General features: G+C 34.6%; 4 protein-coding genes and 1 long non-coding RNA gene across 5 annotated transcripts in view; 3 read left to right on the forward strand and 2 right to left on the reverse strand.

Moving 5' to 3' along the window:
- The first annotated feature begins 7,758 nt into the window (after window positions 1-7,758).
- LOC114580996 lies at window positions 7,759-20,422 on the forward strand. The gene is made up of 3 exons (XR_003702796.1): window positions 7,759-7,889; window positions 7,998-8,217; window positions 20,042-20,422. It is a non-coding gene; the product is annotated as an uncharacterized LOC114580996 (long non-coding RNA).
- A 3,470-nt stretch (window positions 20,423-23,892) lies between these two features.
- On the reverse strand, window positions 23,893-24,509 carry LOC110093207. The gene has a single exon (XM_020818023.2). It carries the CDS (start codon window positions 24,438-24,440, stop codon window positions 24,129-24,131), a length of 312 nt encoding a protein of 103 aa, XP_020673682.1. The 5' UTR covers window positions 24,441-24,509; the 3' UTR covers window positions 23,893-24,128.
- A 9,728-nt stretch (window positions 24,510-34,237) lies between these two features.
- LOC110093208 (WUSCHEL-related homeobox 9-like) lies at window positions 34,238-35,075 on the reverse strand. Its single transcript, XM_020818024.2, has 2 exons — window positions 34,589-35,075; window positions 34,238-34,449 (listed from the first exon to the last, which is right to left on the reverse strand). The coding sequence occupies exons 1-2, from the start codon at window positions 34,929-34,931 to the stop codon at window positions 34,238-34,240; spliced, it is 555 nt and encodes a 184-aa protein (XP_020673683.1). The 5' UTR covers window positions 34,932-35,075.
- An 11,025-nt stretch (window positions 35,076-46,100) lies between these two features.
- LOC110093204 (BTB/POZ domain-containing protein At3g09030) lies at window positions 46,101-63,934 on the forward strand. The gene is made up of 2 exons (XM_020818020.2): window positions 46,101-47,784; window positions 63,640-63,934. The coding sequence occupies exon 1, from the start codon at window positions 46,196-46,198 to the stop codon at window positions 47,669-47,671; it is 1,476 nt and encodes a 491-aa protein (XP_020673679.1). The 5' UTR covers window positions 46,101-46,195; the 3' UTR covers window positions 47,672-47,784; window positions 63,640-63,934.
- Window positions 63,935-70,675: 6,741 nt separating this feature from the next.
- The window catches only part of LOC110093206 (glycosyltransferase family 64 protein C4), an 8,952-nt gene continuing 7,538 nt past the window's right edge, over window positions 70,676-72,089 (forward strand). The window contains exons 1-2 of the mRNA XM_028700154.1: window positions 70,676-70,796; window positions 70,899-71,207. Coding sequence (XP_028555987.1) covers window positions 70,945-71,207 — 263 coding nt within the window. The 5' untranslated portion in view covers window positions 70,676-70,796; window positions 70,899-70,944. The remainder of the gene's footprint in view (window positions 70,797-70,898; window positions 71,208-72,089) is intronic.

Raw genomic sequence — 72,089 nt, forward strand, 5'->3', positions numbered from 1 at the left:
GAGAGGGGGGTACGTGCCCCCAGTGCAAATCCGCCGCTGTCCACAACATGCAGTAAAACCATAAAAAATTTGGCACACAGCGAAAAAGTAAACACCGGCCTAGCCTAGATCTAGAATTGGTTGCCCCAGTAAACCATCTAAAGTGTGTGTAGATGGTCGTGTGGATGGGGTAGATCCTAAGCTGGGTAGTTAATTAAAGTTATAAAAAATTTTGGATTTGTTAAGGCTTAAAGGGAGGTTTAGGTTGGAATTTAAATATTAATATATTAAGAATTTTATTTAAATATATTTTAGAGGTTAAATAATTACTACTTTTATTTCACACTGAGGTCGTGAAGTTTATTTCACCTTTCTTGGGGCTAAGCTAATAGCCTCATAGGCTTGGGTTACCCAATAGTAATCGTTGTTGATTAAATTAATTTAGTTAGTTGAAATTAAATGATAGATTAATATTAAAAAGAGAATTAGTTACTGATTTTAAGAGGTTGGTTGAGAATTTTATTATTCAACTTTGAAAATTCTAGAATTTTAAAGAATAATTGCATTTTAGGAATTATCTAAGTGTGTTAACTAAGAGGTTAAAACTTAACTTTTAGAATTAGAGGGAAATTTAAATGTTTCAGATTTTTAATAAATAGTAGACCTTAATATGAGTTGTTAGACTATTAGCACGCTCAATTTGGAGTTTTCTACGAAAAGTTATGATTTTTAGAAGTTTTAACCCCATTTTGACCTAAGATTGACCAAATTGATGACTTTTTGACTTTAACCAGATTTTGAGGTTTGACATTTTAGAAAATACTAGATTTTAATTAGAGTCATTAGCCTTTCAGTTTGATTGATTTGGAATTGTCTATAATTAGTAATGAATTTTAGAAATCTGGATATTTTAAGGATTTATTTAATTATTTTAATTAAGGGTTCTTTTTGTAATTTGAACCCAAACAAGTCCCAAACTCCTTGAAATCACGTCCAAAGATCAGGAATTATCTAAAGAGAGATCAGCAAGTGTTTAATGAATTTTTGGGATTTTTAATAATTTTTAATTAATTAAAATTGATTAAATATTAATTTTGATTAAAATTAAATTAAAGTTGATTTTAATATCAAATTAAAGAGGTTCAAATTTTTACTGATTAAGAACTTAGTTATAGTCAATTAGAGATATTTTATATAATTTTTGGAATTAATCTTGATTTATTAGAATTTTAATAAAGCTAAAGAGTCAATTAAAGGGTTAATGCTAAATAAATTAATTAGGAGGCTTAATAATCTCTAAAAATCAGTGAAATAATCTCTATAGATAGGTGATGTTGCTAAGTTTATTTGTTCAAAATTCTCAAGTCAAAGGAACATGCACTCTAATTATCACAAATTTCTAAATTTTCTATACAAGTGCTTAGTTTTTGTCCTTAATGATGTCACTAAATCGCATGGAATTGAATCAAAGTCACTAACCCTTACACATTACATATGCAAGTACACAAATGCAGCATTCAAGTCCTTAAATCTAGGAGTTCCTAAGTTAAGTGGTGGGTGGAATCCTATATACATGCAAGAGCTAAAAAAAAAACAATATATAATTACATTGAATGCTAGGTTAGTGAACAAAATACATTTGTTCACTAACTAACCCCCATTGTTTTCATCCAAGTACCCTAAATCATATTTAAGATTTCATAAGACCTCTCAATGTTGAAATATATATATATATAATTTAAAAAAAAAGGATTTTAAAATATTTAGTTGGGTTTATAAAAACCATGTATATGGGTATATGTTTTAATTAATTTAGTTAATATTTTAATTTAAAATATTTTGAATTTACTATCTAATAATAATTTTAAATATATATCTAATATTTCAAACTAACTATAATTTTAAATCATAACATTAATATTTCTGAAAATATTAATGTATATTTTATAAATTTTAGTCTAATATTTTAATTATTATAAATTTTATATCAAAAATAACCTTTAAAACAAATTTAAAGTTAGTTTAAATGAAAGAAAAAGGAGTTAACGGCATCGGTACTCTAACGGCAGACACGCGACAGCCTCGGGAGTGTCGGATTAGTTCCACGATGGAATGACATGGCGTGATCTCGACTACGGATTCAAACCGTGTTAACGGCTGAGCATTAATGGCCAATGATTGTGCTGCGACAATCATTGGCAATCATTGACGGACAGGCGCCACGACGGCGCGGTTCATTAATCCGAGTCAGCAGGGTCTCGTAGCTGCTAGATCTTCTGCGGTTTGATCCGATGGCAGGGATTAAATCCCGCAGTTCAATCTCGATCGAACAGCGAAAATCCATCTCCGCTGTTTAGAATGGAGGGCCCTGATCAAACTGAATGGAGATCTTGTCGTACCGCAGGTTACACGGCTAGAGCGAAACGCGGTGTGATGAAATCTCAGTCGTTGATCATAAGATCAACAATCAAAATTTTGTACACCTGAACTAGGTTACGAAGACGCCCTAGGAAATATTTTTTTTTTTGTTCTCTCGATCGAATCAATGATTTTGGTTGAAATTTTGAACACTAACTAAGGACATGAACAGAAACAGTGGGGGCACATTCGTTTAACCTAAAACGCACTAGATACAAACCTAAATAAATCTAATTACTGTGAGCTAGATCTAGGGTTTTTAAGAGATTATACCGTTAGATCTTCAAAGTCTTTATACAGTTGAGCTTATAGGTTGTCCACATATAGATCTCTAGCAGGAACCCATGCCCAAAAACGCCTGGATCGACTGCTACAAGGCTGGGACGAACTAGGTGGTTGGTTCGTCGGAGAACTCGCTGCTGGTGACGTGCAACCACTTGGGTTTGGTAGCGAGGAGATATAGGAGAGCCTGGAGAGTTGAAACGAACAGAGAGCTCGATCTGGGATGCTATAGGAAGTGAGAGAAGGTAAGATTATGAATGATCCCCAAAAATGAGATTTTTCCATATTCAAACGATCTGGGTTAGTTTGGATGGTTGTGGTGCATCAGAGACCTCTCTCTGGTGGAGGAAAAGTGTCCCAAGCCGTTGGGTGGCAATGAGAAAGGCTGTCAAAGACCATCTAACCATTGGTTAGTTTTAGGAGGTGGGGGGGGGGGGGGGGGGCATTGGTTAGTTTTAGGAGGTGTGTGTGTGTGTGTGGGGGGGGGGGAGGGGAATACTGCCATTTAAGGCTAAACTAGGCATATATTGGGCTTGGTTAAGGAGCCTATTAGAGAGCTTTAGCTTTCATTTAGGACTAACCTAGCCGCCTAGATTAGTCGGAAAGGGGACCACATGTGAGTTTGACCATGGAGCTCCTCTTTGAACCCTTTGTTGACCAGATTGATCAGTCAAAAGGTCAAGGGAGCTGAGGTGGCATGAGGGGAGTGAGAGCAGTAGATGGGAGGGACCCCAAGCCTAAGGCCAATGCATTTGAGGTTAAAGGAGGGAGTTGACCCTCTTAAAGAAAGGTTTAAAGGCCTTGTTGAATGGGTTTGACCAATCAACAAGGTCAAAGTTGATGATGTGGCACTTGGGGATGTGGGGAATCATTTGGCATGGTTTAGTCAAGGGTCAAAGCTAGGAGGAATGGAAGCAAATGCCACAAAGATTGACCAAGAATTGAGAGTTAACTTGGTCAACTCAAGTTGGGTTGAGTTGACCAAGTGTCAAGTTGTGCTTAAGTCATGTTTAGGAGTCAATTTGAATAGGTGATCATAGGGGTTGGAGAGCTCAAATGGGTTAGTTGACCCATTTAGACCTCTTAAGGGCTAATAGGTGAACCTAGGTTGACTTGGTCAACCAGGTTGACCCAAGGGTAATGATTAGGGTCAACATGTTTAGAATGATATCTTGAGTGTGTTGGAAGAGATTCCAAGGCATGGGGAGGTCATTTCAGTCAAAATGACTGTTTTGACCTTTAAGGGACCTTTAGGTCAAATTAGGTTGGCCTGGTCAACCAGGTTAACCCTAGGCTTGGAATTGGGTTCAATAAGTCCCAACTATTGTTTAAAAATGATTTAAGATAATTTCAAAGGTTGATGAGTCAAATTAAGTTGAATTTAAGCCAAAAGTCCAAAAATCCCCTTTAAGGGCATTTTGGCCATTTTGGCCTTGGGTCAGTGTCAAATTGAACCCAGAAAAATGTAGATCATTATTTAACAAGTCAATATCAAGGTCTTGGAAGTGATCAAAGGATTTGGAGGGAGCTCCAAGGTCAAATGCTCCTAGGTGATAGGTCCAGTGGCATGGGTCGTAAATATTTGAAGGTTTTGCAATATTTGGAACTGGATTTAGTTAACGGGGTTAGAGTCCTCCAAATGAGCTCAAACTTGGAGGGTTGGCACTAGATACATGTCACATAAATATGGAATTGACAGACCCTGAATCAGATACCAATTGATTGGGTTTCAAGGTGATGGAAGAATCATTTAGAAAGGGCTTCAGGACATGAGTCCTTAACCAAAAGATTTTGAGTTTGGAATGAATCAAGATCTAGATTGAGCCTAAGGTTTGGGGACTAGGAAGATCCTATGATTTTCAGTCCAAAGAAACCTAAGGTCCAAAACTCAGAAAGGGGTCAAAAGTGACCTCATACAAAAATGAGATCAACAATACTATAGGAAAACCTTGGTTTACCGGTGAAATTTCAGGTGAAAATACATTTTTTGATAGAATCAATGGTGTAACCAGTTGATATTTTGTGTAATATAGCGACAGATTTTTTGGTGGATATTCTGCCAGCAAGTCTGTCGATTTAAGTAAAACCTACAATAACTTCCAGTGAAAAATACACCAGAAAATAAATTGTTATTAAATTGATTGGTGAAGGTAAAAATGTTTGTTTATGTTTAATGTCCGAATGAATATGATATATGCATATTTTTATGCATGTTTATTGTGTTGTAGAAAATATTAACATAAGAGGGAGTACTTTTTTTTAATCTATATGTTTATGGTAGTTTTCTAGTGGAATATCGGCTAGAAATGGAGATACGACAAAAATGCATCAAATTTTCGGTGAAAATATCCTGTTAGAAGCTCCGACGGATAACCCGTCAAAAATTTACACTGGTTTATGTCCGACATAATTTTTTGTCGGGATATCCTCCATTAAGAATGCCTCGTAAATGATGAATATTTCCACACAATTCCGCTAGAATTTTGAACATCCACTGGAATAAGGTTTCTGATGCGTGTTTTACCATTTACTGAATTTCCACCGAAAATTCATATTTTCTGACTGAATTTTATATATGATTTTTGGCGGATTGTGGCCGTCGGTAATTATAGATTTTCATGTAGTATAAATTTATGGTTGAGTTATTTGGGCAAAAAGTGTCTCTTAATAATCCTTTTATATCATCTGTACTTGTATTCTTAGTATGAACTAGTGCTTCATCTAAATGAGATGTGGCACCAAATATTTTATTCATTGCACTTTCGCCTACAACACAATGTTCTTCTCCATGTTGATTCAATAAAATATATTTAGGAAAAAATCCTTTGGATATTAAGTGATACATGCCATCATTCATATAATGAAAGCATCTATTAATGTAAGACTTGCACAGAAAAAAAAAATTATCTTCATGAATTTTGATTTGGGCTTACAAACTCTAGAAAATTATTGACACTATTGACATAATCAAAAGCCAAATTGAATTTTGTAATCATACTCTTGTCCATATTAGGTGAAAAATGAACTTGTAAGTAAATGTTAAGAATAAACTTTTATTTAGGCAACTCATTGCTTAATTTGCATAACATAGAATGTGTCCAAAACATGGAAGAATAGAGGGTTCGATAAATGATTATAACAACCCAATTTAGGATAGCTACAAACCATAGTTCTAAAAAAATAACTTCATAGCTAATTTCAACACAATTTGGAATGAATATCTCCCACACTATGAAGCATAATGTTTTGACTCACACTTAACTTTGAATTCAAAGCTCCGATGTATTTTTTTTGAAGGAAATCTATACCAAAGCGCTCCACAACTAATGGGTCAAGGTTCATGAGTTTAAATGTTATGCACTTATGTTTCTCACTTTGTTTTGAACCATCCAAAACTTTTCAAAAGAGTTGGAAAATTGTTTTAACTAGCCAATTTCTTCTAAGTAAAACCCCCCATTTTCTTTGAAATCCACTATAGCTCCTATTATGACTCTAGGGTTTGAGATTTAGTAATCACAACATAAAAGACTTACTATTTTCTATGTATATTTAAATCAATAAATTGTTTAATATTGTCCACCGTATCTAAGATACAATGTATTAGATATTAGGAATGGAGGCTACTACGATAGGAAGGATTATGAAGGAGAAGATTAACTTGTAAAGGAACTTTGATGGTAGCAATCCCCAATTGTTAATCCTCGTTAAATTTAACCGCAAGTGAATTCACATATTATATAGGCATCCACATTGCGCAAAATTTAATTGTTTATAAGCATTAACAATATATGTAATAATGCAACATTAAGACCATACAATATGATTCTATGCTAATATCAAACTTAATATATGATTTCCTAAATTACCCTAAATCCTAAGTAATCTAACAACAAATGCTTGTCTTTCAATGATTTCTAGTTGAAGTAATCAGATTCAAAATTTCTGCTCCACATTATTTGAAGCAATCAAAATCGTGATATGGGAACAACATTGTAAATCCCAGTATTGCTGCTTATATTTCCATATACATAAAGCTAATATAAATATTATGCTCTACTTAACTTTTTCAACTAGTCTCTCCATCAACAATATATATCATGTTTCATAAAAATGATTTTTTTGACAATGTTCTATATGTGAATGGCCTAATAGCATATTTTAAGGGGGTAGGGGCATTGATGGAAATAAAGATGTATGAAGAAGAATATATATTTTTTATGAAGAAGAATATGAGTTCTCACGAGAGTTCGAAGAGGGTGTTAATAGTGACTTGAATAAGGTTTGGTACCTCTGTTCTAACTAGGTTCAACCAATTTTTGATTAGCTTACGTGCTCAATGAGAAGCATGTGCTTATATAATATAGGTTCTCTCTTAATTAAGGCAAATAAGACCAAAATAATGTTTAAGATATATTTCTTTAAATAATGTATAACAACATTGTTCAATCAATTATATATATTAATATGCGCATATAAAGTCAATTTTTTTTTCTATAAATACTTTGAGGTATTTTCTTAAGTAATTATATTTTTCTAATTTTTTTGTCCGACATGATTTGAAAAAAAATGTTATTTGAATGAAACTCTTCACAATTAATTTTTTAAAAAGATAATAATTTATAATTCAATAAAGGAGAATAAATATTAATTAACTTATTCTTCAAATACTGATAACGGATATACTTTATTGCTAGGCTTTTCTGAAAGTTGAAATACTGATAGTATTATTAGAGTTTTTATGAAACACTTATATTATTATTAATATTTATCATATTTCATGGTAAATTCCAGCACTGATGCGTTTTAAGACAAATGCTAGTAGCATTACGTAAAGGTTTCAAGAATGTCTAATGATCAGTTGTTTATATATAAATATATTTTTTTGGTTAAATATGCTAAAACTTAAAAATTATTATTATATTTTATTAAAAGATGAAATTAAGTTTAAAATAAACATCACCCCAATCCTCGAGTCCGAGTAATAGGATTAATAAACCATTTGGGATAAATACCCTTATTAATATATTTTATTATATAAATGAATTTAGAGCAACCGTCGCGCTGTTTATTTCCCGCCAGAGAAAACGGGTTAGGGCATCATAGCATAGAAGCGACCATTGATGAGAAAGACTGGTACTCGAAACTAAGAACCATTTTCTTGCAACGAAGAGACAGCAGAGGAGACGGGCATAGATATCCTCCAAGTCTACGTTTGAATCCTACTCGAACTAATCGATCAAACATCTCGATCAGATCGATTCTCCATTCAACGATCTGTCTAACCTCCACATTTTCGCTTATTATGTTTGTTTTCTCAGTTTCACATGAGATTGACCACCAGGATGCGACCCTAGCGGTGAAATCTTCAGCATAGAAGAAGATTCGTTTATATTTGTCGTGGAAATTGTAGTGGAGTTGCATTCAGTTAGTCCACCATCCAGCAACGGTTTGTCATAAATCCGGTGAAAGCCAAATATCGGAAGATTGTGGCGGATAGGAGGCCTGAAATGGATTAGAATGGAAAGGAACCTAAAGTTTGTGAGTACACATTATCTTCATTCCTCGTTATTATTCTTATTGATACAACTGTCACAATTCATATTCTCCGGTTCTCTTTTAGGTGCCGAAAATTGAAAAAAAATTATTCGTTATGTCCATATTTAATTTCATTTTGCTTCCGCTAAATAATAACATTGATTGATTTTCTGATGTTTATCTTCTGTATAGACTGCTTCAACCTCTCTCAGATTAGGGCACATATAAGCAAGTGAGTTTTCATTTATCTGATATAGATATCTTATACGCTTCCAAGTAGATGATCAGACTGAGAGAATATCACTTGTTGACTTGTATATGTGATCCACAAGTTGTCCGATTGAATTCGATGACAATTGAGGCCAAAAAACATAGTGCACTTGAAATCGACTCAGAACACCCGAACTTGACCAACTATTTCGCTAAAGAGTGGGGAGCTCGAGCACACATAAAAGATAATAAGAAAAAGATTATATTGATTATTGAATCAAACAAATATATATCATATATGATAATAATAATATATTAATATTCATACTAATAATAATGATATATGTACATTAGAAATTATGTTTATATATATTAATGTCAGATTGTTACCAAAATATTTTTAGAAGTCATATTATTATTGAGTTTGTAAATTAATATCAATATTGTTTAAAGCTACCTCAGTCTTTTTTTTTTTAAACTACCTCAGTCTTAACCTTGGAGTTTGTCTGGTGAGTTAAGGTTAAGTACCTTCATCATAAGGATTTACTATCTTCCGGTACTATGATGTGTTATAAAATTTGTGAGTCAGAAGCTATAAATTTTTAACTACAATTTATACTAAGGATGAAAAAAAAAACATCAATTCAGATGATGATTCAATAACCTTGTACCAGAAACAACATTTGGAATTTTAGAACCAAAAAATCACCCAACAAGTTGAAATACACGCGCTCATTGAAATGCATATTATATTAAACTTGTGTAATTTTATTCACACAGTCAATTTAATAATGAAATTTAGAACAATAAATAAAAATAGAAGGAAATAAGTCACCAAAGTAGTTGGACTAAGCCATATGCTTATGCAAGGGCATAATCTCTTAGTTCCCTTCCCCTTGATCACTTATCCCACTTTATTGAGGATTTGATTTCTGAAAGCAAAAGAAGGGTAGCATCTTATTGGAACTTTATGCAGAATAGAATTTATTACATTTTGTGCTAGCATAAGACTTCTATTTATAATTTTGAAAGACCCTTGCAATCATCTACATTGACAAACAACCTATAAAATCGTTGCACCCAATCACAACAAAAAGTGTAAGGGGTTGCAAGTCCCATGATTGAATTGCAATAGTAGAAAATTGTCTTTGCTTTTGCAGTAGAAGACGACGCATAGAAACAAAGGATATCAAATAGTTAATAGAGAAGCAATTTTTTGGAGGATCACAAAGCCAAACAGATAAGATTGTAGAAGTGGACCAACAAAAGGAGGTTATTGCAGAGGAAATCACCACAAAGGATAACGCTATCAAAGGAATCAAATTTGAGAAATTTGGTAGGGGTTTTATCGATGAATTCAATTTTGAGGCGAGGCCACTAAAAAATTAAGTGATATACACCTGCCACACAATTCTTATATTTTTACATATCAAAAACCTAAATTTTGACATTTTACTTATATAACAATTTAGTGTCTTGATTAGATTAAAATTTATGCATGAAAAATATATTTCATTTTAAAAAAGTTATTATTAGTAGTATTTTTGATACAACAACAATAACAAACCTTTATCATATTGCGTGAGTTCGGTTTTGAACATTAGATTGAGTTATTTATAGCGTGCACTTTTTTTAATGACTTGATCACTCAATACCACAATCCCACCACTAGATCTATTACTATTAAAATTAAATTCCACGTATTTGGTTTTAGATCAACTTAAGCAAAAACCTTTTATAAGGTTGATCTCATAATTCAAGTTTTTTAACAAATCCACTCCCTCTCTAGTCTTATGAACAAGAAGAATATCATAAAAAAGCATACATCAAGATACATCTTCTTGCAAATGTCTAGTAAGAACATCCATGACTAAAGCAAAAATACATAGACTTAAAGCTTGTCGTTGATGTAATCTAACTAAAATAAGAAAATACTTAGTCAAACCACCTTGTTTTTGAATACAAGTAACAACTCTTGCATACATTTCCTTAATGACTGAAATTTTTACGATTTTAAAATTTTTTTGTTATATATGTAAATATGAAAGTTTAGGTATTAGGTATATAAATTCAAAATATTTATTTGGTGCTATTATCAAGGGTTTAAAAATAGCTTGATATTTGCAGATAGCTCATGCTTAGCTTAAAATTATTTGTGTTTGATTTATTTGTTAAAAAAGTAATGTTTGAACCAGAATTTTTTTCCTCTCATTTATTAATAAAATGAAAAGGGTTTGCTCAATTATATTTGACTTTTTAAGATCTTGATATGAATAAACAAATAAAGACTTATACACACACATACATAGTAATACATTTTACTTCAACTCATTTGTTTTACCAAAAAAGGATCATAAAGAATGATATGAAATTATGGACAACAGATATTTTGAACTTTTTAATGTTTAAAAGCCCTTTTAGTATGACAAATTGTAAATATATTTTAATGCAATTGGATCAATCAATTACTTTTTTTGATACAATAGGTGGTCATAAACTTCACTTAGTTTGGTGTATGGTTTGTGTTTGACTCAATAATAAGCGAGTCAAACAGAGCATGAGTTTTTTGCTTGTTGGAGAATCTTGAGCTTGCTTGTGTTAAGTTTGATAGATAACGAGTTGGGCAAAGAAGACACCCTCTTTATATTTCACTCCTTTATTCTCTTAATTTCTATTGATGTTAAAGCATTTTTAAAGATTAATTTACAAGACTATTAGTTAATATCTAACTAAAGATAATATCATTGTAAGAGAGTCAATAGTCTGAATCGAGCCATTAATCATAGTATTATAAGCTGTCCAATCCTCCTACAATAACAAATTCAATGATTACCCAAATCATAACTAAATATCCCCAAAGTCGAAACCCAACCCAATTTCTCATATAATCACGTTTTGGTATTTTGACTATATCTTTCTCATTATACACACACACATACATATACATATAACAAATTTTCATTAGCTCAATAAGATCTACAACTTTCCAGAAGGAAATTTTTTGAAACGAGCACGACAAGTCATGAAATTGTTATATTTTAGAAATTGTTACCGTGAATTCTATAATTTATACTATTCTCACCTAAAGACATCACAAGATGAGGTACAATTAATCCCTTTCAAGTGTAAATTACCACATATACTTCTTCAAATAAATTTATAATAATAGAAGAAAAATAAACATTAGTAATAATGATAAAAAAATAATCTTTATGGCACAAGCATTCATTAATCTGTTTTAATTGTCACATGTTTTTTCTTAAAAATTGTCAAAAATATCTCAAAAAGTTAATATCAATGCTCTCTTCTTTATAATTGGAGTTAGTACAATATGGTCATTATTAATAATAATATTTGTGTGATGCCCGAAGATCTAAAATAATTACCTATTTTATATCTTAATTAATAAACCACGAAAGCAACTATAAATCATTCTTCATCAACTTGCAATTTTATATTCATTTCTCAAAATTTATGTACAATAACTAAGAATTTATTTCTAACATCATTCTATCATTGATATTTCTAGTTACAAAAGAATAAAACTAAAATATAGAAAATAAAATAAGACATGGAAACCCTGTTCAGCCTCACTCCACTAGTTTCTAAACCCTTATTGAAAAAATAGAAAAGTTACGGGGTGAGCTAATAGCTCATTAGGTTACCAAAATCTACAGCTGCAATGAATTGAAGACAATAGAAGTAGTATGCATGTAATCATCCCATCATCATCAATCTAAACATATAGCAATAATAACTAGTAGGAGTTAATATGAACAGTGTCACTTAATATCTTTATGCATGTGACTTGACCAAGAGTGGTTGTAGTACCTAATAACAGAATTCATTTAACAATTAAGATTCTGTTATTCTCTCGTATTTTCCCGAACAAGTGCTGTTTTCCTGCTGTAAACAGCAGAAATCTGCTGTTTTCCTGCTGTGGACAGCCATTTGGCTGCTGTTGGTTCGCCGATTTTGAATAGGTTGCTTGTGAATACAAGCACTTCCTATCAGATTCTTAGTTATTCAATTGTGCTGGCTAAGATTAATGTAAAATTTAAAAGTTATCATGAGTTGAGAGAGTGAGCTTGATAGTGAAGTGTAGCGTTATTTTATTTATTCCATCTTTATACAAGAATGTCATACACTACCTTATAAAAGGTCCTCATTTTCTCTTTTTGATCATGTTGATATAAAATGCCTTTCCCCTTCTTAATCATCATATCCTATATGTCATAGAGGAGGGGAGAAGGCTTATCAATATTAGTCACTCTTAACATATCATATATTGTCTATGTAAAAGCAATAATGTAGTCTACTTTGTTCCACTTCCATTCATCTAATATTTTCTCCTTAACAAATTTAGTCTTATCTATATCACCTTCTATATACTTTTTTTTTTCTCACCTTCTATATGCATACATACTCCACTCGTCATTAATCACTTGGTCTATGATCATTATTTTATTATTTTGAATCATCCAAGTATAAATGAGCTTATGTTATAGCCAACATTTTTAGCTTTACAAATTAGTTGAAAAAATGATTATCTCATTGAGTGATTCATGATGAATGTCTTAATTAAGCTCACATTGCTTACCATGTTTGTGATGCAATTAAAGTTTGCATAGGTTATGTCCTTTCCTTTTACATTCTTTGAAGTAGATATATATTTAATACAAGATTCAATGTATGAACAAAAAAGGAGCACAACAAATTTGAGAGTGTTAGAGTTTTATTTTGAACTTTTGCAGCTCTACTGATGTGGAACATATTCTTGATTTAGGAATTGCTATGAATAATAATGAATTGACAAGCTTAGCAATTATATAATAATGGTGATCAAGGGAGATTTAAGTGTCTTCTCAATTATTGATAAAGTAATAGCAAACAATTACAAGTATTAGCAGGGAACAATAAAATAATAACCAAGATAATAGGTACTTATTCTCAAGTCACACAATTTCCACGATTAACAACTAGAACAGTCACAATGAAGTTCCCTCACTCATACTCTTCGAATAATTTCAACGGAAGAAAACTTGATATGATATTAACAGTGCCACAAGAAGAAGTAAACGTTCAATAGAAAGTTACTTGAAAGTAGTAGTGGGTGGAATGTACGTGAGTTGCCACTGGACGGGAGGTTTTCAATGGTCAATGGCGATTGCAAGAGATTGCAAGAGATGGCAATTAGTGTAGGAATTAATGGGGGAAATAAGAAAAGGTAGCAACAATTAGAATTTAATTAGGGGAATCGAAAGAGGCAACAACCCTTGGGGAAATAAATGGAGAAGAGGAAAAGGTGGAGGGAATACTAAAAGGCAACAGAGTGGGGGTTGGCCGACAATGGGAGAAGAGTAAGGGTGGGCTTGCAGGTGAGTGGAAATGAGAGAGAGGGGAGGTGGCTCGGTTGTATGGGGTTGCAGGGAATTTCGACCAACTATTTGGAAGAAGGTTGGAGGGCTCGACAACTAATGGAGAAGGTGGGGTGAGTAGGGAGAGAAGATAGAGCCAAGAACCGTGCCACGACGTCGTGTTGCCCTACTCTTAGGGACTTCACTCTTCACTTAAGAAGGCTTAAGCACACAGCTCAAAAAAATTGAAATCTAATACATAATAATCATTATCTTACTACAATAGCCAAGGCCTCAATATGTAGGCCTCAAAACATGAAGGACTCAAAAGCCTAAAATGCCTCTTGAGCTATAACACTCATATGACTCAATATAAGGGTAAACTGGGAAAGACTCACAAAATAAAATACAATAATAAGTAAAATGCAGAAAATAAACTATAAATAAAGACTCCTAAGCATGACCGTCGATTTACGACTCCTTCTGTGGTAGACACGCCAGGTTTTTCTGTCGATGTCTTCATTATTCTCCTTAGGTGGGAGAAAGCTCGACTATGTTGAGTAAGCATCACGGGTGCTCTCGTACATCTCTAGTATGTTCGGATCCAATCTCTGTAGCTCATCACTATCAATCAACGTGTTCTCAGTCTCCGACATTCCTTTCCATTGAACTAAATACCTTTGGCGTCCACCCTCCTTAGTGGAAATGACTTTATCATTAAGTATCACATCAATGTTCTCCGCATTAGGAAATGAGGGAATATTTGGGAGTGGAGGTAGGCTAGTGTTCTCACCAGGTGGGGTCACATAAGGCTCAATATGTAGTGGGTTGGTGGAGTTAAACTTTGGACCTTCAAGCGGTACTAGATTTTCGATGTTAAAAGTGGGATAAATGTTAAAACTCTCTGGAAGATCCAGGACATAAGCATTGTTATTTATCTTCATTATTATTTAGGTCCCATACTTTTAGCATGCAATTTTTTAACGGTCCCATGCAGAAACTATTTCAGACGAATCCGAACCATTACAAATCTCCAACCTCGAATTTCTTAAATCATCTCTTAAGATCAACATTAAGTTTATAATTAGCATTGCTTTGTTCATTATTTTTATTGATTTTCTTGTGCAATTCCTAGAGATGCAACACAAATGCAGATGCAGACTCAGTTATTCTATTCCTAGGACACATGGGGATTAAGTCTATAGGTTGTCAGCACTTTGTAAATTTGAGAAAACTTGGATGTATAAAATCAGAGAACTTTTTGTTTGATAATAATAGAAGAAAAGCAATAAAATACAATGGATCCTCAATTGGAGAGGAAGATCCCGCTCTCTCAATCTCTAGACGCCGCTAGAGCCCAAAACAAACTTAAGAATAATCTAATTTTAGCCAAAACTCATCATGCCCTAACCTTAGGGAAACAATCTACTTAAAGAAAACAATCCAAAAGGAAATCTCTAAACAACCCCTCCTTTCAAATTTCCCTCAAAAACCCTTATTTCACTTGGTTGCTGGACTCCACGGGGAGGAGCCGAACTCGTGCAGCATCTGGTAACAATACTCCCATATGGACTGGTCTAACAATACTCCTCTCCCAAAGATCCACCTTGTCCGCAAGGTGGAAAGACGGCTCCCTCCTTAGTTTCCTCATCATCGTAAACGATAAGAGCCTGAATAGTTTGATCCTTGCATCAGTGCCTCGGTATATGACTCTCCTCACATCTGAAATAGAATCCCTTCACTCTCTTCTCCTATAACTCCATTTCTATATATGAGCTTCTTGAAGTTGTCCTCATGACGTCCTCCTTCAGTATTCTTCTTCAGAATCTCCCGACGAGTACTTGGTGTGGGCTCCTTGGGTACCAAAAAGGTGGTGGTCATTCGATACGAGCCTCCTGAGCTGCTGTCTTTCATTCCTCTTTCCAGGTGTATCAGATCCTCCACAAGTTGAGCTAGCTCCATAGCCTCTCCTAAGTCACGAGGCCTCATTTACTAGAACTGCTGCCTGGATCTCTTGTGTCAGTCTTTTATGAAGTTCCCTTCTAGCACTGTCTCAGAAAAGTGGTCCAATCAGCTAGCAAGGTACTTAAACCTCTCTCGGTACTCTATCCTTGAACCATCCTGTGTCAAGGCGAAGAACTGTTTGTAGAATTCTCCTCCCTTAGTTCAGAAACGTTCTACCAAGCAATCCTTAAACTTCTTACAACTTCATATGGGTCGTTGCATGTCCCTCCACTGGTATTAAGCCAAAGCCTTCCCTTCCAAACATAAGCCCGTTGTTGTCAATCTCTCCTCCTTTGTCAACTCATTGACGACGAATTATCTTTTTATCTTATAAATCCACCCTTGTGCATCCCCCCCCCTCAAAGATTGATATCTTCAGTTTCCTCACCCTCATATCTCCTCCTTCACCCTTGCTTCTTCCAAAATTTCCCATTCCCCAAGGAGGTGGTTCCCCCCAATTGTGACAATTCCCATTTCTCCGCTCACACCCAAACCTTTCATCACCAGCCCACCTTATTCCTTTAATTTTAGCATCACTTCTTTCAAATTCAGCCCCTCTCTTTTCGAATTCGACACCTCTTCGATCATAATCAAGCCATTGCCTTTCACATTTAACGTGTCTCCTTCCAAATTCAACACCCCTCCACTCATGACCAACCCTATCTACCCGACACCTCCCTTGGAATATGCTCTAGGGGAGGTATTCCCCTTTCTCCCCCCCAGATCTTCACCTTCTGATCTTCTCTTCGCCTTATTGGAGTAGGGTTTTCCCCATTTCCTTGGTTGTCCAAGGCTTCCCTTGCCTTTGACGATGCTATTTTCAGTTGACCCCCAAGAAACTTCTTCAACATCTACCCTATGATGGAAAAATTTCCATCAATCTTCTCTTGGATGGTTGAAATTTGACTTTTGGCATCTAAAGGTTGTGTGTGGAGATCTAGATTTTTAGATTTCAATTGTCCGATCTCCCCCTCCAATGCTTCCACTTTTTTTCCTGCCATAGGTACCTGGATCTCGGCTTCAAACAACAAAAATGGCCAAAAAACAACGGTTCTAGTCCTCAAATAGCGAAAAACAACAAGATTGGAGAGGAAATGCAGCAGAAATCAGTGAAAAAGGCTTCTATTTCCATCCAGGAAATTTCTCTGATACCAATTTGATAGGAAATGTGTTAACCTCTATGTAATAACCAGAAATTACATACCTCGTACATCTGCCTTCCAAAATTTACCCCGGAACTTAGTTCGTTAAAACTCCCTCGCCGAATAAGAAAAGCGAGCGGAGGCCGGGGCCGAATTTTCGGAGCCCACAAAATGCTTGTAAGAAACAAGAATTTCCCTGACTGAAATTTAATTTCAGCACTTTGCAAATCAAAGATCGAGAAAACTTGGATGAATAAAACCAGAGAGGAACTTTTTGATTGATAATAATAGAAGAAAAGCTACAAGATACAATGGATTCTCAATTGGAGAGGAGGATCAGACTCTCCTAATCTCTAGACACTGCTTGAGCCCAAAAAAACCTAAGAACAATCTAATTTAAGCCAAAACTCATCATGCCCTAACCCTAGGGAAATAATCTACTTAAAGCAAACAATCCAAAAAGAAATCTCTAAACATTCCCTCCTTTCAAATTTCCCTCCAAAACCCTTCACTTGGTTGTTGGACCCCACAGGTAGGAGACGGATTCGTGTGGCATCTATAGAGGAACTTTTGTTATACCTCTGATGGACATAAGCCGGTCCCATATGGACCGGCTGAACCGGTCCAGCGGGCCAGTTTAAGAGGATTTAAGTGAATTCTTAATTATTAACAAAGTAATAGCAAACAATTACAAGTATTGGTGGAGAACAGTAAAATAATAACCAAGACAATATGTACTTATCCACAAGTCACACAAATCCTATGATTAACAACTAGAACAATCACAGTGAAGTTTCCTCACTCGAACTCTTCGAATAATTTTAACTGAAGAAAACTTGATACGATATTAGCAATGCTACTTAGAAGAAGTAAACATGTAATAGAAAGTTACCCAAAAAGAAGTAGTGAGTGGAATATAGGTGAGTTGCCATTGGACGTGAGGTCTTCGATGGTCAATGACGGTTGCAAGAGATAGCAACTAATATAGGAATTAATAGGGGAAATGGGAAAAGGTAGCAACAATTAGGATTTAATGGGGGAATAGGAAAAGACAATAACTCTTGGGAATTAATGGGGAAGGGGAAAATGTGGCAATTAAAGTTGAGTTAATGGGAAAGAGGAAAAGGTGGTAATTAAAGTGGAGCTAATGGGGAATGGGAAAATGCAGTAATTCGAGTGGAGCTAATGGGGAAGGGGAAAATGCAGTAATTAAAGTGGAACTAATGGGTAAGGGGAAAATACAGTAATTAAAGAGGAGCTAGAGGGGAAGGGGAAAATGCAGTAATTAAAGTGGAGCTAATGGGGAGAGGAATAGGAAGAGGTAACAGCTCTTGGGGAAATCAATGGAGAAGAGGAAAAAGGTGGAGGGACTACCAAAAGGCAATGGAGTGGGGGTTGGCCGGCAATGGGAGGAGAGGAAGGGTGGGCTTGCAGGTGAGTGGGAATGGAAGAGAGGGGATGTGGCTCGGCTGTATGGGGCAGTAGGGAACTTAGACCAACTATTTGGAAGAGGGTTGGAGGTTTTGGCAACCAATGGAGGAAGGTGGGGTGAGGATGGAGAAAAGATAGAGCCAAGAACATTGCCACGGCGCCGGTTGTTAGGTGTTACGTTTCCCTACTTTTAAGGCTTCACTCTTCACTCAAGAAGACTCAAACACACAATTCAAGAAAACTGGAGTCTAATTCATAATAATAATCATCTTACTACAATAGCCAAGGCCTCAATATATAAGCCTCAAAACATGAAGGATTGAAAAAACTAAAATGCCCCTTGGGCTACAATACTCATATAACTCATCAAATGGGTAAACTGGGAAAGACTCATAAAATAAAATACAATAATAAGTAAAATGCAGAAAATATACTATAATAAAGACTCCTAAACATGGTCATCGATCTGCAGCTCCTCTTGTGGTAGACGCGCTAGGTTTTTTTGTCGATGTCCTCATCATCTACAAATTGGTGCATTGTCAATAATTATTTGAACTACATTCTCCGAACCCATCCCAATCACTTCTTTGATTTGATTTTGAATGTAGAACTTATCTTTATATTTGCTTTCATAATTAATGACTTTTATGAATATGGACACATATTATGTTACCGCCATGAAATTAATTAGAGGCCTTCTTTTCTGTATCTATCCAAGCATCTCAAACAATATTAATACCCTATTGCAAGTATCTTTGATTTTGCTCATAAATTCTTTTAATATTTACTCTTTCATTTTGAAGCATTATTGTCCTTGAGAGATATAACTAGGAGTATATCCAGTGAGTGAGGTAAGCATTAAAATAGTAAGGATTTCTAACTAAATGAATGGGAAGGGTTCTTGACTAGACCATGTGAGCAATTTATGCATGCAAGTGAGCTCTAACTTGCAAATTAAATGCTCTTTCAATGGAATTAGAGCCTGATATTTTCCCCTATTTTAATTTATAGCCTTTGATCCAAAATAAATATCCACTTGATTGTGAGATGTGATAGTGTGAGATGGCGAGTGTCTTCAACATACAGTAGAGAAGAGATGCCGAGTGGCTTTGATGAAGAGGAGAGGCAAGAGTGCGAGATTGAGATGGTCATGGCTAGAGCATACAAACAATTTAGAGCTACAATATATATGAATTAGAATTTGTTTTGAGTTCCAGCTGGGTCCAACCCGTATTGGATTTCAATTTTTAATATAAATACCCAGGACATTTTGTGAAATGTCAAGCATATGTTGGGGTGTGTTGGAGGAAGGTGATTTGGAGAGATTGTGCTTCGCTCAAATATGTCTTCCAAACCTCAAAATTCCAAAAAAATTATGAAATATCATTCAAATTTGAACTCTTCTCCTCACTCCAAGGATGCGTCCTTTTTTCATACATGAAACGAGCCTTCCATTTTACCCTATTGGAAAAAATCATTTTCTTCTTGAAATCATAAATAATTCTTCATGCGCTAATTGCATTTAATGCAAAAACCTTTCCCAGTGGTCGGCTGCCCCTTAGTAGTTCCCCTAATATATCATGTTTCCTCGTATGTGAGACTACTAATTATTTTGGAAAGATGGATGAATAATTTTTTTTTAAAGAATATTATTATTATTTTTTAACTTAGCCAAAGAGATAGATGTGCTTGGAGATCTAATTAATGATGATGGACTATCCATGAAAAGGAGATTTAGCTCTAAGAACAGATTCATATCGAAGTATTGCCCAGGGATTCCTCTTGTTCTATCGTCTCTGTAGAAGGCTGAGCAAGATTGTGGAGAAAACCGACATGCCAAATGACTGTTTCTGAAGTTCATCTATATATTCTTTGTTTTCTTTCTTTTTGTCTTTATTTCTATAAAAAAATGTAGGGTGAATTTTTATTTTTATCTTACATTAGTTTGGTATCCAAGCAAGTTGATCTTGCAGTCATGGAGTTTTATTTTGTTATGTCAAGTTTATTTTGATGAGATCTTGTATCTTCGAAGAGAATTAAAACTTTGATCAAATTTGATATATTAATGGGAAAGATAATTTGATCATAAATTGAGGACATTAAGGACAAATGGAAGTGCTACTTCAAAAAAACTGCTTAAGTTACCAAACGAGAGATTTAGGAAGGCTGATGGAAGGTTCTATGGCAATTTGAGTAACTTTTGTGGCAATATTTGTGTTATTACTTTTATCGATCATGAAAAAACCATATAAAGAGTATTAGAGTTGATCTAATTGACATTGATGATAATGCATGTCAAAAGGTACTTTGAGATTATTAATCAGGATACACTTTGTCTTGTATTAAAATTATTTGTTGAGTCATCGAGGAATTCATCACCATTAAGGTTATAGTAAGGATTATCACTAATTTCATTATCCTAAAAGAGCAAGTTATAATAGCACTTACTGATTGTTGGGTTGTAAAAAATATGCATTTAGTTTGGGCATGCAGAACAAAAAACAAAGAATGAACCTCTAAGGAGGGAAATATAATTCATGCGAAAGAAATAGAAAGGAATAGGAATAGACAATAACACGGTCAAAATTTACATTTACATACAAAAATTAGAAATGCTACCACATTATCATTATTATTTGTCTTATCCTAAAAATTTGGATTTGATTTTATGAATCATTGTTCATTCATTTTTGTTTAGAACAATATGGGGTGTCAATTCTATTTTGTGTAGCTATTTTTTCGTAATTTCTAATCCTCTTTCCTTTGGTCTAGTATCACTAATAGGGTTGTTAATTTTATTTGGAACTCCCTCGGGCTTTAATCAATTTGAAATTATATTGATTTTCTTTGTCTCAAATATAGTTAGCTGTAAATCTGCTTGATTCAACTCAAAATGAACTTAATTCATATAAAAAGATGCATTTAAGTGTGGGCCTTCACTTAAATATATTATAAAAGGATAATATATAAATTTATTTATATTTAATACAATATTTTCATTCATACTTATGTTATATATAATATTTTTAGAAATTAAGTACGCATGTGTCTATATATATATAATGCATTTATTTTTTTTATTTAAATTATTTTTTTTCTCAAATCAATTTAAAATTTAATTTAGAATGCATCATTTTCAAATCAGACTCGAAATTGAACTTTTTACTTCATGTTGAGGCTAATCTTTTTCAGACTTGACTCAACACTATCCATATTTTCCAACTTAATCCTTCCATATTCACTCTCCTTATTAGTTAATTTTTTGCATTTCATTATATACGCCTAAATTAACTTTTTTTCACGATCTTTTCTTCAATAGCTATTATCCCATTCATTTTTAATTAGATATTTTTCTCTTTATCTATCATAATCTTACAATCCATCTTAATATTTTTATTACTGAAACATAAAAAAGTTTTGGTTAGCCAAGAATAAACACCCACATAGTATAGTAGATCTAATTACGTGATAAGAAAATTAGCCTTTCGCATAATACTTCTATAGTCTGTTTTCAAGTGCCTACTTTTAAGTTTTACGTCATCATCTATATTTAATAATAGATTTATTGGCACCCTTAAGCCAACGTGACTTACAAACACTGCATTAAGCACCAACCTAAGCACTGACGCAAATGAAGTGAGATATTAAAAACATTTTTCCTTTTTTCTCAATAAACTTCAATTTTGAAGAAGACTTCTGAAGAGTGTAAAATGAATTCATCTCAGTAAATAGTTTTAGGAAAAATAATAAATTGTAGAACTTAGTTGCACCCCAAGTTCCAAAACTTTATTAAATAAACCACCTTAAAGAGGTAACTGACTGAAGTTTGTAAAATTCATAACCTCCGACCTTCACTTCTTTCTTATTCCATCTTTTTGGTTTTTCATGCTCTCTTCTCCCTTACTGAATTTGTAGTCGATTTTACTCTCCATCTTTGTACTGTTTGTTTTCATTCTGATGATTACTACCCTAAATCTTGAAGTTGTGGCACCTACGCATGATCTAACATTTCTCCTGTACTGCTAGTGCAAATTCTTATTCATCAAATGCTTTATTCTCACTCATGTCAATTTTCAACATCATACTTGACTGCTTTGTTGTCTTTGAAGTTTTAACCCACACCTATCCCGTGAACACAAGAGCTCAGCTCACTTTCTATTGCGTTAAAGTTAGACGTTTATCTAAGAAATATCTTAATATGACATCGCCTCACCCTGTGCCTAGGCAAGAACGCCAAGCTGGGCTTTAACAACGACTTTGATGCCCAAATATCCTAAGAAGGCTTATTTGGAGCCTCTACAAGAAATTATTAATACTACCTAATAGTCTAATCGTCTAACAGTCATAACAATCTAATATCAACTAAAACATTAAATTACATTTACTCTCTAACACTATTCCTTGTATAATAGATTCAAAATAATTAAACTCGTTATAAGTAGATAAAACTCCATTTTCAATAATATTGCTTAATTCTCATCAATTTGACATCCACTAAAAATGTGTATCATGTACTCTGTAATTTTTGCAATTGAGCCTAATGACGATGATAATGATGAATACGTTACTGGGTTAATCACAACAGGACTGTTGCTATGAGTTTATTTGAAGCTTAGGCTCTAAATTGTTTTGTTTTAGTTAAATCTTTGTTGTTGTTTATGTCACAATATGATTTCCATTGACCTAATTGTACTTTTGACCCCAATCGGGAGATGCAATTTTACCCTGCATCTTTTTGCTTCATTCATTTTTATATCAAACTGTACGCATGCCTTAATTGATTTCTCGAGGCCTGGCCCCAGTTAGAGAAACTATACTCTGCTTTTAATATCACTCCAGTAGCTCTACCGAAGTTTTGGAGTTCTATACTAGACTGTCATTGCTTGAGTGGTAAAATATAACTTCCAATTTAAAAAGATTGACAAGTTCAAAAATCAAGAGAACTATTCCAATTTATAAATACTACCTTGACTGCTAAAGATATCCATATTTTCTTTGTGAGCATCACAATTTTCCAAATTGTTGGGATGAAGCTTTGATAATTCAAGAGGATTTTAAGTTACGTATTTCAAACTTCTGAAAAGTGAAAATCAAACACGCTATAACGCACAACTTTATTTTACTTTTTGGTAGTAGTTCTCAGTTCTGCTTTTTTTGTGAATTTTTTTTTGTTAATCATCTCGCTTAGGTTAGAATAGTGCTTTGAAATATAGGGCATCTTAAAATGTATTAATTACAATGGAGGCAATTAACTATTGCTTCAAGCTTTAGCACTATAAAACCTTCCTCAGACGGTTTGGTTTTCAGTAAATTTGGGATGCTCTTTAGATTTCGCACCTTTGTGTGCGGATATTGTGTGTGACGTGCCACCTCGTATGGCCTGGATGAGAAGCCTTGTCGTTCCATTTATACCGGATAAAAGAACGACAAAGTGCTTGATCTAGGATGGAAGCACAAACTAAACAGTTTCAACCTTTCAAAGTTCCATCCCAACTACCCCTGCTGAGAACTGTAACGAGTAGGAACAACTAAAATGGAGAAAGACGACATAAATGTCGGTTTTACTTGGAAACTGAAACTTGAAATCAACAACAGCTAATGGTTTGCAATAAAAGCATACATTCAGGTTGGTACCACAGTTGGAATCCATATAAATTCAAAACCTAAAATAATAAAAGAAGACGAGAGCGGCAGCACAACTTGAGCGGAGCATCAAGTAGCTGTCATATTTCATTAATCAGGAGGAATGGTGTTGTAGGTCTTTCATGGTTCACTTCTTAGCGAAAAGGCCTCCAAAGACGCCGCCACTGCCATTAGATTTCTTGCTGCCGGGGACAGAGATGGAGTTGGGGGACTTGCGGCGAGTCGTACCAGTGTCACTGCCATAGTTTTTCTCATCAACCTTCTTGAGGATTGGATCCGTCTCAACTAGTTGATCCTCTTTACGGAGGCCGCCCAGTATCCAATCGAAGAGCCCCTTCTCCTCCGCACTGCCGCCGGTGCTTTTGGCAGTCGCTGTCGCCTGAAACACCTTTCCGCTCACTGCTGCCGATGCAGCAAAAGCCATGCTTACAGATCCCATTGAACTTGTTGCTGCGTTCTCCACGGCCAAGAGAGACGTTGAGTTTCTTGAACCTCTTCTCCTCCATTGGTTTTTATGGAATCTCAGCGATCAAGTTGCGCGCCGGATGTATGCACCTTTTGTGGGTGATCAGACGGTTCTGAGTGTGCTTACGTTGGACCTTTTGGTGGGGAAGAGTATTGGCGGCACGAGCCGTCCACAAGTGCCTTATCTCATTAAATCCTTGAATTCCTGGCTGTCAAAGTTTATGGTCGGTAGCAGTTCCGGCTATAACTTAGTTTTTTTTTTTTTTTTTAAATATAATTTAGGGTTTAGCATAATTACAAAATGGCATATGCAGATATGCTCAATATAAAACTCGTAAAGAAATGCAAAAAAAATCACAGGAGCTGTAACAAAATTAGCAATAATTAAAATAGGACAGCCTTCTAGAAGAAATGTCTTAGAGAGATTTTCAAAAAAATTAAATTCTTTTTCTCAGAATGATAGACAAAAGTGCTAGCCATTTCCAGTCCTAGTTGCCAATTGACCGTCCAAGAGAGGAAGGGTAGAACAACCATTCATCAAAGTCTAGAATGCACACAAAAGTCCTCTAGTTTTCTGATAATTTTTCCAACTCAAAATTTTAACATCAATGACCTTCTTGATATGGTGATACAAAGTTGATGTTTTGTTTTGAAACATTCTATTATTTCTTTCTATTTACAGATGATATATCACGCAACAAATTGAATTATAGCAAACATTTTTAATCGCCTGAGAAGCAGTGTGCATGCATCAGTAATAAATTCAAACAACTGATGCTTATTCAGCCTTAACAGAAATATGGAAAAGAATGGATAAATGTTGCAAAGAATGCTAAAAGTATAATTGCATTCATAAAACAAGTGCCTTATGCTTTTAGGTTGAAAAAAGCAGAAATTGCAGCAAATATTTGCTGGGATAATTCTGCTAATTAAGGCACTAGCAGTTTTCAATTCCCCAACCAGAGCTAACCATGAAAAAATAAAATATCTCGAACTTTTTATGCCTTATAAATTTACTCCAAGGCACCTAGGGAAGATTGGAATAATTTGAGTTAAGAAAAACCCTGGATTGAGGTTTATTTGAACGCAACCAAAGAATGCTCTCACCATATTTAGTATAAATAAGCATAGCAGATATAATATCACATAAAACATTAGGAAAAGAAGCGAGGAAGTGTCATCTGCTGTATTGAATAGAGGCATTATGTCGAGGCTAGGGGGATAGAAGATATGTCAAATATATCACTTAAAGATCTGTCATTACACTATGGATTACAGAATTGTGAGATTTTATTGCCATCACCAATTTTAAAAGATATGAACCTCTTAACCTCATTAGCAACAATCATTAGAATCTTCCAAGTTTGTGAAATATTAATAGTGCCCAATTTCCACAAAAAAAATCTTTTTATTCTCTGGTGGCAAGCACACTCTGAAGTATCTGAGAATCTCTGAGAAAGTGGCTTTTATAAGTAAGTGAAAATGGCAAGTACGTTTTGTAACCCTAAAAGTTGTATTTTACAGTTTCATTGTTGCCTTGGTATTTAAAAAAAAAATTTGTTACCTTGGTATTTTAATGATTCTTTATTACCTTTTTGACTTCATTGTGATTTCATCTTTTTGTCTGAATATTGACATTTGTGATGGGTCAGATTAAGAAGGCCCTACAGGCTAGTTATGCTCAACCCGTTCTTTTAATATTTTAGGAAAAGATAAAGGCCCTACAAAATAAATTAGGTATAGAGGCATGATTTTTGACCCAGGTTAATGAGGTACTATTTTTGTAATATAGTATTTAATTATTTGATGTATAGACTTTTGTGATTTGGATTATTATAATTATGTTTTGAGAAAATGAAATATGTTTATATTGCTTTTATGCTTTGAAATTTTAGTAGCTCTAGTTGTTACTATTGAATGGTTAAGCTAAATAATTATAAGTTTAAGAGACCAATTCTTCCATTAGATCCTAGGGTCACAAGGCTGACATGAAACTTTGTGCCATTTGATTGGACGATTGATTATGAAAATAGTTTTCAAAAGTTGAATTATTTGATATCAACACCTATTCTAATAATTCCGTTTGGTATTGAAGGATTCAAAGTATTGAGTTATGTATTGTTGAAAGGTTTGAGCTGTGTATTAATGTAGCATGGTAAGATGATTGCTTATGTCTCCATATAATTAAAACTAGTAAAGAACTATCTTACTCATGAATTGGATTTAGCTTTTTTTTTTTTTCCGTTGAAGATTTGGAGGCATTATCTGTATGGAGACAAATAAGAAATTTTTACTGATAATCAAAATTTGAAATCTATTTTCATTTAGAAGGAACTAAATTTAAGATAAAGAAGATGACTTGAGTTGATTAAATATTATAATCTTAGTATTCAATGTCAACCTGATAAAGTTAATGTGGTAATGAATGCATTGAGTAGGAAGTCCTCAGGAGTAGCTAATTGGATTATTATGTTTGATATGTCACTTATTTTTGATATGGAGAAGTTGGAACTGGAAGTAATTCGAATAATTGATATGGATATTGGCATGCTTATTTAGAAGATTGTATGGCCTACTTTGTAGAAGAAAATTTATGAAGCTCAAAAGACTGATGAGGAGTATATGAAGTTGATAAATCATATTCAATCAAAAAGGAGACCTGAGTTATAAGTAGATGATAATGGAGTGTTAACCTGTAAAGGCATATTATGGGTTTCTAGTGGTGTGAGTTTAAGGAAAGTGGTTTTGCATGAAGCACGTTATTTTGGGTATGCAATTCACCATAGGAATAGTAAGATGTGTCATGATTTGAAGTTCATATTTTGGTGACTAGATAAGTTGCAAAATTTGTTTCGAAATTTGAAACATATCAAATGTTAAAAGTAGAACATTAGCAATCTTGTAGTCAATTGCAACCCTTACCTATTCCTGAGTAGAAGTGAGAAGCGATTACTGTCTTTTGTTATGAGATATCCAAGGTATAGGCAAGGATATGATGCATTCTGGGGCGTAGTTGATATATTGACAAAATTTGCTCACTTTCTACCTACGAGAAAAACAAATTCCATTGAAAAGTTAGCACAGTTATTTGTACTTGAAATTATTAGATTGCATGAGATACTGAAGTTTATTATTTCTAATCGTGATAGTAGATTTACTTCTACATTCTGGAGAAGTGTCAAGGAAATTCTAGGGATTAGATTAAATTTCAGTACGACTTTTACCCGCAGATATATGGATAATCTGAAAGAACCATCCACATACTTAAGGATTTAGTAAGATTATGTAGACTTAATTTTAGAGGAAGCTGGGAAGATTACATATCTTTGATTAAATTTGCTTATAATGACAGCTTTCAGTTTAGTATTGAAAAAACATCATATTAAGTTTTATATAGTTGCAAGTGTAGGACATCTTTATTTTGGACAAATGTAAGAAAAAGAAGACTTTTGGGGCCAGTTTAGTGGATGATATTACTAAAATGATTAGACTGATTAGGGATACCCTAGAAGCATCCCAAGATAGGTAGAAAAAAAATATTTTGATTTGAAGCATTGGACTGTGAAATTTTAGATTAGTTATTTTGTGTATGTGAAATTTAGCCCATTGAAAAGTATGAGTAGGTTTAGGAGGAAGGAAAGGTGAGTTTGAGATGTATTGGACCATTTGAAGTGATAGGTAAAATTGGAAAGTCTTCTTATCAATTACTATTATCATATCATATGTTAGATATTCACTATGTATTCTATGTGACTTTATTAAGAAAATGTGTTACAAGTATTGAAAGAAAAATTCTACAAGTTGAAATAGAAGTACAACCTAATTTGACTTATAGAGAGGATCCTGATTGTATCTTGGCTTATGATGTCAAGAAATTGAGTAAAAAATAGATTCTATGGTAAAAGTAAGATGAAACCAAAGAACTGATATAGATGTAACAAGGGAGAGAAATTGAAACGAGACAAACTATATTCAAATCTATTTGGCTGATGAGAACCTATATTCAAATATATTTGATTGATGAGCACATATATTGAAATACCAGGATAAAATTTTTCTAAGGGGAGATTATAAGGGCAACTTTTGTAGTAACTATATCACCTAGAATGTTCTGACTGAAATCTGGTATGACTTAAGGATTTTTAGCATTTATTGATTTTATTTGGGTTTTAGAAATTATTTTCAATGTTTATGTAGTCATACATGATTTTTGTGATTTTAATTAGAAAAAAAATTAAGGAATTTGATAAGTAGAAACTAATCTTGGGGGCATCGTGGCGCCATGATCTTTGATTGGAGAGCAATGTTGGGTGTTAAAGAGGAGCATAGCAGCACCGTAGTACAAGTGTTGTAACCCTAATATCTCTGTTGATCAGCATGACATCATTGGGATGGAGTGCTGCGGTGCTAAGCTTTATGTTTTAATGTTTGCAAACTTCTTGTGGGAGCGCTACAGCCCTTGGAATGGTAGCGTTGTAGCATTAGGTTTATAAATATTAAAATCCATTTATGAAAAAAGCATTTCAGCTTTTAAGGCTACCGATTTTAGAGAGAGTGATGGAGAAATATTAGAGAGAAAAAGTATGTTTCTGAGGTTTTAGAATCAATTTTTCCAGTTGGGCTAGTTGGAGGATTCTTTTAGATTGAGGTAGGCTATCGTCACCCTATCTCAATTTTCAATTTGGATCATTTGCGTGAGAGTTTTGATTAATTATTTGATTTAAGGAAGTTTAGAAAAATTTATATCTTGTAAATTTTAGTATGTTGTAGAATAAAACGTTCTCGTCACCTTGACAATAAAAACTCATATTTTTATGAAGTATTTTAATTGCACGGAATTTTAAGTATTTTAGTGGGTATAGTGACACTGGCATCAATGACAATAGAACAATGAAAGCTTCAAAATAATATTATGAATATCATTCGTGAAAGGTTTTATAAATTGTGAAGGTTACATGTGTATACAGGTAATCCGCCAAAAGCACTACAATAAATGCTTTGCAATTGAAGTTTTAGTATATTTCTTTGTTATGTTAGATACTATTTATTATTGTTCACATTGTTTATTCTATTCTTATTATTCACATTGTTTATATTGTTCACAATGTTCATGCTATTCATATATGTTAAAAGGATTGTTAACTATATGTTCCTTTGATTGAAAAATGTGTAATAATTATTGGGGATATATAATGGCCTGAGTAACTAAATGAATGAATGGTACTTTGCACAGGAGTTATAAGAGCCTGATACTATATATGTATACCATCGGAATGCATAAGGGCCTAACACCATATATAAAAAATATTTGGAAGGCATAAGGGTTTGAGGGAATTGGTGTAATGTGATATTGTATATGTGTATTATCGGGAGGCATGAGGGCCTAACACTGTACATGTGGATCATTGATAAATATTCAGGAGTTGTTTCTTGTGTTTAAATGCAAGCTAGTTTCACTAAGTATTTTCTTATTTCAGTTGGATTACATTCATGATTAGCTTTAAGCCCAAATCATTTTTGCTTTAGTCATGGATGATCTTACTATACATTAGTAAGAGGATATAATTAACTTGATGTATGCTTTTTGTTGATGGTATTCTTCTTGTTGATAAGATTAGAGAGAGAGTTTATGAAAAACTTGAATTATGGAGGCCAACCTTAGAGTCTAAAGGTTATTGTTTGTGTAGTTCTAAAATCGAATATATATATATATATATATTAGTAATAATAGATATGTCGGTGGGAACATGACATTGAGTGATATAGTCTTTTAAAAAAGTGTGCGTTTTAGATATCTCGGATATATTGTTCAAATCAATGGTGAAATAGATAGGGATATTTTTAGTAGAATTCAAGTTAGATGGTTGAAGTGGAGGAATACATCGAGCCTGTTCTGTGACCTGTTCTGTGATAGAAAAGTGCCCTTCAAATTTAAGAGAATTTTTTATGTTGGTGGTCAGACCTGGAATGCTTTATGACACAAATTATTAGCCATGGTAAGAGAAGCCTAAAATAAAGTTTAAGTGTTGTAGAGATAAATGCTTATGTGGATGAGTGTCTTTACACTTAGAGACATAATGTTAAATGATATATACGTTAACAAGTTGGAGTAGCTTTGGTGGCAAATAAGATTTGAGAGTTTTCTTAGATGGTTTGGTCATATAAAACATCAGCTTTTTGGTGATTCTATTAGCGGATAAGATGCAAAAAGACCCCTAGAATTTGCTTTAGAATATATGTAGACTCTCACATGCATGCAAAAATTTCTAAGTACATAGAGTATAGTTTAAATGCATAAATTAACAAATTACCTCAAATATGATAAGGTCAGAACATGTTAAACTGAATACTGAATTTGGAGGTGTTACAACTCTTTCCTCCTAAAAAGTTATCACCATCTATATTTCAGAACTCAGATCATCATACCATATTGGGATATAATTTCCTCATCTCTTATTCTTTTTCCTAAATAGTTTCTCTTTATGTTTTATTTTTTCACTAAATTTTAACCATTGAAATATATTTGTTTCTCAACTTTTTGACATAATAAGACAAAATTGTCACACTACAGCATCTATATTGGAAGAATTACATCTGTATTTTGTTTTAATCATTTAACTAGAGCTTACCAATGAACAACGGAAAGAAACATGATTGCATTTTGTCTAGAATTGTAGGTAAAAAAATTATGCATATTGTCTGGAGCCTTATATCATATGATCCTTACAATTTCTTGAAAATATATAAAACCATATAATGTACATAACCCAGCAAGAAATTCAAATCTTACAAGAGAAATTAATGCAAGATACAAGAGAACAATATGCTATAAATCATATAAAGAAATATATGCATTAATGTCTATACTAATTATCTGTATCAATTTATCCTTTTATAGTTCATCATATCTCAATCCATTACATCATCAGTCACAATATTAGTAATAGTCAACAATATTAATGTTAATAACAATATTCGTATCATGATCAATAATGATAAATAGTGTTAATGATAATAAATAATATTAGTGTCAGTCATAATATCAATATAATATTCGTAGTAGTATCAGTATTTAGCTATTCAATGAGTGTATCTTAAGAGTATCTTAATCATAAACTTATGACTCTCAATCAGTCGTCTCTCATAACTCCTAATCAATGTACTCCTTATAACTATCCTTGAATCACGTGAATGAGTTGCCCTGACTCTTTATAACTCCCAATCAATCACCCGCTCCTTATGACTCTCAATCAGTAAATCAATAAAATATCACGTGAAGTTATCATATCATATATTTGATATCATTCAATAGTTCATTTAAAATGTAATAAAAATTATATCAAATCGTTCAGAATGATCAAATCTATAACATATACAACTTGCATGGTGAAAATTTATGAAATCAAAAGATAATATATTTTTCCAAACAGATTTAATAGAGATAAATCCTATAAATTAAAATCATCAAAAGCAAAAATAAGAAGATAATTACTTACAATGAATAGAATAAAATCTGTAACATGAATGACTAACAAATATGATCCAAAGACATTTCTCTCTATTATTCTCTTCTTTCAATTTCTTCCTGGCCAAGCAACCAAGGGAGTCGGTAGAGTGAGGCAGACACACACACAAATATATATATTATTCATGGTCTAGTCCTGCAGCGCTAATCAGATTAGCGCCAAAGCACTCTACTTCAGAATTTTCATATTTTTCAAATAAATTTATTTCACTTATTTAAGTTATTACAAAAATATTTCTTCGGCTCTTCCCTGTAATTCAATTTCAGACATACTTCAACTTATTCAGTAAATATTTTATTCCTAAAATCAGATATCTATTTTCTCAGAAGTGACATTTAAAAAATATTGTGTATGTCAGACATGATCTGACAATTGTAACTTGCAGACAGACTTTCAAATCCTTTCAATGACTATAAATGGTCCAACGTATCTTTGACTTAACTTTCTTTTCTTGTCAAATCTGCTAATGCTTTTATTGACTTGATTTTCACAAATACAAAATCTCTAACCAAAAATTTTATAGCTCAATGCATAATATCAAAATATTATTTATATCTATCTTGTACATCTTTTAATCTCTTTAATAAAAAATATTTTTTCAGTAGCATCATCAACCAAAGTTGGCCCAATCAGATTCCTTTTACCCACCTCTGTCCAGGGTAGAGGGGTTTTATATTTTCTACTATATAGGACTTCATAAGGGGTCATACTTATGCTTGACTTAAAATGGTTATTGTAAGCAAATTCGATTAAAGGAATATGATCATCCCAACTGTACCAAAATTAAAGACACATAATCTCAGAAGATCTTCCAATACTTGGATAAATCTTTCAAACTGTTTGTAGTCTGCATATGCAAAAGTGTACTGAAATATAATTTCATACTCAAACTCAATCGAGTACTTGTCCAAAGTATGGCATTAAATCTATCATCTTTGTCAGAAACAATCACCTTAGGTATCTCATGCAATCGAATAATCTTATAAACATATACATGTGCTAATCTATCCACAAGATCGGACTGTCAGATAGGAATGAAATGAGAGATTTCATAAAACGATCCATTATAACTCAAATGGCATCATGCCCCTGTCTCGACTTGAGAAAACCAATAACAAAATTTATCGTTTACTCTTCTCACTTCCACTTCGAAATAGGGAACGACTGTAGAAAATCTCCTAGTCGCTAATGTTATGTTTTTACTAATTGACATGCTTCACATTATGGAGAAAAATCTATCTCTTCTTTCTTTAATCCAGGCCAACCAAATATACTTTTCATATCAATATATATTTTGTTGCTTCAGAGATGACTAGTATATCCTGGATAACTAGTCATCATGGAATAATCATTATTGATTCAGATAATATTTTAGTTAATAAGATATATAGGGACTTATTTAAGGTAATTGATATAATTGCAGATCTATTAGATTATTTATTTATGAATAAATTAGGAGGACAATTATACTTTTTATTAAACATTAAGAAAATAAAAAAATAATAATTATGCAAATTAAGTAGGTATTGATTAATAGTTTAAATGCTAGATTAGACCAATTTATTAGGAAGTTAAGTACTGATTAATAATTCAATATAATTATGTACTTTAATAATTCTTTTATGCAACTCGACAGTATTAATTACAGATAGACGATAATTCAACATTACTCATTTTAAATATTCCATTAATGATGAGAAATAAGTCAATTATTCTGGTACTCCTTATACCAAGTTCTAAAAGAAATCTTACAGCAGAGATATTTTCATGGAGGAAAAAATTGAATTAGAATTTGTTTTGTATAATTTGCAGATAGTTGGAAATATAAATATAATAGAAAATTAAAAGATCATAGGCAAGTAAAATTTCTGCCAAAAGTTACATATATTTTTTATTTCTATTTATGCTTTTATTTTACATTTGTCGTTTTCCACCATCGCACAATTGTCATATTAATTTCTTAAAAGTTTTATATATAGCTGAATTTGTGTTCACTGCTCACATATTAAGTCTATGGCACTATGAAGACATTGCCTGGTAAAAATGTTATAAGAAAAATCTCATTGAAATTCATTCCTTTAACATCCTCACCGCTGCTCTCTCTCTCTCTCTCTCTCTCTCTCTCTCTCTCATACACACAAACTCGAACAAACACGATGGAGTAACTATCAGTCTAGCTAGCTAGCTGCCCTGGACGGATAATAGGAAGCCATTAGGTAGTAGTATACGTATTATTGAAGTGAAATTAGAAGAAGCCCAAGGAGAGGTCCAATGGCGGCTCTATTACAGCATCGAATAAGTTCAGCTCTCCTACCATGTTATTTCTCAGAGGAGAGTTCCTGACCAACTTGTACTGATCCGCTTCCACAACGTCGTAATCATCGTTAGAAGTCAAGGGAAACAACTCAAGCGTCTTCTTCTTTCCTCTCTTCATCTCCTCTGCTTCGTTCCAGATACCTGCATGCTCACGCAGCACATTCGCGTTTGTAAACAGTTAATTAATTATATATATTCCCTGCATAAAATTATAAGTAGATAGAGTATGTCTCGAAGACACTTCACATCTTTTGTATGATACATTGATATGATGATAGACCTGGCAGTTTAGTTATTTGGAACTCCCTGCGGTCCGAGTGATCTAAAACGAAAAGATCTGTATGCACTGGTGACGTCGGAGCTGGTGGAGGGCGGCGGCGCTTCTTGTTATAGTGGTGGTGTCGTTCACGGGCCTTGTGGTTTTGGAACCAATAGAAGACGTTCTTGTTCTCAATCTTGCCAAAGGAACTGAGGTGGGAGGAGATCTTCTGAATTTGCTCAGTGCTTGGGGTTCGCAGCCCCGCGCTAAAGAGATCCGTCAGCACCTTCACTTGCTCAGCCGTCGGATTCCACCTTCCGCACTTAGCTCCCACTCTGCTGTTGCACAGCCCGGCCTCCTCCATCTGATCCCTGGCACCACTCCCCTGCTTAAATATAATTATATATCTCTAGCTCAAAGTTTGCAAAACAGCCTAAACTTGTCTCTCTTCCTTGTGACGTTCTATTTCTGTTCTAGCTTCTCTTCTATTTCGTCTTCTCTTTGGAAATCCGTACTAACTCTGTTCTAGGAGGTGGCTAGCTTCTGATGAAGCTTTTTGTTCCTGACCATTTACGCACTTCTGCTCAACAGATTGCTAGGATATTTGATTGAGTACTGATGAGGTTTACATATATATATATATACTAGACTTCTAGTGCTTTTTTACTTTTTAGTGAGACTTGGTGGGGGGATATTGCAATTCATGATAATAGCTAGTAGTAGTGTAAGTGGAGACAAGCGCGAAAGCTGCCACTGTTGAAAACGTTTGGTACTCCGAGGGCAGACATCCTTGTTTTCTTTATTCTGGTCTTGCATATAAGATTGTCGTGTTTAATCGAGCCCTTGTCTTATTATGCGTCTCATTGCATATGCTATCTTTATTATAATCAATTCCAAGTGATATTACTTTTAATTACAAGTTTCAATTCCTGGCGTTTCCTGCTTAATTAATTGGCCTCATTTGAGCACCCGGGATTGGTCGTAGCGTTGACTATACATTTTGATTGTCCGGATGTCGTATGTCCCTAAATAAATCTTTTTGGACCGATTTTTTCTTATCAATGACAGATTAAGGCCTTCTTGCAAAACTTATATTGATGTGCTGTAAATTTTAGGGGAATGAGCTTTTAGATTAATGTTAAAATTAATGATGTAAATAATATATTGATTTGTATTAATTTTAATGTAAATTTAAGAATTTAGAAGTCAATCATAATGTGTTATACATCATAATCTTCTGTCATAAATTTTTATTTATTTATTAAAATTACTTTGAATTTCTGTATGTTATGAAGGCCTTCTGTCAATAGCAATTTTCATAGCTATTTCAAATTTATTAGATTAATGTATTTTAATTGCTAATAAATAGCAACAATTAAAACTACTGCTAGCATTTAATAATTAAAGTCCGTATTTTTAAATTGCAGCCATTCAAATAAATAAAACAGGAAGGAACTTTAAATAATTGGGTTAGTTTCATATATTTATTCATATTAATAAATTAAAAATTCTAACTGATCATTGATAGCAACTAAAAATTTGACATTTAAAAATTGACTTTACATGAAAAATATATCTCCGTCCAGAAACAATTAATCAGCATTCAAAATTTCCTTAAAATGAATGGGAGATGTTCTAGCTTATGAAAGTGACAAACTAAGACAAGCATGAGGAGAACATTTGGTGATGACTGAACAATGGATGGCGAAGAAAGTCAGAGATCTTATGGTTAGGACATGCAAAACATGTGTTTTTCGGGATGCGAAGGGGGCTCTTGGGAGATATCGTTTAGAATAGAGAGCTCGATATTTAAAGCAGCTTTCTTTACTAGTACAAATTATTTGGGACAGCTTTTTGTTGAATAGCTATAGTTTTATTCGCTGAGAGTTTCTTACCATGGTTTTAGCGGCTTCAAGTACATGGATGCTTTTACAATTATAGAAGGTCTAACTCAGCTCCAACAAGCATTGGTTAATCTATTTTGGACTTAATTTTGTTCATATCATGCATCCTCATAAATAGACAAATAGTTATGTTGCTTTTCTGGGCTATATATTAGTGGTTCGTAGTACATGAAAAAAATAAAGTCATGTTTCAGTTGATTTTTAGTACAAAAAAATTTAAGATGCAGTATGATTAGACGTTGACTAGAGGTAGCCATGCTCCGAAGCTTTAAAGGCATATTGTCAACAATTGTTGAATTCATTAAAATGTGTAGAGATGTTTGGTTTATCATGACGGCTAAAAAATTGATGAATTTTGTGTTGCAGAGTATGATTTTGAGTGGGGCATCTTCAGTTTCGTTATTTATATTGAAACATCGTGATTTTGGGAAAGAAATAGCTTATTAACTATAATTTGACTTTTGAAAAAATTGAAGGTGTTGGTTAAGGGAAAAAAAAAAAAGTATTGGAGAAGTTCAGGTGGATTAATCTTATATTTGTAGTCTATCCTTATATCTTGGTATCAAGTGATATAATTATAATATGAAGAGCAAAACAATAATTTCACATAAAAAAAAAGGTTGAATTCCAAATACACCAATATTAGTTGTTGCCATTATAATAAGCTTTCAGGTTGATAAATGGTCATCTACAAATATATCAAACTAAAACTTAATCCTCATTGTTCCCCTCTCCTGCCTGATGATAGTGGAACTTGTAGCTAGACTGCACTCATTAGGCTAGGCTAGGTTTGCAGCTTATTTTTAATGTTTTATGAAAGAGATCCTACTCATGAATCATGTTTAATATGAAAATGCATCCATCTATAATTCACCATTCCAAATGATACAGAATGGATTTAGGAAGTTGTATTTGTTTACAGTTAAAGTAATGCACATTTCTAAATACTTACTTATATGTATAATGGCATCGTTATGAGCATATATATTGTTGGCATACATTGCATTTTTTTTATTTTTATTTATCTTATAGTAATTAGTACTGGCCTTCTGGTATAATTATTAGCTAGGCATAACTTTTGAAATAAAAATGGTATCCTTGAAAGTTGAGTTGTGTCATCCTTTTAGGGTGGCGATTTGCTTATATTAGTGATCTCTTTTTTGAGTGCCTCTATTAAAAGGGTCCAAGCAGAAAACAAGTAGAGAAGAAACTTTCTGAAAAGGCAGAGCAATTAGGAAACAGGTCTAACCTTTTGTCATGGAAATTGGTATCCATTATTTTCCTTTTGCATTGAAACTATTGGACTAGAAAAAGTAGAGTGTGAAGTCATGCCTACAAATCCCACCCCATCGAGTGCAAAGCAAGCCCACTAACCGATTATAACACGTCCAGTACTCTTTGAGTTCAGAGATTTAGTTCTTTATTAGTACAAATTATAACCTTTCAAATATAGAATTATCATCTAGATGTATGCATTGCTCTTTCCAACTACTTTACCAATTTTAATCTTTTCCTATGGTTTCCGAGGCTTGCATGCACTGAAAATCCGTTTTTCCGTGCGCTTCAGCTTCATGCAATTCCCAATGTAGTCCCACATACCCAAGCTCTCTCTCTCTCTCTCTCCCTTTAGCCTTTTCCATCTCCACTCACGGCCATCTACCTCTAGGCTGTCTAGGATTAGCTTCATTTTGCCCCCATCTCATCAGTTTAATATATAACTCATCAAATTATGTTATCATAAAAAAATGTCCAATCTTTCAAGAAAAAACACGTATCTTCACCCAGCCTAGTAACTCGGGCCAGTTCCATCGAGATACACATGAACTTTGAAATATTTCAAACCAGGTGATTTTATAAACCAACAAATCATTAAAAATAAATTCTTTTTGTTCAATTTCTCCTCCCTATGATTTGTTTGATTTCTTTTACTGATATAATTTAAATATTTTTTAATTAATTATTATTGGGATATTAGGATATTTTAGTTCATTTGATTTGAAATGTTTAATCTTTTATGATAAGTTTGGTTCAACTTCAATTTTTTTTTTTATATTTAAGTCAATTAAGTCAAATTCATACATATCTTACATATGCACAATTCAAATTCAAAATCTCTTAGTTGATAATCAAAGTTCTCAACCAACGTGCCAAAATGATTTAGATGTTTGAATTTAAATTTGATAGGATATTTTTTGGTCCTCATTTTTATTTTTTACTTTGTATGTGAATTTTTAGTAATAAATGAGATCCTCCCGCTCTGACATGTAAGTAGGTTATTTTTAAAAATGATTCTCTACATCATTAGTGTCATTTTCGGATATTTGATCTTCATTTCTTATTTATAAAAAAAGAAAAGGGTTTTTTTTTTTTCTGGTATTCGTATATAATAGTAATGTGAAATATGATGGACCATGTACATGAAATATTAAGGTGACAAATTTGATGTTTTGAAGAATTTTTGGCTTTGAAAAATAGTTAATATGAGGTATATTAATTGAGCAGGGGTTTGTTAAATCACTTACGACATATATATTCAATATGTGAGAGACTAAAAAGAGGAATTACTTTGGCAAAAGATATTTTTGGTGGATGCATTTGAATACATTATTATTTTTGAAATCAGCTGGAATGTGCATTTGAATCTATTGCCTTGTCTTAAATTAATTAAATTGTGTATACATACATATTATCTTCTAATTACATCATTTAAATAATTAATTATGGGCTCCAATTCGCACCTATTTTCTATAGGCGCAAGCCCATATAATTAATTACCCCTCTCGATAGCAAGAGAGAATTTTCAATTAATGCTAGTTGTCAAACAAATATGTAGTATATGGCATATAGTAACAACATGTTTATGTATTTAAAATTGAAAATTTATCACCTTGCACTTAAAGCAGATGGTGGAGGGAGTGATGATGGACCCGATCAAGATCTCATGGTTTCGTTGTCCCAATTCATCATGATTCATGGTTTACTTAGTCAGAGGAGGTAGTTGACCCAACCTAACAGAGTGATCCTTGTCGGTAGCCATGTGTTTCTTCATCCAATAATACCTTATAGACTTGGGGGTGAATATTTGTCTAAGATGATAAATTTGAATTCACCTTAGCTAACAAAGGACTTTGTGCCTTATTAGTTATATCATATTGACTAATTACTCAATGATTTAACACCATTGGGGAACATATGTGCGCTGACCATAAACATTATTTAATGGTGTCATTTGACGACAAAATCATCGATTAGAGCACATATGTCACATTCTTACTAACAAATGATAGATCGAGAATGAATCTTAATGATGTTCTCGACCAGATATTTTCTTTTTGTAAGATGAAGTGATTTTCAAATTTGTCCACCTCGGCAAATTATTGTGGAGGGTGGATGAGTATTTTGATGTTTTTATTTCAATTTTAAATATCTTAGGTTATGGTGATTTTTTAGTTTTTTTTTAACTTTTCATGGGAATTTGAAAGGCATCTTTAAATATTTGTGGTCCTCTTCAGTTAAGATTTTTTATCTACACGGTCATCATTAGTGTTGCCTATGTGCAATTTTTTATTTTGTTAGTCGAACATTGTCGGCTTTGTCCACTTGACTACATAGGATCGAGTTCGTTTCCATCTTTAGGCATTTATTTGTGATTTTTTCTTATAATAGACCTTGAAGGTCTAATATGAATGTATAATGTAGGAATTCCGGTCGGCGCTACGACTGTATATTTATTTAACGATTTGAGCCGTGTCGACTTATATATATTCACATAGAAGGATTGAGCTCGAACTTATGTTCACTTCTTAACCAGCGCAGCATCCTCAGATGTCATGTGTGTGGATACAACATGCTTGTCATATCTGTTTATTTTATGTTTAGAGCTGCTGTCTCTTGCATTTGAGCACAGTAGTAGCCAGTTGGGTGTAACTATTGTTAATAGGGGACCTTGTGTTACCCATCAGTTATATGCATACAATATCCTCATTTTTTATTGGGTGTCAATTGTCAATTTAAAGACTGTTTTAAAGCTGCTGGAAAATTACTGTGCTTGGACGGGACAAAAGGTTAATAAGGCTAAGTCAGCTATAATGTATGGTAAATTGATCCCTTATTAGAAGAAAATTTGGCTAATAAGATTGGTGGGGGTTCTGACGGGTAGAAGAGACATAATGTTTGGGTATTAAGTTAGCCATGAGGAGACTTATGAAGATGAACTTCATGAGACTCATCCAAAAGACCAAAATAAAAGTGAATGCCTTGGGTAATTGGCACTTGTTATTAGCTAGGAGGGTGACACCATCAATGCATCCCATCTTTCCATGGAAATTTATGATATGACTAATTATGCCATTCCTAAGAAGCTTTTTTTGGGATAGAAGTAGTCATACTCGGGGTCCTCATTGTTTAGCCTGGAAGGTGCTTTGTAAGCCCAGGCAACTGGGTGGGCTTGGGTTTCATGCCACCAGAGATGAATGGGGTCATTACGTGCTCGGATTGCGTGGAAATTTCTTCATAAATGTGAATCCATGCTGTATTGTTTATTGGCTTCCAGGTATGGTGATAATCTATGGGAGTTGAATGCTAAATGAGGTTATTCTATGTCTTGGAAAATCATCTATGATGATGTCCAGAGCTTAAATGGTTGTATTAGATGGACTATAGGTGACAAGATCAAGATTAAAGTTTTGGATCACATTTGGATTCATGACCATTCATTGCTAAAATGGCCTAATTATGTAAATATTGAGGCTACCAAGTCTTTAATGGTTAGGGATCTTCTTAACTGTGAAGGGAATTGGGATAATCTTATGTTTTTGCATTATTTTGGGCATGATTTAGTTGAGCTAATCAGCAGTATTTTGATGAATGTTAATGATGGGACATAATATGTTGATATGGTTAAGGCTCCTTGTGGTTTAACTATTTCGGCCATTGCATATAATAAGAAATTTATCAATTTGGGTGATGCAGTTTGACATGTTTTGAAACTATGTCTGCACCCTAGAGAGAGTATGTTCTAGTAGTGGTTGCATTGTTCCTATAAATAGCTGGTTGAATTCTCATGGATTGGCTGATGATATTAGGTGTCCGTGGGGTTGTAATGATATAAAAGAATATTGATCATGTAGCAGTGCATTGTAATCAGCTTGTTAGGGTGATGGAGGTATTGGCGAAATGGGGAATTCAAACTCCATGTTTTAGTGGTTTGCAAGAAATGCTATTGTGATTATAGATTGCTAGTTATATGGATGAAAGTTGGAATAAATTTTATTGATATGCAGTGTATCAATGCTGGTGTTGGATAAATGTAGAGAAACATGGCAGGTCCTATAGTTCACCTACAGTTATGGTTGTTAGATTTTTTTAAACTCTTACTCAAAGATGGTCTTCTATTCCCTTAAAGCTGTTGGAAGATTATTGTGCTTGGTCTGGACAAAAGGTTAATATGGTCAAGTCGGCTATAATGTATGATAAATTGACCCCTTACTAGAAGAAAATTTGGCTAACAAGATTGGTGGGGTTCTGATGGGTGGAAGAGACATAATATTTGGGTATTAAGTTAGCCATGAGGAGACTTATGAAGATGGACTTCATGAGACTCATCCAAAAGGCCAAAATAAAAGTGAATGGCTGGGGTAATTGACACTTGTTGTTAGTTAGGAGGGTGACACTCATCAATACATCCCATCTTTCCATGGCAATTTATGTTATGACTCATTCTGCCATTCCTAAGAAGCTTTATTTGAGATAGAAGTAGTCATACTCAGGATCCTCATTGTTTAGCCTGGAACTTGCTTTGTAAGCCCAGACAACTGGGTGGGCTTGGGTTTCATGCGACCAAAGATGAATGGGGTCATTAAGTGCTCAGATCGCATGGGGATTTCTTCATAAACATGACTCCATGCTGCATTGTTTATTGGCTCTCATGTATGGTGATAATCCGTGAGAGTTGAATGCTAAACGAGGTTATTCTATGTCTTGGCAAATCATCTATGATGGTGCCCAGAGCTTAGATGATTGTATCAGGTGGACTATAAGTGATAGGAGCAAGATTAAAGTTTTGGAGCACATTTGGATTCATGACCATTTGTTGCTAAAATGGCCTAGTTATGTGAATATTGAGGCTACCATGTCTTTAATGGTTAGGGATCTTCTTAACTGTGAAGGAAATTTGGATAATCATATGTTTTTGCATTATTTTGGGCAGGATTTAGTTGAGCTAATCAGCAGCATTCTGATGAATGTTAATGATGGGACATATTATGTTGATCTATTTAAGGCTCCTTGTGGCCTAACTATTTCGGCCATTGCATATAATAAGAATTTTAGCAATTTGGGTGATGCAATTTGACATGTTTTGAAACTATGTATGCACCCTAGAGAGAGTATGTTCTAGTGGCGGGTGAGTAAGGGCATTGTTCCTACAAATAGCTGGTTGAATGCTCATGGATTGGCTAATGATATTAAGTGTCCATGGGGTTGTAATGATATAAAAGATATTGATTGTGATGCCCCAGAATCAAATAGTGAAAGGATTCGTCTGACATTCTGATCGAACTCCATTCCAGTTAAATAGCTGGTTGAATGCTCATGGATTGGCTAATGATATTAAGTGTCCATGGGGTTGTAATGATATAAAAGATATTGATCATGTAGTAGTGCATTGTAATCAGCTTGTTAGGGTGATGGAGGTATTGGCGAAATGGGGAATTCAAACTCCATGTTTTAGTGGTTTGCAAGAACTGCTATTGGGATATAGATTGCTAGTCATATGGGATAAAATTTGGAATAAATTTTTTTGCTATGCAGTGTATCAATGCTGGTGTGGGATAAATGTAGAGAAACATGGCAGGTTTTATAGTTCACCTACGGTTATGGCTGTTAGATTTTTTTAAACTCTTACTCAAAGATGGTCTTCTATTCATCCGGAGTATTGGAGCACTGCTCGGCTTTATGGGCTGGCTCTTCCCTCATCATGGTCCCCCCCCCCCCCCCCCCCCCCCCCCCGCCGCGCGAATTTGCTGAAGATCAACGCATATGGGGCGCTTAGGTGGAATAGGAATTATTGTTCGGGTCGAACATCGAAATCCAATCATTGTTGCTAGCTAGGGATTGTGCATTGGGATAGTTTGTATGTCGAGCTTCAAGCCATGCATTATATCAGCCGAATCTTACAAGATTGGATGTATGACATACGTTGGGTCATTATAGAAAATGATAATGCTTCCATTATTCAGCTTATTCAAAAGTGTTAGAACCTGAGAAGTTGGTGTGATCGGCCTCAATTCAGTGAGAAGTTCAATTGGCTCATGATTTTTTACAATGTTAGATTCCAGCATGTGAATAGAAGATTTAATTCTGCAGCTCATTTTTGTGCCCAAAAAGCTATTTATTGTAATTTTTCTTGGTGTTTTTCTGATTTAGATACTAAGAACATTACTCAGGAGTTTTTTGATATCCTTAGGAATGATTTGAGGCTTCATTATCATTCTTAGGGCCTTTTTGTTTGCCCGTCCTTTATATTTTTTTTTTTCTATAAAAACATAATGCAAATGTTCTCAGGTACACCTTTTTCTTTTTCTTTTTAACTAATGCAAGCTTATAACAAGATGTAATTCAAATTTGTATAAAAATTTTGAATAAATAAAATAAAGCAATTTTTTATAATTTTAGCTATTCACAAGTTCTACTTTTCTTTTTGCTCTTATGACTTTTGTGGTTATGCTCACAACTTTAGACACGTTGGAGTTAGCAGTTGCACTCTTTTCACAGTTTTAGTTTAAGTTTTGAAATTTTGGTTCATTCATAATAACTCAAATATGTGAAATAAAGTTTCTTGAAAAATATGCAAATTTTGAAGCAGAGCGCTTTGGTGCTGATTTGATGAGCGCTGGTGCGTTAGGCCATAAATAATATATATATATACCCCACCGACTCCCTCACTTGTTGTTTGGGATGAAGAAATTGATAAAATGGAAGAATAGAGAGTAGTGAAAGATGTTATGACCATATTTGTCAGTCATTCCTATTATAGATTTTGTTCTATTTATCATAAGTGACCAATTTCTTACTTATGTTTTTAATTATTTTGATTTATTCATATTTTATCTCACCTAAATATGTCAAAATACATTATATCATGATTTCATAAGCTTTCATAATGTAAGTTTGGATATGTTATAGATTTGATCATTCTAAATGATTTGATATAATTTTACTACATTTTAAATGAAGTATTGAATGATATAAAATATATGACATGATAACTCCACGTGATACCTTACTCATTAAAGGTGTGAAAATCTAAACCAACTTGAAATCCGACTCGAAAAATTCTTGATTCTGGTTTTTTGAGTCAAGTTGACCCATTTTCCATACAAGTCGGGTTTAGGTATGAGTTTTCGAACCATTTGCAACATCGAGTCGGGTTCAAGTTGATCCGGAAACCTGAAATCAACCTGATTTGCCCCAGAAAAATGGCTGCCACATTTAGTGCGTGACCTCATCTGAACGTCTGGTCGTGTCCTCCGTTGGAGCTCGCTTGTTAGACCTCGTATAGTCGAGTCATAGCCATCGCTGCCGCATCTCGCACGGCCCATGTCCTCTATCCTCAACCGCCAAGCGCTAGATGGTAAGAGCCAGAGACCCTAACTCGTACGACTGGTTGGCGTCGACTCCACAAGCCGCATCAGCACCACCTCAGCCCGCACTGGCCTCTCCTGCTGTCGCACTCGCTCGTTTTTTAATCAAATGGGATTGCAGGTCTTGTCGAGTCAACTCGGTAACTCGCACTGGTCGGGTCCGGGTTGAAATACCTGACCCGTTTGTAAAAAAATGGGTCAGGTTCAAGTTGACCTGTTTAGACCTGGGTCAACTCGAGTTCGACTCGAACCCGACCTGTCGGCTCGTTTTGACACCCATACTACTCATTAACATTATTCACTGATGGGGAGTCATAAGGAGATGAAGATTGATTTGGAGTTATATATATAAACTAGGGGTGCAATCGAGTCAAGCAGGCTCGTGAGCCGACTCGGGCTCGACTCGTTAATGGGCTTGATGAGTCGATCTTATCGAGCTCATGAGTCGAGCTTGAACACAATTTTGAGATTGCTTTGCTTATCGAGCTCAAGTTCAATCCAACGAAAGATTGGCTCGATTACTCGTGAGCTGGCTCTGAGGTGGGATCACAGCACGGAATCAAATTGCAGGATCGTGAAATCGAGGGTGGGAACGAGAAATCGTAGTACGAGATTTCATAGCGCTGGAGTGGGACGTGGACGCGGGCAGCAGAGCGGGTCGCGATCCAACACTAGTGTGATTTTACAGTGTGGGGGCGACACTGACGTGGCTAGCGGGATTGTAGAATCGAACGCGATCCTGAGCGGAGCAAGATCGCAGCGTGGGAGTGGGACGCGATCCAACTACTGCTCGACGAGCTCAATCTGAACTTTTGAGTTTGACTCGAGTTCAAGCTCAATATCAATATTCGACTTGTTGAACACCCATTGACTCGAGCTTGACTCGATTCGTTTGCACCCCTAATATAAATTAATAAGTTGTATAAGATCCACTAAAAATTTATTCATTTAAGAAAAATTATAAAAAAAATAAGCTTCCGGCCTTGTACATGGCCAAGAGCCTAAGCAGATAGGCCCAACATCTCACAGCCCACAATGTATATCGGTTGTGCCTTCCTCGCTTGGTCGTGAATCGACCGGCCATGGCAGACAGCAGCGAAGGCGGAGTACCACCAGCACCAGTTGTGCAACCAACGGTAAACCACCGGATCAAGCTTAACGTTGGTGGCAAGCTATTCGAGACCACGTCATCTACTCTCCAGGTCGGTGGTCATGATTCCCTCCTCGCAGCCCTCTCATCCCGCCACGCCATCGAGAACGACGAGCGGGAGCCTATCTTCATCGATCGCGACCCAGAGATCTTCTCTACTCTCCTCTCCCTCCTCCGCTCAGGTCGCCTCCCATCTGCCGCTCGACGCCGCTTCTCCAAGCAGGACCTTGCCGAGGAAGCTCTCTATTACGGCATCGAGGGGCGCCTTCGATCGGCTCTCTCCCCGCCTCCTCTTATGGGAATCAACGCCACACTCGCTTCCACCATTGTTCCCGCTGCCGAAGCCCATCCCACCGCTCTTTATGCTGGCTCCGATGACGGATCCATCTGGATAGCTCACGGTGGCCAAATCTCTGCCTACGATTCGAATCTCATCCATTCGGGAACCGTCCGCACACATCTCGAGGATATCGCATCCCTACGATGCATCTGGCCGGAAATCGCTGCGATCGGCTCTCTGCAGACACCAGGATTGCACTTGTACGACGTTTCCAGCGGTCGCCAGGTCGCGTTGGTCAACTGGTCCGATCCATCGGATCCCCGCGTCTACAAGGCTAGGGTCACTGCAATTGGAGCCACCGAACCGGGGTACAACGGAAGGCGCCATATATTCGCGGCATTCGAATGCCCTCACCGCGAGAATTGTATCCTTTCGGTGGATCGATCCACTTTGCAAATCGTGTCGGAAATAGGACGGTTGTCGGGAAGCGGATCAAAAACGTCGTCTCCGGGAAAGCTTGTGGATCTGACGGAAGTCGGAGGCGGGGTGGTGTTTGCTTCGGCGGTGAGTTCGGGGGCGTTTGGGTACTCGGGCTACATGAGGCTTTGGGATCCTAGGACGGGAAAGGCAGTGTGGGAGACTAGCGAACCAGGGAGTGGGGTGCGGAGCGACAGGTTTGGCGACTCATTTGCCGACGTAGATGTTGACAGGAAGGAGATGGCAATCTACAAGGTGTGTTGGAAGTCAGGCGATCTAGCTGTTGCGGACATGAGGAAGCTGAGCGAGGATCCATGGTTGTACCTGGAAGAGCGCAGCGCTGCATTGAGGAGCGCTGGTGGAGGAACAAACAGCATCGTCAGTTGTTACAATGGGCAGGTGTTTGTGAGTAGAGAGAGTGGTCTTGAAGTTTGGTCGCGTGCAGAGGAAGAGTCGGAAGAGGGGGAAGGTGATGCTCAGAGGAAGAAGATTTGGAGGAGGAATTTTGTGGACAGGGAAGATGATGCGAAAAGGGGTTTGATTCGAGGGATGGAGGCTGGTGGAGATCGGCTGTTTGTGTGCAGGTCTGGAGTGGAAGGGGTTGAGGTGTGGGAGAGCTCCAATTTTTCCGGTGCCATCTGTCTGTTCTGACTTGGTAATTGTATTCTGAATGGCGGTCTCTCTGCATCAATGCTTAGCAGAAATGGAGTTTGGGCAAAGCTTGAGATTATGCTTGTTTTTATATGTGGTGGTTTATTATGAAGGTATGTTTTTGCTTTTTTGGGATTATGCTTGTTTTTCATATGTGGTGATTTTCTATTATGGACATTCAATTACTGATTGTTATGATTATCTATCCTAGTCATTTAATATGTTTAGAAAGCCAAAATTTTATTGAAATCATTTCACATAATTTTTACTAAATTTTGTGAAATTAATCCTCATCATTTAATATCCACATTTAGGATAGATAATTGCACATTACCATGATAATTAGATATCTGAAGAGTGAAGACCCAAATCCTTACCTTTGATATTATTATTTTAATTGATTTGGCTCTTGACCAGTTTCTACGTGACTGCTGCTTTGATTTCCTAAGTATGGAATCCGTTTCAATTAACTGAAATATCACACCTTATGGAGATTCATACTTGTCTTCATGTCTGCCATTTCTTCTTAAATGATTTGCGATTATAATGAAGATAATCAGCATTATGCATATATGCATGTATTTTCTATTTATTGTTTTCTAAAGAAATATGTAAAGAATATACAAAATTCAAGGAATGTAATTTAAATAATATATCCATCAATTATGACTAGGACTACTAGGGTATCTAATCTTTTATGTTCCTCTAGCTTTTGTCTCTTAGTGTCAGTGTCGGCCCAGCAGAGTGCTTTATCGGTAGATACCTAGGCACCTAGAGACAAGGAATGGCGTAACAAGCGACGAAATGCTTTGTGGGTTACCATGATAAACTGTGCTGGAGTGCCAAACTTGCCAAAAGTGTGGTGAGCAACAATTGCCTCCAAAATTCAAAATGCATATACTCATTCTTAGAGGGAAAAGTTAGACCCTGCAGATCAGGTTGCCCGATTTCAATCAATGATCTTACTACTCTTTGTTAGCAATGTGGTGAAGTTATCACACATACTTTGGTAGATCTCATACATGCTTACCAAGAGCATCACACCTTCGCCAATTTCAAATGGCAGATTATTACTCAATTTTTTCAGCCCAATCAAACATGAGGCAAAGGAAAACAAGTTTTTGAGGCAATTCTTGACTCATCTCCAGAATTTGGTGTCAGAAATTTAAAACTTGAAACCTATTGCTCCTTGGATGGTATGTACTCTAGGCCTCCAAGTTCTTTTTTTTTCTGTGCCCTTGGAATTGTCATAATCATTGGAAAATTGTTGAAACTTGCTAGTAGTTAAATTAAAGTTGAAGAATATAATCAAATTGTATCTATGCGTGCAACCTTTGCCCCATGGTCTTTCGAGGAGGCATCATTGTAACTTGTGCACAAATCACATCATCATCCAAATAAGTCTTTTTTAGGCGTGGAATTTCTTTTGTTTGAAAATATGGGAAGTGGAATTAAAATTATAAGGGAATTTGACTTGGGATGTATCAATGAATTGCTATAGAGATTAGTCCTAAATCAGTCTACTCTATGAACTCATAATATCAATGATTAGCTAGCTAGACATTTATATTTCATAAATATACCCATTATTTGATTTAGAATTCCTGGGTGTCAATGTTTTTCAAAAGAACATTATTATTAAGATTAATTACATCTTTGATGATGCCCAAACAAACTCTCAATTAAGGAATCTTGTTTGTGTTTTATTTGTGTTTAATGATTAATCTCTTTTAATAAGAAAATAGGACTCAAAATGAGAAAATGAGTTGAATTTTATGAGCACTAAAGCATAGTCAGATAGGCAATCCTAAGGCATGTAGTGTAGTGGATGGGTTTATGGTGTTGTGAAGACTATGGACAAGCTTCTAAGGCGAGGGAGATATAGTCATAAGATTGTAGTCAAAGCAACCTAACTCATGATTATGAAAAATCCTTCTTTATATCTGTGGCTTTTTATTTTAATTTTATAAACAAAATCCCTACTTTTGGTTTTGGGTAGTCAAGAGAATGAAAGTTAATGAAGTGAAATTCAATGATGGTGGAGCTTATATTCAGAAATATCTTACAAGTTCGGATCATCAAAAACAGCTAGCATTATAACTCAAGATAGCTGTAAGGGAATTATAGCTTTGCAAACCTAAAGAAAGGGCAGACTAACCTAAGGAATAAGAGTATGGCCCAAGTTAAGATTTCATGGTTTTCCATCATCCTAGGTTATCGTAGCTTCTGGTCTACCTAGTTAGGATAGATAATTAGACTTCTCTAACTATGAGCATTCTTATCAGCAATCATGAGTTGCATTGTCAAAAGGACCTCATAAACCTGGAGGTGTAAAAGGGATTTGATCTTAAGTTGACAAATGGGATCTATATTTCACAACCATAGGAAATGAGCGGTTTAAATAAAGGCTCTAAACCTTAAGAAATGAGAATTTTTTAAATTGTAGGAGAATTCTTGGTGGTTCGGAATTACAACATGATTGCACTAATGACCATAAGGCCCAAAAATGCTAGACTTACATCTTTCCTAGTCAGGAATGCCACTAATCCACCTTGTCGCATATGTAAGCAAGTGATCAATCAAGCTTAAATTGATAGGAGGGAGACATACCCTAGAGCTGGCTAAATGGGGAAGATGCATGTGTGTGAAGTGTTTGTGTTTGAGCAATCTATCATAAAATGAATCATGGACTACATATAGACTCACAAGGTAATGATATATGTACACCAGTAAGATTGAAAGTTGGCAAGTTGTATATCCACTATTTAAAATTACATAATACAAAATGCCATGAGGTGTGTAATTCAAATGAGGTGTATGCCTCTCATCTGGTGAGGCGTTCCATGTCCCATTGCACATGAGGCACACACTTCTTTGTATTAGTTTTTTTTAATTAAAAATATTAAATATAGCCTAATATTATACCTATCCTTATCCTTACGCATGCTAGTCCACGAAAATTGAGTGACTGAAGCTTTCCTCTACTCCATCCACGCCATCGCCACCCTTCTCCAACATCAACGTTGTTGCCACCACCTCCATTTCCGCACCCCTCCTCCTCTTCAAGTTCTTTTCTTCATAATTTTTTTTAGCCCACGATAACTTCTAAACTCTAGTTTTTTCTCTTTAAGTTTATATAATTTTTTTTCATGGTTTAACTAGGGTTTTTTTCCCTTGTAGTGGGATAAAGGCTTGTTATTATTGTTGTTTAATTAGGATTTTTATTTCTTTGAATATTTGCTTGTTTTAAAATTTATTTGAATCAAAGTTTTCATTCTAGTATTTTGAAAGAAATGAATTAGAGGCAAAGAGAAATTCACAACTACTCATAAAAAGGATCCGATGTGGAGACATAATGTGCAAGTCGATGTTTGATGAAACGACAAAATATATTTTTATTTGAAGTTCAATTATTATGAGAAGATAGTTAAAGGTTATGTTAAAAGATGGAGTACCTCTCTAGCTTGCACAAAAATGTTGCATTGTTTACCAAAATGCCAAAAGTAGTGAAAGAAGTGATCCATTCATATGCAAGTTGATGATGTCAAAGCATTTGGCATAAGGACAACTTTGTCATAGAGTTGATGTCGGCTCTTATCATGAGAGTGAGTACAGTGGCAAGGACTCATCATCCTTGCCACCAATGCCAAGTAGAGGTGCAAGAGGTCTCATGGATCATTACATGCTAAATGTAGAGGATGACAAGAATCATGGAGGTAGGGCATCTACATCTAAGAAGATATATCCAAAGAATATTAGGGAGGCATGCAAACATGTTCGCATGAACATTGGGAGGTTTTTCCATGAGAATGATATTTCATTCAATTTGGCAAACCCTCCTTACTTCAATATGAATCGTTCCATAGGTGCTTACGGTTGAGGATTGAAACCCTTGCCATATGAGACTTAAAAACTTGAAAAAGAGTTGAACAATATATTGAAAGCCATTGAGGAAATTAGAAAACTTGGAGTCAATTTGAAGTGAAAAACATATTTGATGGTTGGTCTTGATATTAAGTTAAGTTTGATTAATATTTTGATAAATAATCTTTATGGAGCTTTTTTTTAAATCTATAGGAGTATCTAATTAGGAGAAGGATGTGGAGTTTTTTTTTTTTTTTTAATACTTGATGAAGTGATAAATGAGACTAAAGAGCATTTGGTGTAGGTTGTGACAAATAATGCTAGTGCTTATGGGTAGTTGGGACTAAATTGATGGAGAAGAGAAAATATTTATATTGGACACCCTGTGCTGTATATTGCATAGATTTCATTCTAAAAGAGCTTGGTGATTTGCCTCAATACAAGAATGCCTAGACTAAAGCCAAGAAGATAAGCAAATTCATCTACAATCATTCTTGGGTTTCAACTTTGATGAGGAAATTTTCTAAAAAATAACTGCGCCAGCTAACTATGGGTTTCATTTACCATGTAATAAATGGAGCTAAGGAGTTATAACCTACAACTTAGGAGGAGATGATACTTTGTAGCTTAGTACCTTTACCATTAAACTTTAACTTGATACTTTGCAGCTTGCGCAATTCATTACTTGTATATATGTAAATTGTTGCTTCTTACTATTTTAGAATTTTAATATATCTTTTTTTAATATATTAATATATCATGATGCTAATATATTAGTTATTACATTCATTTTGACTCTACTTAATTTGCAATTAAAAAATCATAAGCTAAAGAAAAATCTAAAATGGTCTTGTCATCTTCATTTGTCGTTCCAAACTTATGACCACCATGAATCCTTTTAAAATCATCTACCTCTCTACCAACATGTCCATTTAGATCTTCTCCAAGAAAACTCTTTCTGCAAGATGTATCTTTTGTATTAATTCTTATAAATCATTTCAAAATTTTAATTTTGAGCCCATATCCAAACCTACTTGAGGAGCATAAGTACTTATAATATTAGTAATCTTAGCATCAACTATAATCTTTAAAGCTATAAGCCTATAATTTTATCTCCAATTCTATTAATTTTTATAATATTATCCTTCAAACTTTTATCTATAATCACACATACACTATTTCTAGTACGACTCTTACTCGAATACTATAGTTTAAATACTAAACTATCAATATCCTTAACCTTCTCTCAAACCCATTTAGTTTCATGAATGCATATAATATTTATCTTTCTATGAATCATTATATTTATTGATTCCATTAATTTTTTTTGTAAGGGAACTTATATTCCATATTCCTATCTTAATTTTAGTTTCATGGGCTACCTTCTTTGCCCACATCCATCCTTGATGTGCGAATTCTTATCTATTTAACACTGCACCCGGGTGCCGATGCAGTGGCCCTTGCACACTTATCGTTGTATTCAGGTCATACAACGCATCGCTTTCAGGGGACGACTCAACAGTAACACAATTTTTTAAAGGATTTATGTTATGATTATTCGATGAGTTTTACGCTAGCTGTTGACTACCTAATGCAATCCTTCACTTCTTTCATCCAGGACTTGGGACCTAGCAACGAAAACTATGATGCACCGACACTCCGTTTTAAGAGCAATGCAGTGTCGGACATGGACACGCGTCCGACACGGCTCGGACACGTGTCCAACACGTTTTGGGTGTGTCCGGGTTTAAAAAAAAAAAAAACTTAAGCCGGACACGCATGTCCGGCTATTTCATAATTTAAATTAAAAAAAATACACCTAATAAGCCGGTTCACAAGAAATAGCCCTAATCTCATGTTTCATTCATTCGAGCGATATCGAGAGGAGTCGCGCAGCCGAGGCTCCATCCCGCACCGTCGAGAGGAATCGCATTCATCTTCCGGCCGTCCCGAGCAGGCGAGCTTCTGGCCGTCTCGAGCAGGCGAGCTTCCGGCCATCCCAAGCAGGCGAGCTTCCGGCCGTCCCAAGTAGAGGAGTCGCGCAGCCGATCGAGGCTCCAGCCCGCACCGTCGCCTTCAGCTTCCAACTGTCCCGAGCAGGCGAGCTTCCGGCCATCCCGAGCAGCCGATCCAAATTCCTTCTGCGTGCTGCCGGATCTAGATTTTTCTGCCATTCGTCATTTTTCTGTAAGTTTGACCTAGAATTTTTTTTTGCCATTCGTCATTTCTCTCAATTTTTTTCTCATTTATCATGTGGATTTGTGGCCATTGATCTCTTTTAGATCATCTAATCACTTTGTTTGTCAATTAAAAACAAATCCCAACTCCTCACATTGTGTATTCTGTTATTCCTTTCACGTCATAAATTGAAACAAACTACTTCGATCTGCTAGAAATATGACATAATGTAACAAATATCATTGAATCAATCAATCTCATTAGTTATTGTTTTTCAACCCCTTATATAACACCTATAGGGTGCATTATAAACCAAACTGTAAAGTTAGACATACATGAAAATAGTTTAATTTTCTTCTTATTTGGTCAAACAAATTAATGCATTCCTCTCAATAAACTTTATTTACCCATTTCATGTCTTATGATAATTACCATCTGAATTTGATAACTTCCTTTTCTTCCTTCATCTTAAGAACATCAGATCATTCCTTCTTTTTGGTCTACTAGCACCTATTCCATGCATATTTTTCTTGTTTGATTTATTGAATCTAAAGTGTTTAATTTGTAATTTACCTTTTTTATTTTTCAATTTGCTATATTATGTTTGTTATGACTTATGGATATCCAATGAGTTATTTTTCAATTTTTGAAACATTTAAAAGACTTCCCCACATAGTGAGATAAAGGCTTGATGTTGTTGTTGAAACATTTAAAAGACTTAATATGAATTTATGATATTTAGTTGATTAATATAATTTTATGAATACTAGCTATTTGTGAAGCTATGGAGGGATACTGGAATATAGGATTATAAAACATTATAAATGTGTTGAATTGTTTAAAAAAAAAAATTAAAAGATAGCCAACTCCTCACAGCTGTAGGAATTGGATGAATCAACTAAAGCTAAAGAAACTTAAAAGATAACCACGTGTTTTTCTTGCTGTAGGAATTGGATGAATCCACATGTTTTTCTTGCTTTTGCTTTTGGTTTCGTAGGTTGTTCTTGCATTTTGAAATAATGGTTTTATTGTGAGAGAGCTTTATGTTTTTATTGAAATGAGTTTGAGACATTTATTAGGCCTTTATTACTTCCATTTTACCAGTGCATTTTAAAGCAAAATGAGCTCTACGGCTGGTGGGAGTGGATTAGGCGAAGGTTCAAAAGAACAATCTGTAGAAACTGATAAGCCATTATGGCTTCATGTTACCAAGTTAGGAAAAATATTTGAAGGAGGGAATGTGTCATTCAAATGTAATTATTGTGGTGAAACATACAAAGGATCTTCTATGATGAAAGCACATCTACTTAAGATAGCTGGCCATGTAATTAAAATGTGTCTCAAGATTACTACTTCGCAGTTGATTGAAATAAACAGATAAGTTGATGAAGCTGAATGTTGAATCAAAAGGGCACTCCCTAAGGAGATACCTTTGCCATCTACCCATGGTTTTCCCCACTCTTCTTCTTCATCTGTTAGAGTTGATCATTCTTTATCATTTAGAAGTGAAGAATATCAAACAAAGAAAAGAAAAGGAGTTGTTAGTAGTCCTTTAGAGAAGGCTTTCAGCTTGCAGCAACGAGAGGAGTTGGATGGTGAAATAGCAATGATGTTTTTTTCAGCGGGCTTACCTTTCAACCTTACAAGAAATCCTTACTATAAAAATGCATTCAATTTTGTATGTAACAACAACCTTGTAGGATATGTTTAACCTGGTTACAATGCATTAAGATCGAAATTATTAGAAAGGGAAAGAGCACACATTGAGACATTGCTTGAACCAACAAAAGGAGTGTGGAAAGAAAAAGATGTTAGTTTGGTGTGTGATGGTTGGACAGATCCTCAAAGAAGATCACTCATAAATTTTATGGCCGTTACGAGAATTACCCTATGTTTATTAAAGTTGTGTATAGTGAAGGAGAATACAAGGATAAATTTTTTATTGCAAATTTAATTAAAGAGGTGATAGTCATGATTGGGCCTTCAAATATTGTGCAGGTTATTACAGATAATGCACCGGTATGCAGAGTTGCAAGATTGTTAGTTGAGCAAACTTATCCCCATATATTCTGGACACCCTGTGTTGTGCACACTTTAAATCTTGTACTAAAAAATATTTGTGCAGCAAAGAATACAGAGGCAAATGAAATCATTTATGCTGAATGTCATTAGATAACAGTGGTTGCAGATGATGTTATTCTGATCAGAAATTTTATTATGAACCATTCGATGAGACTTTCAATGTTTAATGACTTCTTCCACTTGAGAATGTTAGCTGTTGCTGAAACTCGTTTTGCCTCTGTAATAATTATGTTGAGAAGATTCAAGCAAATTAAAAATGCTCTTCAATCTATGGTGATTAATGAGAAGTGGTCTTGCTATTGAGAAGATGATGTTGGGAATACAATGTATGTTAAAGAAAAGATCTTAGATGATTTCTGGTGGGATAATGTAAATTACATTTTGGATTTCACTGATCCAATCTATATGATATATTGAGAGAGGCTGACACAGATAAATCATGTCTACATTTGATTTATGAGATATGAGATTCTATGTTAGCAAAAGTGAAAGAAATTATTTACACACATAAAAGAAAGTCACATGAAGAAGACTCAAGTTTTTGGAGTGTTGTCTATACCATTCTTGAGGATAGGTGGAGCAAAAGCAACACACATTTGCATTGTTTGGCTCATTCATTAAATCCAAGGTACATTCATATTAATCTTTTAAATTAATTTAAATTTATTGGTTAATGAACATGTAATTTTATATGCTTTGTATTATTTGAAGGTATTCAAGTAAAGAATGGCTTCTAGAAGACTCTCAACGTGTCTCACCACAAAAAGATTTAGAATTTTCAAATATTAGAAAGATGTGCTTGAAACGATATTTTCCAAATGAGAAGGAGAGATGAAAAATTAATATAGAACTTGCAAAGTTCTTTGGATATTTAGAGGATTTTGGTGATTAAGAATCTTTGGTTGATAGATGGAGGATGGATCCAAAAACGTGGTAATTGATTCATGGAGCTTCAGCACCGCTTCTTCAAACAATAGTAATAAAACTTCTTGGTCAAGTATCATCCTCTTCCTGTTATGAGAGAAATTGGAGTACATATTCATTTATTTAATCAATGAAGATGAATAAAATAATTCCACAACGAGTTGAAGATTTAGTTTATGTGCATACAAATCTTCGTCTTCTATCAAGAAAAACCTCACTTTATATAACAGGTGATAACAAGATGTGAGATGTTGTTGGAGATGGGTTTGAGTGCCTTGATGATATGGGATTAATGGAGGTTGCAAATCTTTCTTTAGATGAATCAGAGTTAGAAGCAATGATATTAAATGATGATGATATTGAAGGCCAAAGACCAACATCTGAATCTAATTCTATCATTCCCTTTATTGAGTAGTTGGACTTTCATGTTGTACTAAATGGTTTTTTAGTTATATTTTTGTGGTTGTACTAGACATTTTGTACTAAACATCTTTATGTTATAAGCTAAACCTAAGATGCACGGACACGGTGACACGGACACGACACGGACACGGGACACGGCATTTTTTAAAAATACAGGACACGGGTGCGGCGTGGACACGACATACTAATTTTTAATATAATATATAGAAATTAAGGTAATATTATATTAAAAATGGCAAGCAATATTAAATCAAAGTCATGATAACTTGTTTAGCTTATAACATAAAGATATTTAGTACAAAATGTCTAGTACAATCACAAAAATATCACAAAAATATAACCAAAAAACCATTTAGTACAACATGAAAGTTCAACTACTCAATAGATGAAATGATAGAATTAGATTCAGAGGTTGGTCTTTGGCCTTCAATATCATCATCATTGAATATCATTGCCTCCAACTCTAGTTCATCTAAAGAAAGATTTGCAACCTTCAATAATCTCATATCATCAAGGCACTTGAACCCATCTCCAGCAACATCCCACATCTTGTTATCACCTGTCATATAAAGTGTGGTTTTCCTTGATAGAAGACGAAGATTTGTATGCACATAAACTAAATCTTCAGCTCGTTGTGGAGTTATTTTATTCCTTTTCATTGATTGAATAAATGAGTATGTGCTCCAATTTCTCTCACAACAGGAAGATGATGATACTTGACCAAAAAGTTTTATTGTTATTGTTTGAAGAAGAGGTGCCGACGCTCCATGAATTAACCACCACATTTTTTTATCCATCCTCCATCTATCAACCAAAGATTCTTGATCACCAAAATCCTCTAAATATCCAAAGAACTTTGCAAGTTCTATATTAATTTTTCTTCTCTTCTCATTTGTGTTATCCAATGACATTCAGCATAAATGATTTCATTTGCTTCTGTATTCTTTGCTGCACAAATATTTTTTAGTGCAAGATTTAAAGTGTGCACAACACAAGGTGTCCAGAATATATGGGGATAAGATTGCTCAACTAACAATCCTGCAGCTCTGCATACCGGTGCATTATCTGTAATAACCTGCACAACATTTGAAGGCCCAATCAAGACAATCACCTCTTTAATCAAATTTGCAATAAAAAATTTATCCTTGTATTCTCCTTCACAATTCACAGCTTTAATAAACATAGGATAATTCTCTGTAATGGCCATAAAATTTATGAGTGGTCTTCTTTGAGGATCTGTCCAACCATCACACACCAAACTAACACCTTTTTCTTTCCAGACTCTTTTTGTTGGTTCAAGCAATGTCTCAATGTGTGCTCTTTCCCTTTCCAATAATTTTGATCTTAATGCATTGTAACCAGGTGGAACATATCCTGCAAGGTTGTTGTTACATGCAAAACTGAATGCATTTTTATAGTAAGGATTTCTTGCAAGGTTGAAAGGTAAGCCCGCTGAAAAAAATATCTTTGCTATTTCACCATCCAACTCCTCTCACTGCTGCAAGCTGAAAGACTTCTCTAAAGGACTCCTGACAACTCCTTTTCTTTTGTTTGTTTGATATCCTTCACTTATGAATGATAAAGAATGATCAACTCTAACAGATGAGGAAGAAGCATGGGACGAACCATGGGTAGATAGCAAAGGTATCTCCTTAGGGAGTGCCCTTTTGATCCTACATTCAGCTTCATCAACTTGTCTGTTTATTTCAGTCAACTGCGAAGTAGTAATCTTGGGACACATTTTAATTCCATGGCCAGCTATCTTAAGTAGATGTGCTTTTACCCTAGAATATGATCCTTTGTAGGTTCCACCACAATAATTGCATTTGAATGACACATTCCCTCCTCCTTCGAATGTTTTTCCTAACTTGGTAACATGAAGCCATAATGACTTATCAGTTTCTACAGATTGTTCTTTTGAACCTTCGCCTAATCCACTCCCACCAGCCGTAGAGCTCATTTTGCTTTAAAATGCACTGGTAGAATGGAAGTAATAAAGGCTTAAAAAATGTCTCAAACTCATTTCAATATAAACATAAAGCTCTCTCACAATAAAACCACTATTTCAAAATACAAGAACAACCTATGAAACCAAAAGCAAAAGCAAGAAAAACATGTGGATTCATCCAATTCCTACAACAAGAAAAACATGTGGTTATCTTTTAAGTTTCTTTAGCTTTAGTTGATTCATCCAATTCCTACAGCTGTGAGGAGTTGGTTATCTTTTAAAATTTTTTTAACAATCCAACACATTTGTTTATGTCATATTTCTAGCAGATCGAAGTAGTTTGTTTCATAGACAATCAAAGACATTTGTGGTCTACATGAAATTTGTACAGGAAACAAAGGAGAAAATAGAAAACATAGCATCTACTTCGTGATGTTTTATTCCTTGATTGGCAAGGTAGAACAAAAAATTTGGAAAATAAAGAAGAAGCCAATCTTTAAACCTTACAAAATATCATTGCCTAATAAACTTCATCTAACAGCAACTAGAAATAGACATGCGTTTCAATCCAACAGCAAACACACGCAAGAATAGATCCATGCAAGATCCGGTCAAAGAACAAGAGGAGAATCATTCTAGGTAAAGTGAATACAAGAGAAAGAAATATTTCTCTATTTCAATCTCACATACCTTCTTCTCCTTCCAAATGAAGAAGACAATGCCCAAATGTAAAACCAGCTAGTTTCCCCTCTTCGGTGGAATTGTAGAAAAAATCAAGTTTCCTGTAACAGGAATCAGGTCAGAGCGTCGATTTAGGGGTTCTTTGGCAACAGGATTTAAGCAGGATTTATGGGATTTGGCCGAAGAAGCGCGCGAAATGGAGAAAGTTACCTTCGCAGCGAGCGAGCTCCTGTCGTTGCTTCCGATCAAAATGTTGTAACTTCCGCGTCGAACTTACAGATCCGGAATCTGGATCGGCAGCTCGGGACGGCCGGAAGCTGTCCTACTCGGGAAAGCCGGAAGCTGAAGGCAACGGTGCGGGATGGAGGCTGGAGCCTTGATCGAATGCGCGACTCCTCTGCTCGGGACGGCCGGAAGCTTGCCTGGTCGGGACGGTCGGAAGCTGAAGGCGACTCCTCTCGAGGGTGTGGGCTGGAGCCTCGGCTGCGACTCCTCTCTCGCTCGAATGAATGAAACGCGGGCGGCATTAGGGCTATTTCCTGTGCGTGCCCTTATTAGGTTTTTTTTTTTAATTTAAAATATGAAATAATCGGACACGCGTGTCGGACACGCGTGTCCGGCTTAAGTTTTATTTTTTTCAACCCGGACACACCCAGAATGTGTCGGACACGTGTCCATGTCCGACACGTGTCTGACACTGCATTGCCTCTTAAAACGGAGTGTCGGTGCATCATAGAGCTAAACAAGTTATCATGACAAATTTATTATTGCTTGTTATTTGTAATATAATATCACATTAATTTTTGTATATTATATTAAAAATTTATTATGACGTGTCCACGCTGCACCCGTGTCCGATATTTTTAAAAAATGCCGTGTCCCGTGTTCATGTCGTGTCGTGTCCGTGTCGCCGTGTCCGTGTTGGTGCATCATAGAACGACAATAAGTACAAGCAATTATTGAATGTAAATTAGATAAAATGTAATTTAATTTTTATTTGTGACTTGATATCAAGAAAATTTTTTTAATGTAATTTAATTAAACATGCACAGAGTTATAATATTTTTGTGAAATTTAATATCAAATTTAATTATTTAATTAAAGTTAATTCATAAATTTTAAATATCATTTGATCGTAAAATAATATGAATGAAATTAATTAATATTATATAAAAGATATAATTATCAACAATAAACTTTGAAATGTTTTCAATGAATCAAGTTGTTGAATAGAATTTTTCATATGTATGTATCCATATATATTTATAATAGAGAGAGAGAGAGAGAGATTTTTGAAGTTCTTATTATTAGTTTTATGATAGATTATACTTTTGAACAAAGACTAAATTTTATACAAGTGCACGTGCCGTTCTAATAATAAAGAGGTGAGTTAAGTATCTATTCCACGAGAACTTGAATACATCTGGATAAGGTATCGGCCGCTTTATTTTTCAAATCAGGCATGTATTGGATCTCAAAATCATAGCCTAATAGCTTAGACAACTATCTCCGATGCTCCTCAGTCACCATCCTTTACTCCAACAGGTACTTCAAGTTTCTCTGATTCGTTTGGACAATGAAATGCCTATCCAAAAGGTAAGGGTGCCACTTCTGAATAGACAAAATAATGGCCATCAGCTCTCTCCCATACATCGACTTCAATCTAGCCCTGGTTAACAACAATTGATTGAAGTATGTTATAGGTTTGTGATTCTGCATCAGCACTACCCCCAACCCATATCCTAACGCATCGGTCTTTACTACAAAGATCTAGCTGAAGTTCGGAAGAGCTAAAATTGGAGCTATAGTCATGGCTTTCTTTAATTTCTCAAAATCATGAGTCGTTGCCTCTCCCCACAAAAAATTATCCTTCTTCAGTTGCTCGGTCAAGGACCAATCTATGATACTATACCCCCTTACAAATCTCCTATAGTAACCAGTCAATCATAGGAAATCTCTCAACTCCCTTGGGTTCCTAGGTATAGGCCATTCTGCATTGCCTCAATTTTTGTTTGATCAGCCGCCACTCCCTCCTGGGACATTTCTCAAGTACTCCACACTAGACTGAGCGAAGCTGCACTTCTTTAGGTTGGTCCTTAGCTGATGCTCCTGTAAAACTCCCAGAACCCGCCTTCAAGTGCTCCAGATGTTCCTCCTCAGTTTTGTTGTACACTAGGATGACATCAAAAAATACCATAACAAACTTTTTGAGGTACTGCTTGAATAGCCTGTTCACCAAAGACTGGAAAGTAGCTGGGGCGTTAGTAAGCCCAAACAGTATTACCAGAAACTCATAATGCCCTTCATTTATCTTGAAAGGTGTCTTTGAAATATCTGTCTTCCTCATTCTAATTTGATGGTACCCTTATTTCAAATCTAGCTTGGAAAATATGATTGCCCCATACAATTCATCCAATAGCTCATCAATCACAGGAATAGGGAACTTATTTGACATTGTCCCCTTATTTAAAGCTTTGTAGTATACACAGAATCGCCAGCTCCCATCTTTCTTCTTAACTAGTAGGGCTAGACTAAAGAAATGACTCACACTCTGCCTAATAATCCCAAATCTTTAGCTTCCGGCTAGGGAGTGGATGCACTTTTTTCTCGAAATTAGCAAACGACAATAAAAAAATTAGGAAGAAAAACACACCAAAATTATTTTTATTACAAGATATATGAAAGAACATAGCAATATACAGTTGGATCTTCAATTTGAGAGGAAGATTTTTCTCTCCCAAATCCCTAGCTTCGGGGCCCAAATAACCTAAGAAATTCTAATTTCAGCAAACTCCAAACATAATCTAAAATCATTCCATAGTTAGCCTTAAATAGACTCCCATAATTCCCTCCCAAATCAACCCCCTTTCCCTATATAAATCCCTCTCATATTTGAATTCAAATTAGATATGTTTCCATAATTCATTCCCTCTCAATTGTAATTAAAACATTTGTAAACAATCCCCTTTAATTCCTCATTTTTCCTAAATAATTTCCTCTTAGATTTTGAATTCAAATTAGATATCTTGTCTTAAATAATTCCCTCCCAAATGTAATTAAAAATTTTCCTAAACAATTCCCCTTTGATTAAGAACCTTCCTAAATAGTTCCCTCTTAATTAGGAAACTTCTTAATTCCCTCCCAATCAAATCGGCCGGTCTATCATAGAGGTCTTTTCTTAAGACTTGAGAAAGATCAAATTGAGCTTCTTTTTTAGGCAGATAACAATAGCAATCAATATTAAGTCCACAATGCTCAAGACTAGAAGTACTTAGTAATATATACATCTATTGGGACATTAATGGGTGTACATTAACATCCATGAAGTTTGATGGTTCATGTATAGTGCACGAACATGTCCGGTTATTTGTGCTAATAAATATGGCAACAAAACTGAGATACATGAGAATGGAAATAAATGAAAACTTTCTTGTGCAATTCATTATAAACTCATTTCGTTCTTAGTAATCCCATTTTAAATGAGTTATAATACCATTAAGAATAATTGAAATGTACGTGAATTTCATAATACCATTAAGAATAATTGGAATGTATCTATATGCTCATTCAAGAGGAGGTTATGCTAAAGAAACAATAGATTCAAGCTTCATTTGGGATGACTTGTTTTAAGAAGCAATAAAAAAATCTGTCTCAAATGAAGCCTCAATCAATTATCTCTTTGGTCAGCAAGGAGCTTGGATAAAAATAAAAAATCAAAAAGAATAATGGGAAGGGAAAGCAAGGACTACATATAGTTAATGTGCCATTTTTCCCGATTCACAATAATGGCTAGTGTTATTTCTGCAAAAAGCTTATAGATACTTTCACAAAGATTGCTTCTTAACAGCACACTCTACTTCATGCACAGATACAGAGCAGCCATATGACAAACTCAGAAATATGGAGCAGACACTTTTCAAGCATATCAAAGAAGAACAATTGGATTATAAGCCTTGCACTCGTGAAGCAACTTAGCACTTTATCTATATATACACTATACAACCAAGACAAATGTATGTATATGAAGAAGCATGTTGAGGTGTTCTTCTTCATCCTAATTTTTATAAATGTATGCTTTGAAAATTTCAATTTATCCTAGTAAGACAATTTCAGAGGGCTCTATTGAAAAATGGATGGAAAGAAAATCCAATTTAAGGCAACTATATCTCCGAGTTTTCCCCATAGAATTACAAATTTATAATTCAACTAAAAAGAAATTTGTCCCAAGAGTCTTCTTAATTGGTTATGAGGTATGATTTCATTGTTCTAACCATAATCTGAGAATTATTGAATTATTTATTTGTTAAATATGGATTTCCTGTAAGGCCTTTTGAACTGTGGACGATGAAGAAATTCAATTTAAGGCATCTTCTATATCGAAGCTTTTCTCCTATTTTAGAAAAGGATTTTCAGTTATTATGGCGATGAACAGTCATAATAACTTAAAGTTTTATCAAATAAAAAAAAAAAGATATTATATTTTTATATAAAACATCATTTATTTGTTATAATGTTAAAAAGTGAATACTTCTTGGGATGATAAAGCAGCTTCACGTTATTATTATTATTATTATTTTTCTCAAAAGAATGTACCCTGGAGAAGTATTACTGCTGTTCAGTAGTCGAAGTAAGTAGCGTAATTTTCCGGGCTAATTGCGTCTTTGTTAGAAAAGATAAAAAAAAAGCAGAGATGGCTTCGCTTTCGATTACTTGTTTTGACCATCCTTAAGGAAGAAAATTTTGGTGCCAGGTTGAGGTTTGGTTTGGGACAGCTTTATTATTGCTTTCTAAAATGAAATTTTAGTAAAAAAATAAAAAAAAAATTATACTAAAACTCCATTTTAGAAAGCAATAAAAAAGCCGTCCCAAATGAACCCTGAGTAATCAATTAGTATACGAACATCAGTATCAATTTATATGATACAGTTGTTCGTCGGAAAATGAAAGGATCTCCTCCATTGTAACTCTCTTTAAGATCAACGTTTTATTAAGCTGCTTTCCTAAGTAAGTAAGTATATTGAAGAATGGTAGCAGCAACTCACTTAAGAAGTGTATTTAAAATCTAAATAAACTGTTTTTTTTTTTTTTTCTTTAAATTTAGTTTGAATTGAAATTTATATATACACATCATCGTGAAGAAAAAAACAAAAATTGAAGGAATGAAAATGTTTCTCTCACTTAAGAAGTGCATCATTCGTAGACTTCAAAAAAATTTAGGGAATTTTGGCCTATAGCATTATATTATTACCCTACACACTTCGCCCAGTTTCTAGAGGCTCCGCAGAATGTCCTTTCTTTCCTGCTTTATTCTAGATTTTGTTTAGGGGGCGTGAATGGAATCTGAACTGAACGTCGTGTAAATAAATATGCTAGAACGAATAAATATCAAGAAATAACTATTTTGGCCAGAACATTAAATGATTTAAATGTTTATTGAAAAATTAGGACAATAAATCATTGGCTTGGTCGACAATTCTAACACAAAATAAAAATGAAAATAAATAAATAAGAATTGATTTGTTGGATTCAAATTTATTCGTTATTAGGTTAAAGCTATAAAACTATTTGAGGGAGTTTAGTGAGCATGGAGAGTCAATAAAAAGCTATAATATCTATGTAAATATTCCTAATAGCATGAAGATCCAAAATATGCTTCCTCACATGTTTTTTTATATGATTAAGATGACTATAAAAAAGGCTACACTTAAAATGAAAATATATAAAAAATTAATGTATGATGTGATTGATATAGATTGATGCTGATATGTTGACTAGCTACATGATATAAATATGGATCACTACCTCTAATGTGTCCCTCTTCTCTTAGGCGAGTGCCTTGGATGAGTCTTCGAGAGCAAGTATAGTTGCCAAATCTTTGAGATCTTGGTCACTTAGCTATTATGTGAAGGAAAGTCCCTGGGAACAAACGTCAAATCCTTATGAGCAAGAGGTGAGTCCATTTGGCAGAAGTGGCTATGAACCACAGATAAGATTAATCAATGAAGTCCTACACATAGGCTTCAAAGGTGTTTGCTTCTTGTAATTTAAACGAGAATATTTGTCATAGGCAGACAACCTTGATTGTAGACAACAGTTGCAGATGAGGTGGTTCTATTGAGGTGAGTAATCATTAAGGTGTAGACTTCTCCAAGCAAGTCCTTTGGAGGAGCTCTTTAAGGAAAATTATATGCTTTGTCGGTATGTTATGATCTAAGTAGGGGAGAGTGGTTAATTGCCCATAAGCTAATGTCAACTACTACACTGCGAGGTCACACTTTATTCAAGCGAGTGCCACTTTGACCATGTAATTCCTTTGATTGAATTCCTTGACAAGAACCTATTAGATTCCTTGATGTGAACCTATTAGATACCTAAGAGTTACCTACTTGTGCATGTATGAGTTTGCATTAGTTCCTTGATTCACTTGCTCCTACGAAAGGCATGTTACAAAAAGGACAAATAAATTTAAGATAAGAAGCATTTCTAACTTTTTTTACCAATTGTATAAAGGTAGATTAAGAGTTATTGGCTTATTATTACTATTGCCATGAGCATTGAGCCGTCTTTTAAGATTCTTCATTATTGCACTAATTTGACTTCCACACTATCTTTAGCTATATAAATACCTAAATAAGGAACTCCTCCACAAGCATAAGCTATTGAAATGTGAGGAGAAGAATTCTAGATTGCTGATAAGTAAGAAGAAAGTGATGGCTATTGAGACAAAGTTATCCATCAATATAGAGTTCAGCAGTCAAGTAGTGATTATGCCAAAAGAGATTGAAAAGGTTAAATCGAGCAAGGCGGTGTACTGCGAAGAATATCTTGGAGAGGGTTATCCTCTCATCAAGCCATGATGGTGTGCCTTCAATAAAAGGAACATAGGTAATTCTCTACATTATAGGCCGTGAAGAGCTTGAAGTGGTAAGTCTTATTCCTGAAGTGGCAGCTCCTGTTTTGGAAGTGGCACAAACTAGATCCTCAGTCAAACTCACTAGCAATCATGACCTTATTTAGGAGGATGTTGGTAGTTCCAAGCAATTAATGATTGTAAGAAGAGTTCTTTCTTAGTTTTTGAGTGAGTTATGTAAGGAGGTCAAGCATCACCAGCCTTGAGAGAGCAAACTGTTCATTTGACTTAGGGAAATTCTTAGTTCACTCATCAAATGAGTTTCAAGTGTTGTTTATAACTCAATAGGCACTAGGCTTGTAAACCATGACTGTAGATTTATATGATAAGTTGCTAGAGATTCCATTAATTCTCTTGGAAAAAGAATTTATTCTTCCTGATCCTTTCCTCTAAACCATAAGATCGACTCAATTGGTGGTGAGTATAGTAGGCTAGTGCATTCCACCCTCTGTAGAAGGTTAATTCAGGACTGAAACTACCCTTCCCATATGAAGCTATTAAAGCTCAACGTGAAAGGTGATGACAACTCGTTTGGGTCCTTGAGTCAATACAGTTAAGTCAGTTCCTAGCTAGGGGTGCTTCTATCACAACCCAACCCGACGAGTACAAGTCCTATCATGTTGAGTCATAATAGGTAAATCCCAATATCTAGTTTTAGAATTATTTTATATTTTTTTGCCAATATTGCTTGAAATAAATGACAGATTGCAAAACTACTAAAACATCCAAATACTAAAAATAAACTCATCCATAATATTTCTTTTATTTCATCAAAATAAATATCTACACTACAGTTAATGGATACATGCAAGAGTTATAGGTAAGAAAATTTAACTAGCCATGATTGTACAAAAAATAAAATAGCAAAATACTTATGATCTCATATATGATCATGTCTGCTAGTGTATAATCTCTTTTTCCTTTGTAGATCCTGAAAATCAGAAGCAAAATCACAGTGAGTTACAATAGCTCATCAAGTCACATAAATTAATCTAAATTTTTAAATATTTTTTTTATCAAATATTTTACAAAATATTTAAAAATAGTTAAATACAATTTAAATAAATCACTATACTAACGGATGTAATAAATGCATAATAATTATCATGATTTAAATAACAATACTAAATAAATAAATAAATAAATTGAAATTCATTTCACAAAGCAGTTCATATCACATTTCCTATACCAGATAGAACCTTAAAGAATTCTAGCCCCTTATGACTCCTTTTTTATTTGTGCTTATAGCACCAGAACATGTCATATATCTCTATTTTAGACAAAATGTCAAAGGATTCTGTCCACTTATAACCCCTACAAAATTTTCTGACACAAACAGAATCTCAGAGGATTCTAGCTCCTTGTGGCTCCCAACAGATATAATTTGATCATATATGCACATATATCATCATATTATAACAATTAAAGAGTAATTGAGCATGTATCAAAATTACACAGTGTTGTATAACGGTAGACAACAAAAATTCTACTATGCAAAAATACATATTTTAAAAAATTATCAAATTATCAGGGATCGTGTAAAACGACGCTTTAAGACTTTATTGTACTGCACTATTTTTCAACATTCAAATAATTTTTTATTCAATAAAAACCCCACAAATTTTAAAACTCCGTTGTAAAATTTCTAAAAAAATTTCTAAATTTGCATAATCGTAATCTCTATAATATATAAAAAGTTACTTGGTGAAATTTTACCTATGTAAAGTTATCTTCGTTTTTAGTTAACGAATAAAAAATTCACTAAAAATTATGCATTTTTAAAAATTGAGATGGGCATAATGTAATTTATTTCAAGACGAACAAGTTTCCCAACTAGACGGTGAATTAAAACGGCTATAAGACCTCCAAAATCGGATTTCTAATTTCTATCACTATCTCTTTTTCTCACCTTTTCCCTCAGTCATTCTCTGTTAACGTTTTGGCAAAAAGAATTAAATGGGATTTTAATATACTAATAAGTGGGATTATATATTTTATTAAAATATTAATTATTTTAATTATTTAGTATTAAAATATTAATTTAATGCAAATTCTTTTATATCTTTAAATCCAAAAATTACATAAAAATATACATAAATTAGTTATTCATGTTTAAACACTCGAGTGAAATTGGTTTGCAAAATGGACACATAACGATCCCAAAAATCCAACTTGTACCTACAAGTGCTGATTTCTTAAGAAATTTCAATAATGCCCAAAAATTATGAGAAAATATGGTAATTAAACCACAAAATAATAAATGTTCTAGCGAAAACAATTTGTGATTTGAATTTATAATGACCCATGACATAATTATTGACTTCTATAGGTTAAAATATTTAAAAAAATTAAGGGCTTTCATAGTTTCATCCTATGATACATAATAGAGAGGGTTGAACTATCTTTGTATTCTCACCTTGGTGCTTCCTCTCTCTTTTCTCGTTTCTTATTCTTTTATTATCGCATGCATTTCCTCTATATATTGCAACTTTGAGAAGATGTCATAAAGTGTTCATCAAGTTCAAGTACTATCAAGTCTCGAAGGATATTATGAAATTTGTTGATACAATCTTGTTTGAATACTAATTTGGTCACATAAAATGTCGGTCTTCCGAGGACTCAATTAGAAGATAAGATGTAGTAGATCTGGCCTATGTTAAGAGAGTTAGAGGTGGACCTAAAAAACTTGGTTAGATAATATTCATCCTTACCTTCTCCATAAAAAACTTTAATCATGGTAGCATCTAGTTCTTTTATGCCTGCATAAGGACGGACGACCTAGTGAATAAGGTTAGGAATTTGCAGGTGAAGCTCATTTTTATTAAGTCTCTTATGGGATGGGAAGTGCTGACTTTCCATTGCTCTGGCCTCCCCGTGCCAGACTATTTTCTTTTTGTGTCTGTGATGACGACGGAAAGTTTTAACATATTTAGATTTCAAGTAAATTTTCAGAAGGCAGATTGAGTTATAGAAAAGGCACTACCTTGAGATTTCGCCCTCATTTTGTGAGGACTTTATGATCTAAGCTATGATTTTCTATAGGAGCAAGCCCCTATAGTTAATTACCCCTTTCGATAATGAGAGAATTTTCGATTAAGGCTAGTCGTTAAAGAGATTACATAGGTTGTAAATCCAACGTATAATAACAATAATTTTAGGATTTGAATTTGTGATAAGAATTATGTGATTTGAATTTTATCATCATAAACTTAAAATTGGTGATGAGAGGAATGAAGGAGCCTGATCAAGATCTCATGGTTCCATCATCTCGGGCTGTCGTGTTCTATGGTCTATTTAGTTAGTCCAACCTGACAGAAGGCACTTTATCAGCAGTAATGGGTTACTTCTTTCAAGAATACCTTATAGACCTAGGTTGGTATTTGTCTAAGGGAATAGTTCTGAATCCATCTTTGCTGACAGAGGGCTTTATGCCTATCAAATATAACCTATGATTCATCACTCAAGGATTTGTCACCGTTAGGCCACTCGATATGGAAGTCTAGGAATTTTTTATTCTGGAATTGCTTGATCATTCTTCTGGGTTAGGATTTTTTTTTGCAGTGCACCCATGCACTCCCCTAGGATGGTCTCACTAATTTCTAATTTTAAGGATGGTCTCATTGACAAGCAGGGGACATCCCTTGCGAGGGTGTTTTTGTCCTTTTTTAGTCCTGTTTCTTTTCTTATTTATAGTCATTTGTTTTGGCTAGCTAGGGATTTTCTTTGAATGACCTGGCTGTTTTCCCTTTGGTAAATTTTTTGTGGTCTACAATCCTGATGTGTTCATAATCTTTACCTGAAACGGGCTCTGCCCCTTATTTTTACCCCCGAAAACAAAAAACAAACAAACAAAAAAAAGAGGCAGACTTTAAATATATCTGTTAATAAAAAAATGGCGAATGTGCGCATCAGTGGGCCTCCACATTGAGGGAGGATCTGAAGATAGTATCCGATTCTCTCATTTCTTTTTATATTTAGAGCAGCTCGCGCCCCGCCTAGCCGCGGAAGAAGCCGGCAGCAGGTTCTTCGCAATTTCAACCGTCGTTTAATTTGTTATCGGCTCCGACGATCATTTACCTCCTTCTCAACCTCCAACTAATTCCTCTTTTGGAGTGGTAGCAAACCAGCTAGCTCAGGGCATTCTTCTTCTTCTTCTTCTTCTTCTTCTTCTTTCCTTTTTCTTGAAGTGAAAACTAAAAATAAGCAAGCCATTCTAGGTAATCAAGCCGGTTTACTTAAAATCTGAAGAGGAAGGCAAAGCATATGAGGTCAGGGAACCATAGCATACTTCCCAGTAGCCGGAGGGCAACTCAGAAGCTTCGCTTGCTTGTATCGCCCACAGCGGCTAGCGGCTCTATCAAAGCCTCGACAGCTGCTAAGATGAAGGCGTTAATATCCATCTGCATCGGCATCACTATTTTCCTCATTGCTGCCCGAGCCGCTTCCGCCTTGGCTGCCCTGGCCTTTCACCGACTGCATCACCGCCCCACGGCTTCTTTCTTTCCTGCTTCGCCGTCCATCCCCAGGTCCGCTTCTCTCTCTCTCTCTCTCTCTCTCTCTCTCTCTCTCTTTCACTTGTACGATATCTTGTTATTAGTTCTTTTTTTACATGCCTTATTAAAAAAATTATGTGGCAATTAATTTCAGTTCAATCACAATGATGATTAATTAGGCATATATGCCTATTCTTTCAACTCAGCTTTATGAATTCCCTTTCTCTATTGATCTTTTTGAAACTTGATACCAAGTTAACGGACAGTTTTAAATCTGAAGTCAAATTCATGAGATAAATTCAAATGATTTCCAAATGGAAAACTAAAATACAGCATTTTCAGAACGGATAATAATTTCGACGTTTAAGCCCTTAAAAATGGTATTTTCGGACTGATATCGACAAAGGGAGTAACTATATATACCATGCAGGGTCAACTTCTTCAAGATGGTATATATTAATCTTATCGTAAGGGGAAAAAATCAACATTAGATTCTTTTTCCCTGTTTTTCCATTTTGGTTTATGCTGGCTTAGGCTAAAGCTTAGAAATTAATCCATTGAGGACTTGAAGAGTCAATCCCTACCAAACAGCAAAAATGAACCTGCCCAATCAGATGTTCATTTATATATTAAAAAGTGCAAGATGAATATTTGGCTATGTGCCTTGCTGTTCCTCTACTGAGTTCACATTTTCAGCTTCTGTAAATGGATCATAGCTATGATATTTGTAGACATTGTCTTTTATAAGAATGTTATTGTTGCGGGCTAGAATATACGCGGCGGTAGAGTTTACAAATTCACGTCCGAGCGTTGCACAAATATTCAGCACACAAACAGAAAAGAAAATGAACACCATAATTTTTATGTGGAAAACCCAGAAGAGGGAAAAAACCACGGGGCCAAGCTCAGCTGAAA

This window comes from Dendrobium catenatum, unplaced genomic scaffold (genome assembly GCF_001605985.2).
Source record: "Dendrobium catenatum unplaced genomic scaffold, ASM160598v2 fragScaff_scaffold_1464, whole genome shotgun sequence".
Lineage (NCBI taxonomy): Eukaryota > Viridiplantae > Streptophyta > Magnoliopsida > Asparagales > Orchidaceae > Dendrobium > Dendrobium catenatum.

Excerpts from the sequence above, each read along its gene's own strand:
- LOC110093207 (XM_020818023.2), bottom strand. The coding sequence starts at position 24,440 with ATGGGATCTGTAAGCATGGCTTTTGCTGCATCGGCAGCAGTGAGCGGA.
- LOC110093208 (XM_020818024.2), bottom strand. The coding sequence starts at position 34,931 with ATGGAGGAGGCCGGGCTGTGCAACAGCAGAGTGGGAGCTAAGTGCGGA. Across the intron at positions 34,450-34,588 it reads CCAAATAACTAAACTGCCAG|GTATCTGGAACGAAGCAGAG; the intron begins GTCTATCATCAT and ends GTGAGCATGCAG.
- LOC110093204 (XM_020818020.2), top strand. The coding sequence starts at position 46,196 with ATGGCAGACAGCAGCGAAGGCGGAGTACCACCAGCACCAGTTGTGCAA.